The 72,089-nt window shown below is 36.1% G+C and overlaps 2 protein-coding genes across 2 annotated transcripts; both read right to left on the bottom strand.

The window, feature by feature from the left end:
• Nucleotides 1–26,107: 26,107 nt before the first annotated feature.
• On the bottom strand, nt 26,108–59,770 carry LOC131055562 (UDP-glycosyltransferase 85A5-like). The gene is made up of 5 exons (XM_057990028.1): nt 59,266–59,770; nt 58,953–59,179; nt 58,329–58,823; nt 26,572–26,707; nt 26,108–26,340 (listed from the first exon to the last, which is right to left on the bottom strand). The coding sequence occupies exons 1-5, from the start codon at nt 59,768–59,770 to the stop codon at nt 26,108–26,110; spliced, it is 1,596 nt and encodes a 531-aa protein (XP_057846011.1).
• Nucleotides 59,771–65,312: 5,542 nt separating this feature from the next.
• On the bottom strand, nt 65,313–67,251 carry LOC131055585 (UDP-glycosyltransferase 83A1-like). Its single transcript, XM_057990053.2, has 2 exons — nt 66,503–67,251; nt 65,313–66,419 (listed from the first exon to the last, which is right to left on the bottom strand). Exons 1-2 carry the CDS (start codon nt 66,999–67,001, stop codon nt 65,500–65,502), a joined length of 1,419 nt encoding a protein of 472 aa, XP_057846036.2. The 5' UTR covers nt 67,002–67,251; the 3' UTR covers nt 65,313–65,499.
• Between the last annotated feature and the right edge of the window lie 4,838 nt (nt 67,252–72,089).

Below are 72,089 nucleotides of genomic sequence, written 5' to 3'. Positions count from 1 at the left end.
AGCAGCCACAAGCAGAGGCACCTCAATGGATCCTCATTAGGATGTTGTCTCATCAGCAGGAGGCTCAGATTATGGACTTACAGGCTCAGGTTCAACAACTAGAGAGTCGACTAGCAGAGAGGGACTCTCAGATGGCCTAGCTAGAGATTCAGATGGCTTCTCTCATAGTCGAGAGAGACACAACTATGGATAGGTGTCGGTAGGCCTAGACATAGGTACAATTGTCAGGAGGGTCTACTTCAGGGAAGACTGCCCTGAAGATGATGCGCCAGGGGATCTGAGAGGCTGAGTATTATAGGACCTTATACTTTACTATTGTTCCTCCTGATCGGAGGGCTCCAGGATTTTCATAGCTGAGCAGGAGATCAGGACAGAGCCAGACTAAGAGTCGAGGAGTGATAGGGCCTCTTCAGAGAGCTCCCCCAGGTGGGGACTCAGGTACAGGGGTACTAGCTAGTGCTACTCTACCTGCCGCATCAGGATAGAGTTTCGCCCCGCATCCTAGTGGTCACACTGATATGGGACATTGATCTATTTATGTACACACCTTTTTGTGATGAGATATGCATGATTCCTATGATGCATATTTGTGATGTATCTCATATATTTTGTGATATCATTGTACCTTGGACATTGATCTTGTTTTGATGATATGATATGCAGTCGATCTTATTCGCTCTACATGTCCTATGAGATGATGGATGCATTCTATTTGATATATGATTATGATGTGCAGTTACTTTCATGATGTATGCTTGATGTATGCTTTAATTTCTATATGCTTATGAATTCTAGATGATGGATATATGATGATGTAGTATTTACATGATGTATGCAAATATGTATGGTGATGTTTATAATTGTTACGTGTACATGTGCAATGCAATGCTTTCTATGTTTATGATATTTTATGATTTTCTCATGCATGTTAATATGAGATGGATGCAATGCAATGGTGTTATTTTATATGATTTGAGATTTGATGAATGCCATGCAACGATCATACTAAATGAATGAATGATTTGATGCTTTATATGAATGATGCCTTAGTATGCAATAGTTACATGAGATGAACTAACTTATCATGCAGGATGAATGAATTGATTATTTTTGTTATTGTCCAATGTACTCAATCATGTAATAAGAGAGATAACACCATGTTAGTTTTGGCCTTGGAAAAGATGAGCATTGTGATCCCATGCAAAATGAAATGCAGGTCTATCTTAAAATGCCAATGTAAAAATGAAATGCAATGCAGTGATCGGATCGGTCATGGAGTCATTGCTTTTTTTCATCATTGAGCCTTTAAAATGTGGGAAGTGAGTGCAAACATCAATGGTATAATTGAACCATGATGACCTGAGCACTACTTTCCTAGGTTTTGATATTGCAAGTTAGCACAAGCATCGAGGTATAATTGAACCAGGATGAGCAGAGTGTTGCTTGCGTAAAATAGGCAGTATTAACCATTTCTATATGCAAGTCCGAAATGTCTTCCATGATACTCTGATGATCATGTCCTTAGACAAATTTGCACATATTAAAGATTAATTTATAGACAGTAGACAAGAAAAAAATCACATTCCTTCCCCATTCCTCTAGCCAAAGACATCCTGGAGTTACTTAGAAATAATGATAGCAAAAATCAAAATAAAATAGTCAAACCATTATTGTCACAGTGTTAAAATCATGAGTCAAGATATATCATCCATTGATATGTGTTTTGTCATGTTTAGATTGATATGTGATAGTTAATGGTTGATAATGTGATCTTATGTTCAATGTTGGATGTATCTCAGTTTCTCGCTTGACAAGCATTGTTTGACTATTGTTCTACCTATTTGATTTAGCTCAAAATGGTGATAACTTTTTGCCCCCAGCTAGGTTCAAGATTTTGCCCCCAGCCTAGAAACAAACCTTATTATGATACAGTCAATGATCCAAACCATGATGAGAAATCACCTGGGATGCCAGCGTATGTACAAAAGCTTTATGATGGATATGAACAGTGCTGATGGAAAAGAATGCAAGTGGAAGAATGCGTGAACTAATAGATGGCAAAGCTAGCCGATAGATAGCGTCTGTTTGCCAAGTTTTCACCATCTGTTTTTATTGCACTTTTTCTCATATTTGATTTTTTTTTTTTTTTGGATTTTCTGCTTTTTCACTGTTTTTGGATTTTTTGGTTTTTCACTGTTTTTTGATTTTTCAACTTTTCCACTATTTTTGGATTTTTCAACTTTTTCACTGTTTTTGGATTTTTCAGACATAAAACTTCTTTAGATGCATGCTATTGATGGGTTCCTTGAGCTGATCCCCATCTTGTGTTGACAGCTGATATGCTCCTGATCCAAATACTGTTGTGACCACAAATGGACCTAACCAGTTTGGTTCAAATTTTCCTTTCTTTTCTCGATCTGACTAATTTCGTGGATTTTCCTTTAGTACTAGTTCTCCAACTTGAAAGATTCATGGTTTGACCTTGTGATTATAAATTTGGCACATTCTTTGTTGATATACCTTTAAATGGTCAAAGGTATTTTATCTTCATTCATGGATCAATTCTAACTCTTGCAGTCTAGACACTCATTGTTCTTCATTTGGAATAAGACCTTTTAGTGATACACATAGAGAGGGTATCTCTACTTTGATTGGCAATATGGCTTCTTATCCATATACAAGAGAGAAAGGTGTGGCACCTGTTGGTGTGCGGATACTAGTGTGGTAGGCCCAAAGAGCAGGGTTTAGTTGAATATGCCAATCTCTTCCAACATCGTTCACTATCTTTTTGAGGATTTTCAGAATAGTTTTGTTAGATGCTTCTGCCTGCCCATTCCCTTGTGGATAATAGGGTGTGGAGAATCTATGCTGGATCTTGAACTTCTCACATAACTCTTGTACATCCCGATTCTTGAATGGTCACCCATTATCAGTGATAATGGTCATTGGCATTCCATAGCGACAAATGATGTAATTCAAGATAAATGCAACAATTTGTTTTCCTATGATATTTGTGAGAGGTACTACTTCAATCCATTTTGTGAAATATTCTGTAGCTACAAGGATGAATTTGTAACCATTAGATGAAGAAGGATTTATTTTTCCTACTAGATCAAAACCCCATTGACAGAAAGGCCATGATGTTGCTAAAGCATGAAGTTCTTGTGCCGATGCATGGATCATATTCCCATGGATCTGACATTGTTTGCACATTCTAGCTATCTAAAAAGAATCTTGTTCCATAGTTGGCCAATAATAGCCCAAGCGTATGAGTTTTTTCGAAATGGTAAGACCACTTGAGTGAGTGCCACAAATGTCGTTATGGACTTCATTTAAGGCCTTCTTAGATTCTTCTTGTTTGAGACATCTTAAAAGAGTAGCATCTAGACCTCGTTTAAATAGGGTATCCGCGACAAGAGTATAATGGGAGGATTGGCGAATAAAGTTTCTCTTCTAATTTTTTGATAAGTCAGGAGGTAAGATGTTATCTTTCAGGTATGTGTAAGTTTTTCCATAGCAAGAGGAATCATGTCCAATAAGTTGACAAATGGTTTGGGAGTTAGGACAATTATGAGACGGGTAAAACAACTCTTCAACTGGGAATTCATAACGCTCTTGATTTTCCTACATTTGTAATAGAGAAGCAAGTGTTGCCTTGGCATCTGCTGCTTTGTTATCATTTCTTGGAATTTGTTCAAAAGTGATTTCAACAAAATATTTCTTGAAGTCATCCACCATATTTTTGTAAGGCATGAGTTTGTCATCTTTTGTTTGATAGTCATCATTGATTTGATTGATGACAAGCTGAGAGTCTCCAAAGACTTGAAGTTGTGTAATGTTCCATTCCATAGCCATTTTGATACCTGTAACCAAAGCTTCATATTCTACAGTGTTGTTGGTGCATGGGAAGCTTAATTTGTATGCTTTTGGGATGGTATGACCTTGTGGTGTGATAAATAGAATTCCTGCTCTTGATCCATGCTGTGTATATGAACTATCAAAGTATAATTGCCATGTTTTTGTGGTGCCTGTTACAATATCAGCATCGAGAAATTAAATTTGCAAAGGATGATCATCTTGAAGCGGTGCCTCAACTAGTTGGTCTGCAATGACTTGTCCCTTGATAGATTTTCTGTCTACATACTCGATATCAAACTCACTTAGGATCATGATCCATTTTTCTAGTCGTCTTGTCAATGTTGCCTTGCTGAGCAAATACTTCAATGGATTGATTTTAGCTTTCAACTTGATGGAGTGAGATAATAGATAGTGTCTTAATTTTTGAGAAGCAAAAACTACCACCAAGCATGCTTTTTCTGTTGGGGAATAGTTGAGCTCATATCCCACTAGTGTTCTGCTATTGTAGTAGATGGCTTGCTCTTTTCCTTCATTATCCTGCTGTGCGAGCAAAAATCCTAATGATACTTCAGTGGTCGATAGATAGAGCAATAATGGCTTGTCTAGAATTGGTGACATTAGAACAGGTGGTTGCATGAGATATGCCTTGATCTTGTTGAATGCATCCTCACATCGATCGTCCCACTTGAAATGAACATTTTTATGCAATAGATGGGTAAATGGTTGATATTTATCTACTAGTTGAGCCACAAATCTTTTGATTGACTGGAGTCTTCCTTGTAGTGATCTGAGTTGACTTATATTCTTGGGAGATGCCATTTCCATGATTGCTTTGACCTTAGCGGGATCTACTTCGATGCCTCTAGCTGAAACAATGTACCCCAATAGCTTTCCTGAAGTGACACCAAAAGCACATTTCTTAGGATTTAGTCATAGCTTGTACTGTTCTAACCGGTCAAAGATCTTTTCCAGTATTTCGATATGTTCTTCGCTGTTGTATGATTTTGCCAAGATGTCATCCACATAGTCTTCCATGAATGTATGCATCATGTCATGGAATATTGTTGTCATAGCTCTCTGATATGTGGCACCTGCGTTCTTTAGTCCAAAAGGCATGACGTTCCAGCAGAAAGTACCCCACGGAGATGTGAAAGATGTCTTTTCTTGATCTTCAGGTGCTATTTTAATCTAATTGTATCCGGAGAAACCATCCATTAGAGAAAACATGGAGTGTCCAGCTGTTAAATCTACAATGATGTCAATGTTAGTCAAAGGAAAGTCATCCTTTGGACATGCGTTATTAAGATCTCTGAAGTCTGTGCATACTCTGATACTTTTGTCTGGCTTTGAAAAAGGAACAATGTTTGATACCCATTGAGGATATGCTATAGGTCTGATGAATCCTACATCCAGTAATTTTTTTAGTTCCGCTTTGACCAGGAGAGAAATATGTGGATGCATCTTTCTTAATTTCTGTTTGACTGGTTTGGCTCCTGGATTGACATTTAAGTGATGCATAATAAGCTCTAGATCCAAACCTAGCATGTCTACATATGACCAGGCGAAATTGATTTGCCGTCGTTTAAAGAATTCCATATATTCTTTCCTTTCTTCTTCTAACAAAGAAGTTGCTGGATGTAGGATCTTTGGTTGCTCTGTTGTCCCAATATTAACTGCTTATGTTGGTTCGATCAAAATTGATGACCTTTCTTGATAGTACTCAGGTAAAGTGTCAAATCTCCCATCTTCCGACGCCTCAAGGAGGTTTTCACCATTAGATGCATCCTTTATTTTTACTTTTTCCTGATCTAATGTTGCCAAGAAATGGTTTTCAGCATTAGATCTGATATTGTTTTCTTTATTTTCCTTTTTGCGACTAGGAGATTTGGCACCCACTTGACTGGAAGATGCATTGCTGAAATTCCTGGTGGAAGTTGTTGCGGGTTCAATTGCATTAAGATATACGGATATGGCATGGTCATTCGGAAAGGTATCAATTGTAATATGTCCTTCATTTTCCTATTCAATAAGTTTGGGGTGGATTAGAGGTAAATGATCATCAGGTTGAGATGTTTCAAGAGTATTTAGGGTCATGATTGAGTTATCAAAGTTTTCGATACGTATGTCAATGTCTAGAACGGTACCCTCATTAGAATGACCTCGGCCAAGAAGTTCTTGATCATCCTCAATTAAGTCCAAGTCAGCCGAATGTGATTCTAATTCAAGTGAACTAGTTCCTAATGTTTTCCCTGCATACGTGTGAACTACATCGACTCCTACATCTTCTTTAAAGACATTTTCTTTAGCTAATTCTTCAGAATGATAGGAATCACATTCCCATTCGTCAAAATATGTCTCACTTGCAACTTGCAATCTACAAATTTGTTCATATAGCTTTTGATGTGTTTCTTCTATTTGTCTTGCTATATCTTTCCTTCTTTCATATTCAATTTCTTCTGGATTGAGATTGAGTTCTGTCAACTTTACTATCGGCTCTCCTTGATTAATACTAGGTTCATGCATGTTTTGATTGAGAGTTAATGCTTCTTGGGAGGTATTATTGGTTTGTTTCTCTTGTTGATTTGAGGATTGTTTTTTTTCCATTTCATGTTTGTTTGTGCTCGTTGCTTTGTAGATGCTTCTTCCCTTTCAATTGCAAGTTGTTCTTGTCTATTTTCATATTCCCCTTGGTGTTGATTAGAGAATATGTCTTCTAGTAGAGTAATTTATCCATACCCTAAGCCTGCTTTGTCTGTGGCCTGCTGAGTATGAGGTTGGATAGGTTCTAAGATACCTTCTTTTCTTTTTCCTACAGGACCTATTCTAGTGTATCCCATCCTTTGAAGAATATTGAATCCCTTTCCATATTTTTCTGTAGGTATTCTGACATTGTTGACTTTTTGTTGAACTTCTTCATCTTTGTATAGCCACTATAGGACATCTTTGTCTTCTGTCTCCTCTGATAAGGTTCCAGCACTAATGAATGTTCCATCAAATATTGGAGATGTTTCACAATTGGTTGTTGTTTAGAGTTTGATGGTTTTCCAAAGGATTTAGGAGAGAGTGGTAATTGTGATATTGAGTATTCCCCATTTCCTCGATCTCTTAGCTGCATTTTTTTTTCCATACTTGATAAAATAGAGGCAAAGGATTGTTCTTTGGATTGTGTGTTCGAAGATGACGCCTCCCTGTTGTGAGGAACAATGACTTCTTGAGCCATTTTTAGATTGCTGCAATATTGGAATGGATTTGAATCTGTAGATATTGTGATTTCTTGTCCATTATAAGGAAATTTGACACACTGATGATAGGTTGATAGGACTGCTTGCAGGTCATGTATCCATGGTCTCCCTAGGAGTATATTATCTGATAAGTCCAAGTCTAGAACTTGGCATGCTGTGTTTTTCTGTAAAGGTCCCACTCTGATAGGTAGTATCACAATTCCCTTGGAGGAACGTTCTTCTTCATCATAGGCTTTTATGGTGATCTTTTTGTGGGGATCGACTGCATCTTTTGAATATCCTAAGGCATGAACAAGACTCAATGAACAAATATTTAGGCTAGCTCCACCATCTATTAGAACATGTTTAACTTGTGTTTTGTGAACGAGGACTTCAATATGCAAAGGAGCATTGTGGGGATGTTGCAAGGACATGTCATCTTCTTTAGTAAATGATAAGAAGTGAGGAGTTGTGAGGTGTCCCACCATGGTTTGGAATTGATGAATATCAAGATCTTTGGACACTGTGGTATCTACTAATGCTCGTTCAAGAATTTCTTTGTGTGTAGGTGAAAGCTTTAATAGTTCTAAGATGGATATTTGTGCGGGTGTTTTTTGTAATTGATCCACTAGATTGTATTGTTTGGTAGTGGATGCAATGTTTGTTGTAGGACCCGACAAAACCACTTTGGCTTTGCTTCGTGTGATAACATGAGCGGGTTCTTGATGTTGTTTCTCTTTAACCACGATCACATTTACCACATTGTCATATATATGAGCATAGTTTACCTTTACTTTACCTTTACCATTTTGCCCTATTGATGATTCACCCTTCTCATAGTTAGGAAGCGGAGTTTTGAAAGCTTTGTGAGATTGGTTTGTTGTATGTCCATCCACAATTATTATTCCATTATCAATCAAATCTTGGATGACATGTTTTAATCATTGACAAGCATCTATTTGGTGTCCTTTGTTTCGATGGAAATCACAATAATGGTTGTCATTCCACCAAGCAGGTTTTACTTGGGTTCAAAGTTTCTTTCTTCTGGTAAAGTAATCAATTTGTTTGCGATAAGTGTTTTTAATGCAGACCCAAGGGGTTCACCAATGTTTGTAAATTGTCTTTGAAAGAAATTTTTGATAGTTTCTTTTTGGTGATTGTTGTTTTGCTGAGCTGCTACTGAGTGATTGGATAAATTGAAAAATGGTTGCTTTGGTTTTACATTGTTGTTATCCACTATCCCATCATTGATGACATTATGATTTCTATTCCAAAATTTTGGTTTATCATTGTGATTATTATTGTTAGTGTTGTTAGGAGGGTGAACTCCTTCTTTGAATATTTTCAACTCACCTTTCTTTATCATGGCTTCCTCTATTTTGATTCCATTATCAATCATTTTTGCAAAACTTTGATTTCCTTGCATTTTTAAGTAATAACTCATTTGATCATTTAAGTTGTCGATAAATATGTCCATTTTTTCACACTCTGGCACTATACGAGGATACCTCGAAGCTAACCACCTCCATCATTGTAAGAATGTCATGAAGGGTTCTCCACTCTTTTGTTTTGTCTTACATAGGTCTAGCATGGTTACTTCATGTTGTATATTGTAGGAATATTGGGACACAAACTTATCCACCAACTCTGAAAATGATATGATTCCAAGTGGAGGTTTAGAGAACCATTCCATAGCTAGTCCAGTTAAGCTTTTCAGAAATAGTCTCATTAAGTATTGATCTTCATGTGAAAACTCCATGCTCATTGTGCAAAATTATCTTATATGATCTTGAGGGTCAGTGCTTCCGTCATATTTTTTGTACCTAGGAGTTTTGAAACCTATAGGAAATGGTATCATGTTTAGGTTTCTGTTGAATGGATAAGGACAGATTTCTGGAAGCGAGTATCGTCTAACATTTCCTCTTTGCATATATTGAATTTGTATTTGCAGTGTTTGTATTTGTTGTGTGAGAGTCATGATAGGATTATCCACATGATTTGTTCTTGTATGACCATGATTTTGCATTCTAGGAGGATATTGATCTCTTCTGGTATCATCTCTATCCCTTCTTGTATCTTCATTGGATTGAGCGTTATTTAGAATTTCTACTTCATCTCTTGTGGGAGTGTAAGTTTCCTCATTGTTTCTGGTGTTATTAGGAATTGATGTGTTATTCATTTTGAGACCAAAGATGTCCTCATATTGTTCATTATTAGGAGGAGGATCATTTTTCTTTTGTGTCAATTTGTTTACATCAAAATCTTGGGGGAGTGTAGCACCAGATTTGGCTAACATTAAGAAATATTTTTCTTTTTCTCCCTCCAATATTTTCTGCATAAATTTTTTGAATTGAGGATATTTTTTGATGTCTCTGACATGTTGTTCTGTTATTTCCTCTTCGACTTGGATTTCATCTTCGTGTTCCATGTTTCTATAGTCTTCAGTTATTTCAAATGTTTCTATTTCTCTTTCTGCAATCTTTTGTCTCTGAGCCCTGGTTAGAACGGGCATACACGTGTTTTGAATGTTTTTCGAGGTTTAAATCTTGAGTAATGTGTTGTTATAAGTGATCAATTGTTGAGGTGAAAGTTGTAAATGGATAGAGATGAAATGATCTTTTCAAGTATTTTCTTGTTTACAAGTTTTTCGATCTTAGTTTTGGAGTGCAGATTTTGTGATTTATGATATGACCAAGTTCAATAGGAATGATATATCCTATGATAGAGAACAAGGTTATTTTGATCAATCATTGTAGTTTCATGATTAAAGGATGATATATCCTGATGAGAAGCTATGTTTGAATGATCAGTTTATCAAAGACAATGTGAAGTTGCACTTTAAGGTGTTTGATCTTTAACTTGTTTGAGGTGAATACTTGAGACCTTTGTGTGTCTTATTCTTGAATCTATTTTGACAGAGGATAACCTGATTGAATGACCCAACAAGATGACCTACTCTCTATGTCTGATTGTTTGAGAAATGGGTTGTTTTTGTTTTCTAATTTTGATGCAGTTTACCAGAAACACTGACAAAGTGACCAGGAACTCTGCTATACTAACCAGAAACGCTAATAGACTTACCATAAACACTGCTAAACTGATTACAAATGCTAAGAAATAGACCAAAAATGCTAAGAAACAGACTAGAAATGCTGAGAAACAGACCAGAAACACTGTTCTGTACCCCTAAAACGCTGAGAGACAAACCAAAAACGTTGTTCTTTACCCTAGAAATGCTGACAAATAGACCAGAAATGCTGACAAACTAACCAGGAACTCTGCTTTGCAATACAGTGACTCTAAAGTTCAAATAATAATGTGCAGATTTAGCAAATTAAGTATTTTAACTTAGGAGATTGCAAGTTTGACGCAATTTTGTGATTTTCAGACTCATAAAATGGATATTTAGACCTGACAAGTACAAACTAGGAGATCTAATGCTGCAACATGAGCAATTTTACATGCAACTCACAAGTGTTGTTGATTAGACCAAAGGAGTTCACCTTTAGACCAAGAGAGCTACTATTTAGACCAAGAACTCTGCTATTTAGACCAGGAACTCTGCTATTTAGACCAGAAACTCTGTCGTTTAGACTAGAAGCTCTAATGTGCTCAACCTTGGAGAGTTAATGTTTAAATATGAGAAATTTGACATTCACACCAAGAGAGCTGACGTTTGGACTGGCAATGTGACTGTTTGGACCTTAGGTGTGACTGTTTGGACTAAAAGAGCTAATGTTTGGACAGTGAATGTGACTGTTTAGACTGAAAGAGCTAATCCTTGGACCAAAAGAGCTAATGTTTAGACTGTGAATGCGACTATTTAGACTAAAAGAGCTAGTGTTTGGACCAAAAAAGCTAATGTTTGGACTGTGAATGTGATTGTTTAGACTGATAAAGCTAGTGTTTGGACCAAAAAAGCTAATGTTTGGACTGTGAATGTGATTGTTTTGACTGAAAGAGATAATCTTCTATGAAACTTGTGAATTTGACCATTTGAAGTTTGATTTTTCAATGTTTGTTGTATTTCAATGGATGAGATCTTGACTTGACTTACAAACACATAAATTAGATTGTATTTTTGTCCAAAAGGACACATAAAGTGTATGTTCAAGAAGCTTTAAAGAAAGCCCAAGTTTTCGTGGGTTTTGAACAATTGAAAACACATCAATTAGTCTATCCTAAGGAGATTGGCTTCATTATTAGTTCTTAGCCCACAACTTGGTACCTTGTCAGCTCACACAGCCTTGTCACCCCCTAAAGGGCACACGTGCTTTTGCCTTTGTGAGAGCTAGTGGAGTCCCGTTATGAGTCTAGCAATAAGGTCTCAAAAGGGGAGTTCGCACATACGCTCCAGAGGGACATATGGTGAGTATCTTAAGGAGAAATTCTTCCCCCTCCATGCACTAAGAATTTAATAATGTTCGGAGGTAAACTGGGTAGGTTATAATTTACTTGGAACTAGTAAGGGATCCGTTCAACGTGTCGGGATATAAACTCAATTAAGAGGTCTCCCAGCCTTGAAAACCAAGGTTTGATATACCTGAAGGTATGAAGGAGAGCTATTCTCGAGCATTGCCGTTGATTTGATTTTCATCAAATCACATTTATTTTATAGTGGGTTGGAGTACTTGGCATTAGCTGTTCCCACTTGGGTCATTCCCCTCTCACCGACCTTAATGGCTAAGAGTTATTACTCCTCAAGAGGGCAGGCCCGCTAAAGATATGCACTATTAAAAGCAAAGGATGAGTCTGGCTTTCTGATCACCTAAGAAAGGTGAGAGAATACTCGCCTATCATCAAAACACATAAGTCATGTTTGTTTATTTCCATTGTAATTATTCTATGTGCCTAATTTAACAAATATAAGTGCAAAATCCCGCAGCTGCAAACAAAGTTAGTAGTTTATGTTGCATTCTTTGACAGTGAAATAGTTTGTGACTCCAGTCTTTCACAGCAAAATAAGTACCTGCAAAACCAAGAAACTACAAATTAGGTTCAGGAAAATGACAGTCCAGAAGCAGAAATGAGGAATGCAACATATAATATTTGTAAAATCAATAAAAAACTGAAAACGCCATCAAATTGACCAAAAATGCCATCCTATGTGCCAAGAACACTGCTCTGCACACAAGAAACGCTACTCTGCACACCAGAAACGCTACTCTCCACACCAGAAACGTCATCAAACAGACTTAAAACACTGACAAATGTACCAAAAATGTCACAATACATGCCAAAAATGCTAAAGTACAGACTGAAAATGCTACAATATAGAAAGACATAAAAACAGAGTTGAGAAGTCTCCCAAAAACATCATTTGAGGTACCAGAACACAACAATAGAGACCAAGAACACAATTTGAGAGCCCAAGAGAGCTAATCTACACTTCGAAAGAGCTAATCAACCTGTGAATGAAATTTCCTGCAAGCAAACTTGTTAAAGATCAAAGGGGCTAGGCCCCACGGTGGGCACCAATTAATGTGATGCTAAAAATGTGGTATATAAGAGGCATACACATATAATGAGACAATAAAATGTAATTGAAAAGCTTAATTGAAAACTAAATCAAAGATGCAAACCATAAGCCTTCCTTGAAATGTCCCATTTTCCTCTATTCTTGAGGACCTTGAAGGTGTTGGATTGATGGGCTCTCAGCGGAGCAATGACCTCCAAAGTGGCAACTCAAGAGTTGAGTAGCTATTTGATCATGATTGACTATGGAGATGATATGAAATGCATGATTTAAGAAACTAGATTAACATGATATGATAAATCCAAAAGCTAAATGCTAGATAATTGAAATGCAAATTGCCTATAGTAATGATGCCTAAATTGATATGAGATGGGATCCTTATTGGTCCAAATTGGGGGATATTTATAGGATTTCCAAGGCCAAAGCTGAGGTGGCAGGAATCGATGGTCCAGATCTGATCTAAAGATATCAATGGCCAAGATTGAGGAAGTTGGAGAAGAGGATGGAGGAAGGGACACTTGTCATCTCTATGGTGACAAGTGTCAAGGAGCCCTACTCATGAGAGGGTAAGTGTCCAAAGGAGGATACATGTGGCAAAAGTGCCATGTGTCTCAAGCAGAGAATATCCACACCATGGGAGGTTAGGATAAGGAGGTTAGAATGTGCAAGATGGGATAGGGTTTGTTAGACCCAAGATTATATTGAATGGGTTAAGTTAGAGGATGGTTAGGTTAGTTGGTTAAAGTTAGGAGCCATGTGCTCATTTGAATTTAGAAATTCAAATAATTGGAAAATGGCAATTAATCTCAACAAACTTGAGTTAGTTGATCTTAATTAGAGATTAGAAGAATTGATTAATATGGGGAGACATTAATTAATCAAAAGGGGATGTGAGATGAACTATATAAATAAATCATTTAGATTTATTTACTAGTAGATGAATAGAGAAATTTATTAAATTGCTTGTGAATTCAATTAATTGGGAAGGGGAATTAATCAAATAACTGCATATTTAATTAACTATCTTCAGACCATTTTTAGGTGTATACGGTATCTGTGAAAAGAAAGATTTATAGTTGGTAATATAACAAGTTGCAGATGAATAATTTTGGACCTTGCAAGATCTTAAGGAAATTAAGTTCCAAAAATGCATATGAAGTGGAGCTCCTAGATTGTTTGTGTATTTCCCCAATATTCAACACTATAGATCTACATTAGTATCATGAATAAGAATTCAATGAAGATAGTATTGTAGACTTGAAGAAACAGTTTCCTCAGAAGGAACCAAAGGAGATTGAAGACATTTTGGACTGTAGGATTGGGCATAGTACCTAGAGCAGTCAGTACAAGGAGTATCTTATGAAATGGAAGGACATACGAGTTGAAGATTTATTTTGGATTTCTTAGGCAGAGGTGGACCACCTTGGTTTTCTTGTGACCCCTCCAAAGTGAGGGACTCACTTTTTCAACAACCCTAGATGTTTGATGTAGGAGCATCCTCGGTTCTTGGCAATCTTGCATCAACCAAAAACATTTCTTCTTAGTTTGTTTTCTGTTTTACAGTATCAACATTTCTTTCTGCATTTTCTTGCATTGTCACATCGGATCTTGTAGAGATGGATTTTTATTTTGAACATGATTACCTTTCTTATTCCTAAACCATGGAATGTTTGGATTATTTTCCAAGGATTTATCGCTTCCAAATTTTGAGACAATTTTCTGGCTTAAAACATCAAAACCGCTTGGACCTATTTGCTGTTGGTGAATCTTACGGATCCTTTTCATAGCTTGCAGATCCCCCGTTCATTGATTCCAATGTTCCTTGGTATGTGGCCAACCTTCCCTCTGATCCACACTTCATCCTTTGGATTTTCTAAAGGAAACTCTTTGGTGGAGGCCGACCTAGTGGTTTTACATGTTTGATCTTGTTCTTCAGTATTTGATCCCTCTTGAACCGACCTGGATTCCTTTTGACCATATAAATCAATGTAATTGAGCTTCATAATTTATCAGAGAGAATATAGAAGACATATCTTAATATTTAGAGGTCTACAGTTGACCAATTCTATAATTGAGCATGTATGTAGCAGGCTAGTGAGTTGAATCTTGTAACCCATACGTTACTGGTTATTTGTAATAAGTTTTCATGATCTAATTCATTCAGTTTTGCATTGCCTCCATCATCTTTTCTTTCTTTCATTGTGTTTACTCTTGTTGCATGTTCCAGATAGATCTCATTAAGGTCCTTCCTAACTATGACTACACCAACAATCTAAACTCTATTTTCATTAGATTTGTTTCTAGGAAAAAGTTAATAAGTTTTATTGGATAACTGACTCATCCCCACTCTTAGTTATCTAGAACATTCAACATTCAACAATGGGTATCAGAGCAGTAAGCTCGTCGGGCAGTAAGCCCTCCCGCAGTGATCTTTTTTTGTAATCCCATGTAACTAGTTATATTATCTTGAGAGTTAACCCTCTTTGTGGTTTCTCCCTTATTGGGTTTTCCACGTATAAAAATATGGTGTGTCTTGTGTGGATAATTTATGTTGTAGACTTCTTAAATCTATTTTGATTTCAAGAATAATTAAGATTAAGTTAAGCTTTAGATCATTAGAATATTTCTTTCAATTTTAATATATTGAGGAATATTGATTCACCCCACCCACTAATTATTTCAGTTTGTCCAACAAAAAAGTAAATTTTTAATATATCTTATTTTTAAATTTGTTTTCATGCTTGCACCCTACACTTTCCCATTTTTTCTTCGTACTCCCAGCTTTGTATATCAATGTTGTCATTACTTTACATGTTTTTGTTTTTTGTGTTTCTACTAATCTATTGTTGGGATATTGAAACTAAGAAATTGGTGCAAATCATTTTTTTTTGTCAAATCATAACCATTTCTTATTGAGAAACTCTAATTTTTATTTGAAATTCAACTCCCCAATGAGAGGCTTGATTCAACCATAGTTATTAAAGGAGGAGAAAGGCGAAGAGTGGCTTTTGAGTGAATTTGACTCTTTGATTTAGAGGGATGAAAGCTATTGTGAGATTGAATAACAAATTATTTCAACTTACATTTAGCTTTAACCCTGGATCATGGTGGTTGTAATCTTAACATAGTCCTTATATTACACTATCAATTACATAATTTTCTTCAATAACATCCCTTGATTATTTTTCAATTTGGCAACATTCTTTTCTGATTTCTTTAATTGCTCCACCAAGCCCACTTGTAGCTTAATTCCTTGGACATCTTTGTCAAGCCTTTCCTAGTTATCAAAATTTGTAGCAATATTCTTCATTGCATCCCAAATATCTTCATTTATGTTCTCATTTGGCCATTCTTGTATTTCTTTGGAAATTGGGAACATTTCACGTAAATGAATTTTCTAGTTTTTGGTATTCAATTGAGAAAAGTTTTAGTTCAGAAATGTCATTTTGGAGGTTTACATATTTCCTCCACTTTGCCATTAAGATGAATACAAATGATACATTGGGGCTAGTTGAAAGAGGAAACAAGGAGAAAATACAAGTCTATAATAGGCTCTTTCTCTATAGGAGGGGTAGGGGGAAAATATATATGAGCAAACTAACACAAAAAGCCACTTGGACTATAAGAGATCTAGGAATAAAGGCTAAAGGAGCTGAAGGAACCTAATTCATTTTCCAAACTGAGATAAGGGAATCTTGGTGAGTCATGAAAGGGAATATTTTTCCCTTTATATATGAGGGGACTAAGGTCAACCAATAAGGGGAATCAAAACTAACCTTGGAAGAAGAGGTTCAAGGGTCAAGTAACTAATTAAAATCCTTTTGGAAAGAAGGTGATGCTAGAATCTCTTATATCAATAATGAACCGGAGGAAAACAAAGAGGGGGGGGGGGGGGGGTGGTGAATAAATTTTCCAAAAGTTAAACAATTAATGTAGATTATAAACCATTTACCAGAGCACAATATAAACAACACTATAAAAAATAAATCATGAAAGCACATAACACACAACACCAATATTTTGACGTGGAAAACCCGGTAAAGGGAAAAGCCACGATGGGAAACCCTACCCATAGTCAGATAATACTTCTGCAATAGTATGTGAAATAATTACAATGGGGATTGCACTCACAATCAAGACAACCACCTAGAGCTCACTACTCATCACAAAAATAAGTCTCACTGACTTACTTAAACATCAGACTACAATCTGAAGAAAATGAACAGTGAAGATAGCATCTTCTAATGCTTGATACAGTTTTGGTTAAACACATATGTATACCCTACAACTCTAAATCCTTCACACCCTTCGCTGAATGATATATCTCCGTTCACACAATTACATCTCTCTGATAATGCATTTACATAACCATACATTCAATTCCCCACCCTTATTACATGAATAAGTCGCCTATAAATACAAATCATCAACCTTGATAACAAGGTCAGCTAAAACCATAAACCATAATTACAAAAAATACATCACACGATACCACTAGACCAATATTATGATTTAGATTACATAGCATGGACCTAATTTGAAATCTCAAACAATTATAACCACAAGAAAATTTGCTAAGACCAATATCAACACGTTTCACCAACCGATAGAAACCCTCAGTGTAATAACCAAGAATAACCAAGTGGATCCAAATAGGATCACCGAATCATCACACCAACCAATGCGAAGCCACCAAACAATTAGGAAACAATCAAGAGTTCACCTTCAACACATTAGGAACCATTTCAATAAGCCAAACCAAAATCACTTAACCATTTCATCGAATATCACCAACCAATAAAGCCAACCGGTACCAGGAATATCAACTGGTAATCCAGAACATAAGTGATAGCTTCCAGAGCACTGAATAATGAACCAACTGAATATGACAAGCATATAGACATCCTGAATAGCCATCCAAAACTAAAACCAACAATATGATCATACTAGATCAGAAATAGGCCAAAACCAAGTCCAATCGGGATAGAAACAACCAACCAGGAAAGAACTATATCCTATCGAAAAACAGTGTTGACATCAATGGCAACACATGATCACTATTTCCAACAATCTCCCCCTTTGGCATTGATGGCAACACTGAATGTGAAAAACATCCGAGTGCCAAGGAATGCCAACAATCTCGCAAATCAATCAAGATCTAACAAAATATCTGTCCCCCTAAGATTATATGTTTTTCACATGAGCACTATCTCCCCCTTTGAAATCAATGACAAAGGGTTGATGCCAAACCAAATAGATAACTACTCCCCTTGAGAGAAACATCATCCTATCAACTGGGATCAAAAGATGTTTCTGATAAGCTCACCAGATTGATGCATCCCTGCATCTCTAAGTCTCTACCGGAGGGGTGGTGACCCCCAACTAATCTCTGAGATATTCAAAAGTATATTTAGGCAATGGTTTTTTTAGAATATCTTCAATCTGTTCCTTAGTAGGAACATAAACCAGTCTGACTTGCTTTGCTTCAACCTTTTCCTTCAAGAAATTATACCATGTAGAAATGTGTTTTGATTTGGAATGAAATACCAGATTCTTTGGCATATCAATAGAAGCAGTATTATCGCAGTGAATAAAAATAGGCTCATCATAACTTACCCTTATATTCTTCAACATTTCCTTCATCCATAAGATTTGAGTGCAACTTATTGCAGCAACTACATATTCAACTTCAGCAGTAGATAATGAAGTGCATGATTGTTTCTTGCTAAGTCATGAAACCAACTTCTTCCCAAGAAAGAATGCACCACTTGTAGTGCTCTTCTTGTCATCAACATCTCCTGCCCAATCTGAGTTTGTATATGTACATAATCTAAAACCATCATCCTTTGGATACCATAACCCATAGTTTGTTGTTCTGCCAAATAGCTGAATATTCTTCTAACAACAATATGATGACTTCCTCTTAGATATGACTGAAATCTAGAAACAATATAGACAACATTCATTATATCTAGTCTAGTTTTAAGTTAAGTACATCAATCCACCAATCATTGATTTGTATCTAGATGTGTTCACTCTAGGACATTCATCTTCCTTAGACAATTTGCTACCGATTTGTTGGCAATATGCTGGATGTTCTATCTTTCATTGTGTTGGTTTATTTGTTCTCTGATTCAAATGTTTTAATATGCAATAGTTCTGATTACTGATAGTAAAATGATTCACCCCCCTCTCAGTTTACTCTCGGTATCAGATCTGTCTAACAATTAGTATCAGAGGAAGGTCCTCTCTATAAAATCTTAACCACTTGAGGAGATCTGATGGCATTAGCATCGAGTTCTACATTCAATCCCTATTAGAAGGAGAGTCCCACATTTGATGGTACAAATTTCAAAATATGGAAGGAGTGGATGAAGATTCATATCAGATGTCTTGGAGCTGAAGTTTGGGAAATAGTGGATAAAGGGTATATACCTCATGATCCTAATTCTGGAACATCGACACCTGTTGATGAACATAAGAGAGCTAAAAATGATGTTAGAGAAAAAGAAGCATTGTTGAGCACCCTATTTGATGAAAAGTTATTGAATGTCATAGAGTTGGAGAATGATAAGCAAATCTGGTTGAAACTTGAGACTCTTTATGAAGGTGACCAAGCAATAAAGATTGTAAAACTTGAAGGTTTCCGAGTAAGGTATGAAACTTTGAAGATGGAAGAAGATGAGAAGATTATTTCTTTCATGGATAGAGTGAATGAGATTGTCATGGGTATCAAATGTTGTGACTGATCAGTCAGTGAGGATGAGATTGTGTCAAAGGTTTTGAGAGTTCTACCTTTGTCTTAAAAGGTCAAGGTTACTACAATAAATGAACTCTAGACAATGTTAAGTACCCTTGTTACCAAAGATACATTGCTTGGGAAATTGACAGATTTTTAGCTTGAAGAACTTGGAGATCAGAGTGCTACTAAAACTGAGACTTCTTTTAAAGCATCTACCTTTAGTAAGTAGAAGATAGATTGGGAGGAGATGTATCCTCAATATTTGGAGGACATTGAGAGAGAAGAAAGAGAACTTGAAGAGATGGAAGCCCTGATTGCAAGAAGAATTCCTAAAGGACCAACTAGAAGTAAGTATGAAGGAAAAGTCCCTTTTAAATGTTTTTCATGCAATAAGATTGGTCATTTTTCTTCTAGATGCCCTGAAAGAGCTTCTAGGAATCATGAAATATTTGTAAGGAATTATATGTCTAATCTGGAATATCAGAGTAGACCTAGATTCAGAAGGAATAAGGATAAATCATGATATTATGTTGATGATGATGATCCTGGTATTACTAATGATGATGACGATGAACGTGTGAGTGGATCTGGCAATGGAAGCTCTAGCAAGGACTGGATTTTTATTGCTATTAAGGATAATTCTCCAGAACCTATTATTGAAGCAACTCATATTGAGTAGAAGGCTTTGGATACTAAAATTGAAGAAACAGATGAATGGGTTATAGACAGTGGTTGTTCACATCACAAGATTGGTGATAAGAGAAAATTTCTATCACTGGAAGAATTTGATGGTGGACTAGTTAGATTTGGAGACAACAAGGCATGTGGGATCAAAGGCAAAGGAACAATATCATTGGATGGTAAGACTAATATTGATAATATATATTATGTTGAAGGCTTAAAGCATAATCTTTCAAGTGTAGGTTAGATCATGAATAGAGGATTTCATTTGTAATTCAATGATGAAAATTGTAAGATCATTAATAGATCTGGATTGGAAATTGCTTCCAGAACTTAGACCAAAGGAAACATCTTTCATTTGAACTCCGATGATAAATCTTGCTTGATTGCTTAGATTTATGAAAGTTGGTTATGGCATAAAAGGACGTGTCATGTAAATTTTGATTGCATAGTGAAGATCAGTTCAACACAGGTTGTCAGAGATTTGCCCAAGATTGTTAAACCTCATAATCTGGTATGTAGAGAATGTCAAATGGGTAATCAGGTGAGAAATTCTTTTAGAAGTATACATGATAAATCTAATGAAATTATTGATCTTATTCATACTGATCTGTGGACTAGAAAGGACTAAAATATTTCAAGGTGATAGATATTTTATGATACTTATTGATGAATATTCTAGAATTGTGTGGGTAGTATTTTCAAAAGAAAAATCAGAAGCTCTTGAGAAATTCAAAATCTTTAAAGCTATGGTTGAGATTAAGACAGGACTGGAGATAAAGTGCTTAAGATCAGATCAATGTAGTGAGTTTACATCTGGTGAGTTCAACAACTTTTGTGAGAGGAATGGAATCGAAAGACAAATTTTTGCATCTAGAACCCCACTTTAGAATAGATAAGTGGAAAGGAAGAGCATAACCATATTAGATGCTGCCAGGACAATGCTGACTGGAGCTAGATTGTCTGATATCTATTGGAGGGAAGTTGTCAATACAACTGTATACACTTTCAATAGAGTGCACATTAAAGTTGATATCAATAAGACTCCTTATAATGAATTATGGTTTGGTCATACTCCTACTGTCAAATATTTCAGCTTTTTTGGAAGTAAATGTTAAATTAGAAGAGATGATGCAATATGAAAGTTTGATCCTAGAAGTGATGAAGGAATATTTTTGGGCTATTCTACTAAGAGAAAATCATAGAGATGTTATAACAAAAGATTGAATAGGAAAATTGAAAGCATAAATGTCAAGGTGGATAAGCATGGCATTAATGAGATCAGATCATATGACTATGGATTGGAAGATGAATTTATCAGACGTAAACTGATAATGCAAGAATTAGTTCAGAACAGTGAACCAATGACACCAGTAACATAAGAAAATTCAATGGTGACAGATGAACAATAGAAAGAGTCAGAAAATCAAGAAAACTCAAAGACTCCCAGGTATGTGAAACTAAATCATTCTGAATATTAGATTATTGGAGATAAAAGGAAAGGTGTGATGACTAGAAGAAGATTAGTTGCTGAAGAGGTATGTTTAATTTCTCAAATTGAACCAGAATCATTTATTGAAGATAGTAAAGATGAAAATTGGATAAAAGCAATGGAAGAGGAATTAGATAAGATAGAAAAGAAGGAGACATGAGAACTAGTTCCTAGACCTAAAGACAAGAATATTATTTGAACTAAATAGGTTTTCAGAAATAAATTAAATGACGAAGGTCAGGTTGTGAGGAACAAGGCTAGATTGGTTTGCAAAGGTTATTCTTAAGAAGAAGGAATTGATTATGCATAAACCTATGCCTCGGTTGCAAGAATTGAAGCGGTAAGACTTTTTCTTGCTTATTTTGCATACACGAACTATAAAGTATATCATATGGATGTCAAATGTGCATTTCTAAACAAAGATCTTGAGGAGGAAGTCTTCATTGAGCAACCTAATGGATTTTGTTTATCAAAAGACATGTACAAGGTTTGCAAACTGAAGAAATCTTTATATGGACTAAAACAAGCCGCTAAAGCACGGTATGCTAGATTGGACAAATATCTTTCAAAGCTTGGTTTTAAGATAGGTAATGCTGATAGTAACTTATATTACAAAATTGAGCATGATGAGATACTGATTATTGAAGTCTTTGTGGATGATATCTTTTTTGGAGGAGAAGATAGTCTATGCATGAAATTTGCTGATGATATGAAGAATGAATTTGAAATGTCTTTGATTGGCAAGATGAAATTTTTCTTAGGTTTGTAGATTACTCAGATTGATAAAGGTATTTTCATTTGTCAAACTAAGTATGTGAAGGAGTTACTTAATAAATTTGGACTTGAGAATTCTTAACCCATCGGTACTCCTATGATAATCGGTTGCAAATTGTCAAAGTATGTTGAATCTCCTAAAGTGAATCCAAGCAGATACAAATCAATGATTGGTGGATTGATGTACCTAACTCAGACTAGACCTAATATAATGAATGTTTTTTATATTGCTTGGAGATTTCATTTAGATCCTAGAGAAACTCATGATATTACTGTTAAGAGGATATTTAGATATTTGGTAGGTAAAATAGACTTTGGGTTATGATATCCAAAGAATGATGACTTTAGATTATGTGCCTATACAGATTCTGATTGGGTAGGAGATGTGGATGATAGGAAGAGTGCTACTAGTGGTGCATTATTTTTTGGAAAGAAGTTAGTTTCATGGCTTAGCAAGAAACAATCATGCACTTCATTATCTCCCATTGAAGCAGAATATATAGCTGCTGCTACCAACTGTACTCAAATTTTATGGATGAAAGAGATGTTGAAAGATATAAGGATAATTTATGATGAGCCTATTGTTATTCACTATAATAATACTTCTTCTATTGATATGTCAAAGAATTTGGTATTTCATTCCAAATCAAAACACATTTCTATAAGGTATAGCTTCTTGAAGGAAAAGGTTGAAGCAAAGGAAGTTGAACTGGTTTATGTGCCTACTAAGGAAAAAACTATAGATATTCTAACTAAACCATTTCCTAAAGATACTTTTGAATATCTCATAGATCAGTTCGGGGTTACCAACCCTTCGGAAGAGACTTAGAGATGCAAGAATGCTTCAATTCGGTGAGCTTATTAGACATATATTCCTTGTCCGAGTTGATGAGATGATGCTACTACTCAGGAGGAGTAGTTAGCTGTTTGGTTTAGTATTCTTGGTTTGGTATCTATCCTTTGTCATTGATGTCAAAGGGGGAGAGATGGTATTCATGTGAAAAATTGTTAATCTTAGGGGGAGTTATATATTTTAGATCGATCTTTTGGAGATTGTTGGCATTCCTTGGCACTTGGATATTTTTCACATTTAGTGTTGCCATAAATCCCAAAGGGGGATATTTTTGGAAATATGCTAGATTTGGTTAAGTGTTTCCATTGATGTCAAAAATGTATCCTGGTTGGACCTATCTTGGTTAGTCTTGGTGATCATCTTGGTTTTGGTTATGATTCTGATCCGGTATGATCAGATCTCTGGAATCGGTTTTGGATTCTTATTCTGGATGGTTATATGCTTGCCACATTCTGTTGGTTCATAATTTGGTGCTCCATTTTCTATTGCTTTTGTTCCTATTTGGTATTTCCTGGTACCGGTTAGCTTTACCTGTAAGTAATATTTGGTGATTTGGTTAGATGATTTTGGTTTGGCTTATGGGAATGGTTTCTATCATGCTAATAGTGCTTCTTGATTGTGTCCTAACTATTTGGTGGCATTGCATTGGCTGGCATGTTGTTTTGATGGTCCTATTTGGATCCAATTAAACTTTATGTTATTTCATTGAGGGTATCTACCAGTTGGTGAAGCGTGTTGGATTTTTGTCTTAGCAAAAATTTTGGCGAATGGAATTGTTTGGTTACTTTATTTAGGTCCATGCTATGTAATGTAAATCATAATATGGTTCTGGTGTATCGTGTGTTGTAATTTTTTTAATTATGGGTTTATGGGTTTAGGGTTTAGCCGACCTTGTCAATAAGGTTGATGGTATGTATTTATAGGTGACTTCTTCATGTAATTTGTGTGCCAAGGGTTATGTATGCATTGTCAGAGAGTGGTTTATGTGTGAACACAGTTATATCATTTAGCGAAGGTTTGAGAAGGTTTTGTATTTTAAGGAAAAACATTTATGCTTAGTCGAAACTGTATCAAGCAATAGTAGATCCTACTTTCATAGTTCATTCTTTTCTAGATTGTAGTTTGATGTTTATATAAGTTAGTGAGACTTCTTTTTGTGATGAGCAGTGAGCTCTAGGTGGTTGGCTTGATTGAAAGTGCAATCCCCATTGTAATTATTTCACATATTGTTGTAGAAGTATTATCTGATTGTGGGTAGGGTTTCCCACCATGGTTTTTCCCTTTACAAAGTTTTCCACGTAAAAAAGATTGGTGTTGTGTGTATTGTGCTTTCATGTTCTATCTTTCATTGTGTTGGTTTCTTTGTGCTTCGGTTCAAAGGTTTTGATATGCAATAGTTCAGATTACTTATAGTAAACTAATTCACCCCCACCTCTCAGTTTACTCCCAGTATTAGATCTATCTAGCATGGCTATCATAGGAGTACCAACAGGTTTTGAGTTTTCAAGACCAAATTTCTTAAGCAATTCCTTCACATACTTAGTTTGACAAATTGAAATACCTTTATCAATTTGAGCAATCTGCAAACCTAGGAAAATTTTTATCTCTCCAATCATAGACATTTCAAATTCATTCTTCATATCATCAACAAATTCCATGCATAGATTTTCTTTTCCTCCAAAAATGATATCATCAATGAAGACTTCAATGATATGTATGTCATCATGCTCAATTTTATAATATAAATTACTATCAACATTACCTTTGCTAAAAAATCAATAACTCTAGAACTCTCCCTGAGATGAATGTAACATTTTTCACTACCCCACCCTCCCCCTTTGATATCAATGGAAAAGGTAGGGATCTGCATGCCAAAAATTTACACAAAATTTTATATACAGTGGCATATGTACACATAGACCTTACTAACCTACATAAGCTTGAAAATATCTGCAAAAGTATTTTTCAAAGAGCTCAAATGGTTGTCCCAACCCTTCTTGAGACACTCTAGAACTGATATGAGGCCATTGAAGAGGTATGCTTGCATCTCTACCAACTTGATATCAGAGGGGTCACCTGTGGCTATGACATCTTGAGCATCCCTCAATACACTGAGCATTGTGTCCAACTTGGGAGCGATGTGACTCCAAAGTTCACCAACTCTGCCAACAATCTTCTCCTTGTCATGGCTTAAGCTCTTGGTTTTGTCAAGTATAGATACTACTTGGTATTATTGACTAGTCACAGAGATTTCCAAGGGATCAAATGACTGAGATATATCATCTAATTGTTTTTCATGCTCTTAGGACTAATTTTCAATAGCCTCAATAAATTTTGATAGTGATAGACATGATTTGTAAATATTACCACCTTTGGTTACTGCATCTTGAATGCTCTTTACAAAGGTATCTAACACAATTATATCATCTACAATCATTCTCTTTAATGTCCTAAGCTTCTTGGAATTAAATTCATTGTGGACCTTGGCCTCAACAAACTTCTATAATGACTCAAAATGAGAACTCACCGAATTGGTCAAACCTTTTAGCTAGCCAGAGGGGGTATCATATTTGTCCTTGACATAAGAGGGCATTATCTTCTCAAAAAAATTGAATGCAATAGTGAGTAATTCATTGTCATCAATGTGTGACTTCAACGAGTCTTGACTTGCCTTGGCTTGTACAAATGAAGGTAATTGTAGCTTCTGGATGGGAGATAGAGAGGCAATTTTGCTGGGACCTTGGACAAATTTTGGATCATCAATAATCTGCTTATCTTTCACTGCCCTTACAGTGTCTCTTGCTTCCAAAGTAGGTTCTTCCTTAAACTCAACCTTCTTTTCTTCTGCTACCTTTTTTACATCATCCTTAACTGGGACTGCATCCTTTTTAGTTGTCTTAATAGTGTTAACTAGAGAATTCAGAGATTCCTCAACTTCATCGACATGCATTGACTCATCGTCTATCTTCTTCTCTCCTTCTTCTCAAATGGAACAAACATCTACTCCAACCTATGCATCATAGGATTGCATCACTGGAGCTTCTAGAGAAAATGATTTAGCAACATCACCTTGATCTCTTTTTGGAATAACCTCATATTGGTTTTGGAGCAATACTTTCCTCAAGATTGTCTCAGTTTCTTTCATGACTTCCTCTGATTTTCCAATAATTATCTTATTGATTCTAGTTTTTCTCCTAAACTCACTTTTGGCTTCCTTAAGATTTTTTTCACTTTCATTCATAGCTATAACATGACATAGTTGTATTAGCACATATTCTCTCAATCTTTCCTCTTCTACTTTTGCACTATCCCTTCTCATTTTTAAAACATCATAAAGACTCTTGGGAACTTATGACATTATTTCTATAAGAGCCTTACTAAATTTATTCAATTATATTATAGTGGCTTCTTCCAAAGCCCTCTAACTAGCTTCATCAAATTTGTCATAAAATTTTGAAAATGCTTTGAGATTACCTTGAATAGTAACTTCTTTCTCCACCTCTTTGACATACATACTAGATTTGGTAGAATATGTCTTGGGCTTCTTGCTTGGCTTATCTCCAATAGAGGGCTTATCCTTGGAAACTTTCGAACCTTTAGTGTTGATGACCTACTTTCAATAAAAATAAAATATAAAATATAAAAAACTAATTAAAATATTTAAAGATATATATTATGGAAAATTCACTTATAAATATATAAAAGGGTATTTTTACATTTCAAAAAAAAAATTATTTATAAGAGTAGGAGTTTCTGAAACATCGAGTTTTTTTTTTTGTTTTTTTTTGCCAATTAGACCTAAAGTGGTATAAAATATAATTTAGTAGACACTTCCAATTGGAAAATTTGTGGTCCATATATAAATTAGCTATAACGAATCTATATAGACCATATGTTTGACTAAATTTAATTTTTAGTTAGAATTACTTAAATTCACTTGTGCTGATAAGTTAGCCTGAAACGTGACACAACTTTGTGCTTTTACCATGTAATCTAGAATACCATTCTCTAGGGGCTTGTTTCAATCCATATAAATCTTTTTTCAATCTACAAACCATGACCCTGTCTGCTGATAATGAAAATCCATCAGGCTACTAAATGTAGACTTCTTCAAGATCTCCATTCAGAAATGCACATTTAACATCCATCTAATATACCTTTTAGTTCTTGTGTGCAACATAGGCAAGAAATAGTCTCACCGCTTCAATCCTAGCAACCAGAGCATAAGTTTCATCATAATCAACTTCTTCTTCCTGTGAATATCCTTTACAAACCAATCTAGCCTTGTTTATTACAACCTGACCTTCCTCATTTAATTTATTCTTGAAAACCCATTTAGCTCCAATTCAAGAATGCCCGTATGTTTTATTTGTTGAGTAGAATGCATGTGGAGAGGCGTATACCTCATATTTGGTGTTTTTTTGAGGTAGGGCATGGGAAGGGAGAGCATGATGGAGCAGGTGCATGTTTGAAGAGAGCTCTAGTTAAGGAGCAATTGAGGATTTCAGGTGCAAATTTCTCTGATGCACGTTCTATTGTTGATTAGTGTAGTTCAGCATTGTCACATGGAGGTACTTTTGATTCAACAGTGAGAAAATTCTTTTGGTTGGTTGAGGAGGGAACAATGGGAGATAGATTGGATTGTCAAACAATTAAAGATTCTTCAAAGATGCATTCATTTCTCAGCTCAAATGCAAGTACATGGACCATTTGGACACGAGCGTTGGCTTGTTTTTGTCAGAGTTGTCTTCGGTGTGATTGGGATTAGTGCGAGTCAAGTGAGTGGGTTGATACATGGGTTCCCCACTATCTAACTCCTTTATCTCAAACAATATCCTTGTCAAATGATGACATGGAAAGTTCACTTGAGTATGATCGTCTATCAGATCTTGTACAACAAGGACATGTTTTTGTAGTTGTTGCACCACAAGGGAATGAAGAGAGATCAGAATATTGGTTGGCACAATGTGTACAGGGAAAAAAAAAGCTAACACAACCAATGACAGATGATGATGGGTTCACATATCCTACAGGTTCAGTTGTTGTTGTGGGAACTTGGTTGTGAACATACATGATTAGAAAGAATGGCATACCTGCATTTGAAGACTATGAGAGACACAAAACCATTATAATGTATTCACACCTTATTATAGCTACAAATTTCAAGTTGTTGAAGCATCAAGCAAAATCGAAGACCAAAGAGCTATGGACAACGACTACTACTGATCATGAAGCAATACTGGATACTCTTAAACAAAGAGATGACCCTTCAGACACACTTGAGTAGTAGGTCTTTAATGGTGCCTTATTTTTTTATCATGCATTTTATTTCAAACAATGATCATTAAACCTTAATGTTCAAGTTTGTCATGTGTATATTAAGGATGTGTTCAAAATGCAGGTCTATTGATGAACATTTTTTTTCAGCAACACGGTTTTTGCATGCACATAGCAAGTACACTCAATATAATTGGAAGGGACGTATTTTTGCAACACCACTTATGTTCATCCATGCAATTTATGTGTAGACTAACAATTCTTAAAAATATAGGTTCATGCTAGCTCATTTGTTGTTGATAAGGCCCTCTCTTGGTGATGGTACATATTCCTTTGTGCATTAATGAGATTAAATTGTGGGTCTTGTTGTGTTTATTATCATGAAGATGATTCAAATGCATGTGGCTAGGACACATCTGCAGTGGATCAAATTGTCATGACAGATGATCTATTGAATCAAACATTTGACATTGACTAGTCAAGGTGGTCATCGAACTTTCACTCAGGTAACCTTGTCTATTTTAATTCATTAATGGTTTATAAAATAAAGTCAGTTAGATTTTGGCAATTGAATAACATTCTTTCATTTTCAGATGCTGACATCAGATGCACCTAATATTCTCTCCACAATGGAGCATGGTGTTCTCTAGCAGTAGCATCTTTGATGCTTTTGACAGTAGTATGAGCCAGATTAGTAAATTTCTATTTTGATGCTTCCCACAGGGCTTTGCAACTTCACATTGTGAGTGTGCCCCTGTTACAAATGAATTGTACTTTAATCGACATAGATGGTCTATGATGGCTTTTTTGTAAGACTATACGGTTTTATTACATATATTGTACTTTAATCGACATATAACAATATCCAAGTGGTGGTTGGCATGAGCTTGAATATGGTAAGTTGTATGCATCTTGAAGTTGAATATGATATGTTGTATACATCTTGAAGTTGAACTTTGATTAGACTTTGTCAGCATTTGATGAATCATAAATGTCATTTCATTATTAATCTTGTGAGTGTGAGGTGTAGGAATAATAACTAATTGAGAACATCAATTCAAATCCATAATATAGAGGATACTAATTTATTTATTGCAGTTTAGTGCAGAAATTATTTATTTTTTCTAATAATGAAATAGGTACAACTATATTGAGATAAAATGAAGCTTTTCTCTCATATGAAGATGTCACATTGGCAAATTGGTCTATATTATAATACACAAGACATAAGTAAAATCAAAATGCTCTTTTCAAATCCTTCCAAATTCTATGTTAACTTGTGACTCATTACTGTATGCTGGGAGAGGGAAGAGTGTGTGGCTTCAGGGTACAGTTTTGGACTTGAACCATTATCATTAAAGGTTTTTGATTGTTTACAAAATATCCTTTCATATCCCTTCATGGATGTCACATGCGTAGGGTATGACCCCGAGCGTTCGATCAAGTGGGGGGGCAAAATAGGAGCATACGTAGGGTAATTATGCCTAACTGGATATGTCAGAGCCGACGGTTCATCATCATGATGAGCAGAAGGAGAAATCGGCCACATGACAACATTCCATTGAGTGAGACTAAAGATTTTTTTGCCAATCAAAAAATTGTTGCCCTAATAAAACTGTAGGGCAACTTGAAAAATTGAGATAGGATTTCGTAGGGACCCCTCTCGTGGCCCCGTAGGTTCAAACGGATTGTTCGCGGGTGCCACAGATTCCAGGTTAGGTTCCATCAAAGTTAGACAATTTTGAGCACAAGGGCACTCAAGGGACAACATCGCTAGGGTATGATCCCGAGCATTCGATCAAGTGGGGGGGAAAAATAGGAGTATGCATATGATAATAATGCCTAACTGGACATGTCAGAGCCACCAGTTCATCATCGCGATGAGAAGAAGGAGAAATCAGCCACGCGACAACATTCCATTGAGTGAGATTAACGATTTTTTCGCCAACTAAAAAATTGCTACCCTAATAAAACCGTAGGGCAACTTGAAAAACCGATATAGGCTTTTGTAGGGACCCCTCTCATGGCCTCATAGGTTCAAATGAATCATTCTCAGGTGCCACGGATTTCGAGTTAGGGTATGTCAAAGTTTGACAATTCTGAGCACTTAGGGCACTCAAGGGACGACGCCGATAGGGTATGACCCTGAGCGTTCGATCGAGTGGGGGGACAAAATAGGAGCATGCATAGGGTAATAATGCCTAAATGGACATGTTGGAGCCAATGGTTCATTATCGCAACAACCAGAATGAGAAATCGGCCACGCGACAACATTCCATTGAGTGAGACTGACGATTTTTTTGCCAATCGAAAAATTGCTGCCCTAATAAAACCGTAGGGCAGCTTGAAAAATCGAGATAGCCTTTCGTAGGGACCCCTCTCATGGCCCCGTAGGTTCAAACAAATCATTTGCAGGTGCCACGGATTCTGTGTTAGGTTCTATCAAAGTTTGACAATTTTGAGCACTTAGGGCGCTCAAGGGACGACGCTAGTAGGGTATGACCCCGAGCATTCGATCGAGTGGGGGGGAAAAATAGAAGCATGCATAGGGTAATAATGCCTAACTGGACATGTTGGAGCTGATGGTTCATCATCGTGATGAGCAGAAGGAGAAATCGGTCACGCGACAACATTCCATTGAGTGAGACTGACGATTTTTTCGCCAATCGAAAAATTGCTGCCCTAATAAAACTATAGGGAAAATTGAAAAACTAAGATAGGCTTTCATAGGGACCCCTCTCATGGCCTCATAGGTTCAAACAGATCATTCGCAGGTGCCATAGATTCTGAGTTAGGTTCGGTCAAAGTTTAACAATTTTGAGCACTTAGGGCGTTCAAGGGACGACGCCGGTAGGGTATGACCCCGATCGTTCGATTGAGTGGGGGGGAAAAATAGGAGCATGCGTAAGGTAATAATGCCTAACTGGACATGTTGGAGCCGATGCTTCATCATCGCTACGAGCAGAATGAGAAATCGGCCACGCGGCAACATTCCATTGAGTGAGACTAATAATTTTTTTGCCAACTAAAAAATTGCTGCCCTAATAAAACCGTAGGGAAACTTGAAAAATCGAGATAGGCTTTCATAGGGACCCCTCTTGTGGCCTCATAGGTTCAAATGGATCATTCGCAGGTGCCACGGATTTCGAGTTAGGTTCCGTCAAAGTTTGACAATTTTGAGCACTTAAGGCGCTCAAGGGACGACACCAGTAGGGTATGACCCCAAGCGTTCGATCGAGTGGGGGGGAAAATAGGAGCATGCGTACAGTAATAATGCCTAACTGGACATGCCAGAGCTGAAGGTTCATCATCATGACAAGCAGAAGGAGAAATCGGCCACGCGACAAGATTCCATTGAGTGAGACTGATGATTTTTTTGCCAACCGGAAAATTCCTGTCCTAATAAAACCGTAGGGCAACCTAAAAAACTGAGATAGGCTTTTGTAGGGACCCCTCTCATGGTCCCATAGGTTCAAACAAATCATTTACAGGTGCCAGAGATTCTGAGTTAGGGTCTGTCAAAGTTTGACAATTTTGAGCACTTAGGGCGCTCAAGGGATGACATCGATAGGGTATGACCCCAAGTGTTCGATCGAGTTAGGGGGAAAAATAGGAGCATACGTAGGGTAATAATGCCTAAATGGACATGTGAGAGCCTATGGTTCGTCATTGCGATGAGAAGAACGAGAAATCGGCCACGCGACAACATTCCATTGAGTGAGACTGACGATTTTTTCGCCAACCGAAAAATTGCTGCCCTAATAAAACCATAGGGCAAATTGAAAAACCAAGATAGGCTTTTGTAGGGACCCCTCTCATGGCCCCATAGGTTTAAACAAAATGTTTGTAGGTGCCACGGATTCCAAGTTAGGGCCCATCAAAGTTGACAATTTTGAGCACTTAGGGCGCTCAAGGGACGACACTGGTAGGGTATGACCCCGAGCGTTCGATTGAGTGGGGGATAAAATAGGAGCATGCATAGGGTAATAATGCCTAACTGGACATGTCAGAGCTGACGGTTCATCATCGTGACAAGTAGAATGAAAAATCAGCCACGCGACAACATTCCATTGAGTGAGACTGACGATTTTTTCGCCAACTGAAAAATTGCTGCCCTAATAAAACTCCAAGCGTTCGACCGAGGTGGGGAGAAAAATAGGACCATGCATAGGGTAATAATTAATTGTATCAAGAATTGTTCATTAAATTAATTGTATTGTATTGTTCATTGAATGAATTGTATTGTATTGTTGATTAAATGAATTGTATTGTTCATAAATTGTATTGTTCATTAAATGAATTATATTGTTCATTATAAAAACAACACTTACGATGAAATGAAATGAATTGTATTGTTCATTAAATAGCCATTATTAACCATTGTTAATTATTGGAATGAAGATTAAAGATTTCCATGATAACACCACACATAGATGAGCAACAATTTATATGATCGAATATCAACTTCTATATATATAAAAAATGTCAAATGATTACAAATGTATGTCCATACACAAATATGGCATAAATGCCAACTGAAACAAAATGTATGTCTAAATACGTGAATGTATGCCCATATACAAAATATACATGCCAACTAGACATGTAAGCATCCCAAAACTATCTCTAACATCCTAAGCTACTGATGGATCATCAAAATCGATCCTCTTCACCACACTGCTCGGCTCTAAAGGATCCTGCACAAGAAAAACAAACCACGATTAATATTAGTTATATTATATAATTCACATTAAAAAAGTTAACATAAAAATGAACTATAATTGAACTATTCATGTTTACCTCATCTCCACATTTTCTCTTCAGCTTTGTAGGACTCTTGATGTATGTCTTCGGTAGAGGAGGTATGTTTTGAATATTTCCATACACAACCTACATATGTTCAGAAACATGACATTGATACAAGTTAGCATATAATTATCATTGATAATAACAAATTATATCTACTAATCAAAAAATAAAATAAACACACATCTATTCGAGGCATCTCTTCTTCTTCTTCAAGTATACTGGGTGTAGTCATCAAGGATGTGGAGCCAAGAATTCTCTGTATATATACACAACAAGTATACGAAACTATCAATCTATATCTAGACATGTATAATCACTATAAGTTATTTAAACTATTCATTCAATCATATTTGCATTCAATTACCTTTCCCTTATCTCCAACCGCACTACCAAATCCTAAATCACACTACCCTGCACTCATGCCTGCTTATGCCCTACAAGAGTAAAATAAGATATGCATGCAAGTTACTACATAATCTAATTAATAGAAATATAAATGATGAGCATGTATGTACAATAAAATACAAACGACTAGGTGCAATAATATATGTACCATCAAGCTATCAAGGCCAAATGAAATTGCCGACAAGGTGTCCTCTTGAATCTGTCTCAACTCATCCTTGGTCATCAACTATTAAATAGACCATGTAAATAAAAATTAGTACTTATTATTATCTAATTTATAAATATTTAATTAAAATATAAGATGAAATGTGAAAATACAAATCTTACCACTACATCATCAATGTATGATGACAGTGCCTCCTCGCCTCTAGCATGTGAGGACTCCCCAGGGTATCGTCCAGTCTATGTAATAACATCTGGTGCATCATGCATCTCATGCACCTCATAATCTGCACTATCCACAAGATGATCGATGGACTATTCTACTGGACCCAAGCATACGTGCCCACACATGACACAACTATGGGGCACGCATATGTGTGGAGCTGAGGATGACATGTCAATGCCACTAGATGCACCACTACCATCAAGAGTAGGCTGAGCTACTGACGTAGCCTGAGAAACCAAAAGGCTACTCAAAGAGTGAATAGCTGATATGGTCCATGAAGCTACCTCACAAATGATATCAGGATGTTGCACTGCAGGTGGGGGATCAACAAGAGGAGGGGGGACATACGGGCCCTAGACTACTCTGACAGCCCCAGGTCTATTTTGGGGCATACCTAAACCTACACTCTGGAAAGGTTGGATGTCAAAGTAGTTCACATGTTTGTGTAAAACAAACTCATCATACAATTTTTTTATAAAATAGAAGGGGATATCAAGATTGTTGTTGGGTGGTTTGTCAAAAACCATCCACCAACAATCCCAAAATTTTTTCACAATTCCATCATTTGTGCACCATTTAATAGAAAGTTTTGTTTTTTGGGGATATATGGGCTGACTAGTACAGGGATTGACAAACAATGAGGCGATTTCGGCTTTGGATATCTCAAGATCCTTGATACCCTTATACTATAAGCCATCTACATATTTTTCCCTCATAGAATCTTGCCACAAAAGGGTGGCATCGAGCTCCTCAGTCATGGTTTCCATACTTTTTATGATCGACATGAGAGGATCAAACATTGGGTTTAGATGAGGGATCCTATGATATACTTCTGCAATCCCCCTCAATTCATTCAAATTTTATGCAATCAATGCCTGAATTGAGGGGGGGTTTGGCAAATGAGGGTTTGGCTGTTGCAGTTGTGGTTCGTTAGTGTTTTCATTGTTATCCCCCATTTTTAACTTAACTGAATGTAAACAATTAAATTTAGTTAACAAACTTAAACAATTAGGTATTTGATTTAAAAAAACCTAGTTTCGATTAAAAAAACCATATTTTCAATGAAAAATCAAATAAACATTATCAAAAAATAGAAAAAATGAATGAAAATGATTCAAAACGATAAAATTCTTACCTCTGAATCTATCTTTTAGCAATTTTTTGTCAAAAAACTGGATATCGGATGGAGCGGATATCGAATTATGACGAAATCGCGTGGCCCGTGAGTTAAAAATGACTCACGAGCTGCCACTGTCAAAATATAAAAGTCTTAGAAAATCAGATATCCAATTTTTGTACTTATATTATTTTTAAATAACATATATAATATAATAATATATTATATAATACGTATTGTATTATATTATATAATATAATATAATATAATATTATATATAATATAAAATAATATTATATTGTATTATATATAATATAATATTATATTATATTATATTATATTATATATAATATATTATTATTATAATATTATAATATAATATAATATAATATAATATATTATTATTATTATATTATATTATAATATAATATTATAATATAATATAATATTATAATATAATATAATATTATATTATAATATTATATTATTATATAATATAATATTATATTATAATATTATATTATTATATAATATTATATTATATTATTATATAATATAATATAATATTATATTATATATTACATTATTATGTTATATATAATATAATATTACATTATTATAATATATATAATATAATATTATATTATATTATATATATTATTATATAATATATATTATATAATATAATAATAGATTATATATTATATGATATGTAACATATAATATATTTTTTAAATTAAAATTACAAATAAAAATCGGATATCCAATTAAATTGGTTTAATCGGATATCTGATTTGGATAGGTAATTACCAGGCCAAGGTGTACTGACACCCAGACCAAGCAAAAAGTCAACATGGATTTTCACATTTTTAGGCGAGTGAAGAAGGCTATTTTTTTCACATCGCCACTTTTTGGCCCCCCTTGATCTTGCACTAACCCATCACATGGAATTGAAATTGTCTTTGTCTTATTGGTATAGAGATGTCATACATAGTGACACCATTCCATAACTCCAACAACTCATCGATAAGAGGCTCAATATATACATTCATATCTTTAACTTGGTACTTACATAATCGAATGAACACAAACATTACATAATTATTATGACCATTTTACTGCAAGATTTATTATTAAATCTAGTTGACTATTAAATGATAAAATACCTAGAACAATCATTGCCAACATTATGTGCTCCCTCTTTATTGACATTCATGAAGGAATGTTATTGTTGATAACAAAAATAGGCCACATTGAGTAAACAGATCTCAGCTCTCCAAATGGATTGACACTGTTTGCTGCCAATGAAAGCCTGAGATTATGAGGTTCTTCCTTAAAGTGTGGCCACTTTTCCTCTATGTCCATAAATGTTGAACCATCCGTAGGCATTTGAATAATGGCATCTCGACTTCTATTGCATGCATGGTAATCCATAAATTGTGCCAAGCTAGTGCACTTGAATAATAGTTGCATACGTGGAATAATGGGAATATAGCGAAGAACCTTGCGAGGAACCCTTCTTGTTATTTGATCTGTTTGATATCTACTGATATGACATTTAAGACATTCAATCTGAAATTCATGTTGTTTCATTGGTACAAGCATCTATTGCTTGATACTCCATTCCAATATCTTTCATAATGACAGATAATTCTTGGTATGAGCGACGTAGAATATTTGATGGTGGTAACAAAAACTCACCTATCAATCTACAACAAAAAAATATAATTTGTTAATATAAAGAATATTAATGTTATAGCATGATTCATCATTTATTAACTATAATGACATATATGACATACCTTAACATACATGAGATTATTATGTTGGATAAACAATTCATAACCTTCAAGTTCACCAACAACAATACAACAGAGAGAAGAGTTGTCTAGGTGCCTTCATAAAGGGCCTTAGATGCCTTCTCAAGTAGAGGGACATCATGAACAACATCAAGGTCATCTTCATCATCATGATCAGTTGTGCCAGTACTGAATGTGTCATGGATCAACGTATTTGCACCATCATCTTCAATTGTGTTTTGTGGCTCATGATCATCATCTTCCATGGGATCATTATCTTCAGCTTCAATATTCACACCTCCATGTTCCTCCACTTTGAAAACCATATTCTTTGGGTTGTGTTGATCCATATCATGTGCTTCGGGGTGCTCAAACTATATAAAATTGATAAAATAAATAAACCATGATCATGATCTCATCATCAAGTGATTTCTTATGTATATAAATTGTAAAACGATATAATGAAAAATTTACCAATGGATGATAATCATGTCCACCTTCAATGTGACCATGCAGCCTACAATGTTTCTTAGCCATTTTGATTAGAAGTCTTCTAGTCTTTAACCCCTTACAAATTGTGTAGGGTCAATAACATTTTCCATCACCTTTTCTTTTCAAGTTAGACCACAATCTAGCAATTGTCTCCTTAGTTTGTTGCTCGCTGATATTGTCTGACATGGTCTTTCTTCACAGGCAAAAAAATTGGGCTATAAAACTAGTTATATACAAGTTGAAATGTTAGTTATGAAATCACATTTTAGTACAATATACCAAATTAAATTACTTGAACATAGAAATTATGCAAATTGAACCAAAACCATTTAACTTTTCTTTTTCATCTCAAAACATATCTAATGGCTTTGTGGTGATTTAGAGCAGGTGATATGCCCGTTGGGAGTCATAGACTTGAGTTAGTCATAGACCCAATTTATAGAGAGTCATAGACCCAAGTTAGTTTAAAAGGAAAGTAACTATCCATTCCCATGCTCATGCATACTTACATGACTAATTCTGCCCTTGTGTATCCTAAACATTGGAGAGACCTTATTTGACTTGCCTAATCAATGTGGTTGTTGTCCTAATATTAAATATTGAGTTCTACCCTTGCCTCTGCATCAAACTTCTCACATCATGTTTCTTCACCAAAACACACTATTCCCAATATTCCTCAATACCCTCAATGGAGGGGCATGTATAATGGTTTCAACATACAAAGTCAATGATCATACACTCCATTCTTCTAGAAACCCTTGGATACATTACTTGGCTTCTAGGCTTGTGAAAACTAATATGAATTGATCTAACACCATGAGGATAGAGTCATGTTTCATGGAAACTGATCATAAATTGTGAAGACTGAGAGAGTTGAGAAACACAACACCACAAGAGCCTAAAGATCTTCTACAAGCTAAAAACAATCTATTACAAGGAGAAGCAAGGAAGCAAAATAATCTGAAGAACAAAAACACAAGAAAATATGCTCAAAAGAGGAGAGCTCAATATTCACCAAAAGTGTAAATGAGATAATGGTACAAAGAAAAGAAAACTAACTTTAATAGGTCAAGAAACCCTAAAAGGGAAAACCCTAGGCTTGCACATAATAATTAATAAACGAATTAATTATTATGCACCTAATGTTAGCTTAAGTGTAAAAAGATAATAGGGAACTTAAAGAATTAAACAACTATTGTTTAATTAATCAAGTAAAGACCCAATTACTCTAACACCCCCCCTTAAGCTAGACTTAGGGAGAAGCTAAAACCTAGAACAACTACTGAAAGCAAGAAAGATGGGTCCCGACAACAAGGCCTGATCAGGTACCCAAATACAATGAAATCTCTATGAAAGGGAGACAAAGGAGAAAACCCAGTGGGAAAAAAATCCTCTCCAAAAAGAGATAAAAGAACTTGCTGAAAGAAGAAGAAGAAGGAAGGGAGGCCTCATAAAGACCCCCCAAGGACAACTTCCTTCACCCCAAGCATAGAGTGCAACTAAAGATAGCACAGCAATGCAAAAGGTTTCGTGAAGATGTCTGCAACCTGCTCGGAAGTGGGAATGTACTCCAGAATGAGAACACCATCCTGAATCAACTGGTGGATGAAATGTATGTGAAGCTTAATGTGCTTCATCCGCTAATGCTCTATCAGGTTGCGGAAAATATGAATAGCACTCTGATTGTCACACCAAAGAACAATGGGACTATCAGGAGGAAAACCAAACTCAGTCATCAACTGTCATAGCCATAAGATCTCATGATTGGCAAGAACAACAACACGGTACTCAGCCTTTGTAGATGATAATGCATGAATAGTCTGCTTCTTGCAAGACCATGTGCTAGGATCAGAGCCAAGATAGAAAACAAAGCCAGAAGTAGACCTTCGATCAGTGACATTAGAAGCCCAATCTGAGTCAGTGTAGCCAATAATGTGAGGTTCCCCTGATGTGTAGTGAATGTCATGAGAACTAGAGCCCCAAATGTACCTCGAAATACATTTGGCAGCTTGCCAATGACTCTCATGAGGATCAAGGGAGAATTGAGAGACAAGGCCAACCACAAAAGAAATATCAGGATGAGTGTGAGTCAGGTACAACAAATTGCCAACCAACTGCCTGTAAAGTGTAGAATCTACTAAAGGAGTGGGACAAGCAGTAATCAAAACAACCCTTGACTAAAAAGGAGTGGGAGAAGGCTTGCAATCAAGCATGCCAAAGTGCTGAAGGAAGTCAAGAGCATACTTCTGCTAGCAAATAGAGAGCCCATCAGAAGACTGATTCACTTGAAGGCCAAGGAAATAGTGTAGAAGACCAAGATCTGTCATCTCAAACTGATCCATCAAGGCTCGCTAAATATGCTAAATCATAGAGGATGGGCTACCTATGATGAGGAGATCATCAACATAGAGCACAAGAATCAGGATCTCACCCTCAAGAAGCTGAATGTACACTATGTGATCAGAATGACTATGGGTGAACCTAGTGGAGAGCAAGAAAGAATCCATCTTCTCATACCAAGCCCAAGGGGCCTGTTTGAGACTATACAATGAATGCCGAAGTCTACAAACCAAAGAACTATCCTACACAAATCCCTGAGGCTGCTCCATGTAGATTTCCTCCTATAGGTCCCCATGTAAGAAGGCACTCTTCACATCCATCTAAAAATCAGGCCATCCCCTAGAAGCTGCAAGAGATAGTATAAAGCGAATAGAGTTCATCTTGGTGACAGGGGAAAAAGTCTCAGAGTAATCAATACCCTCAACTTGTGAGAAACCCTTCACAACAAGACGTTCTTTGTACTTATCAATGGAACCATTAGTAACATACTTAGTGCGATACAACTAGTGGCATCTAACCATCTTTCTGCCCTTAGGAAGAGGACAAAGATCCCAAGTATGATTCCTCATCAAAGAAGAATACTCCTCCTCCATAGCACAATCCCACTCAGGGTGTCCTGTAGCCTCTCAAAACTTCTGAGGATCATCTGAAATAGCATAACTCAAAAGACTACAACCCACAGTATGAGAACGGGTGTGACGAGTATCTGAAGGATTACCGGCCATAGGACCTACCACCTCAACAGTAAGGAGAGCCCACTTGGGCATCTGAGGTGGAGCAGGTCAAGGTGGGGATGGTGGATCATCAACACCATCATCAGAATCATCAACAAAAAGATCCTGAAGAGATGCAGTGGAAGGAGTAGGCAGAGGATTAGACACTGGAGTTGGGGGTATCCACTGTGGGAAGGTTCTCATCAAACTGAACATCCCATCGAAACAGGACCTCTCTGGAATCAAGATCAAACAACCTATATGCCTTAACATCCTCAGAGTAGCCAACAAAAATGAGGGGTCGGCTCTTCCACTCCATGGATTTCCTCTGAGCATTAGGAATAAAAGCCCATGCCTGACTGCCAAACACACAAAAAAAAGAAACATCAGGCTTGTCATAAGACCAAGCCTCCTCAAGAGTCATATGTCGAATCTCCTTGTGAGGCATCTGATTCTGAATATATTTGGCACAATTGACAACCTCAGCCCAAAAAAGATGAATACATGGACCTGGACTGAATCATACAATTTGCCATCTCCCGTAAAGTTCTATTCTTGCGTTCAGCGACACCATTCTGCTGAGGGGTGTAGGGAACAGTAAACTGATGCTGCAAACCATACTCAGTGCAAAAATATCTGAAAGCCTGATTCACATACTCCCCCCCATTATCTGTACGTATCCACCGAATAGAGCAATCAGACTGTTTCTCTACAAATGTCTTGAAGATTTGAAAGGAATCAAAAACATCAGACTTTTACTTAAGAAAGTACACCCATGTGTGTCTGGAGAAGTTATCAATAAAAGTAAGTACATACTTGGCCCCAAAAAAAGGAGTGGGAAATGACATGAGATCACTGTGAATCAACTCCAAGGGTGCCAAAGCATGAGAGGCTCCTCCCTTCAGAAATGGATCTCTGTGATGCTTGCCAAGCACACAACCATGACAAACACCATCAGTATAGGAAATCTATGGGAGCCCAAGAACAAGTGCCTATGTACTCATCTACTGAAGATATCTATAATTGACATGGCCCAAGCGCTCATGCCAAAGCTGACTCACTGAATCTACATGTGCTATAAGAGATGAACCTATACCCGAAGGGGGCTCAAATTCATCAAATTTGTAGAGACAAGATGCAGTATCAACACACCCAGTAGCCACAACCAAATCAGGGTCATGGAGGTCCCGAATAACCACATCATGTGGTGAGAACTCAACTGTCTTACCAGAGCCAGAGTGGCAAATCTGATAAATGGACAGGAGGTTCGTCGAGATGTCAAGGACAACTAGAACATCCTATAGAGTACCCCCATCCAGAGAGATAGAACCTGAACCCAAGAGTGAAAGTTGAACTGAGTCACCCACTACAATCTATGAAATACCACAAGAGGCAAGAGAAGTAACCAACTGCTGAGTGTGTGTCATGTAGTGAGAAGCACGAGAATCTAGTATCCATGTGGACCCATAGGTCAAAGCTCGAGCAGTGAGAGCATGACCTTTCCCTATGGAAGAAGAAGATGCCTGAGGTGAGGTGATGTGATGCTATTGCATGGCTTCCTCTAAAGCCTCTAATTGTTTTCAACACCTGGAAACGGGATGTCCTTCCTTGCCACAAAAACTGCAAGTGTCTCCTAATTTCTTCTTAGTCTTGGAGGAAGACTCACCAGACTGTAAATATCTCCCTTATTTTGGAGGAAATGGAGGTTTAGAATCAGATGTAGGAGGTGGCTTAGAGGAAGACTCACTGCTGGCAGAATTCTTCTTGGGCTTCAGTTTCTGCTTTTGCTTCTCCTTAGAGGACTGAGCAACCAATGCTTTGTTCTTGGATCCTAAGAGCTTATCCAGCTGAGAAAGATGAGATTTCTCATAAGACAAACACTCACAAAAGACATCAAAGGTAGGCATGTTGAAACGAGCACCCAAGCCATCCATGGTGGAGTAGAAAGCAAAGGCAAAAAACTGAAAGTGGCCCCGAAGCTTCGAAAGAATCAAGTGAATGCAGTCTTTGTCTGTCTTGATCTTGCCACATTCCTGAAGAATGGATCTTGTAGTCTTGAACTTGTTCAAAAAATCCTCAATGGTGGGAAAGGAATCATGTGACAAAGAAACCAACTCTGTCGCAATCTGTAATGCCTGAATCTCATTAACCCTCTCAAAGAGAGAATCAAACTTCAACCACATAGCCCAAGGAGTGAGAAACTAATCAAGGTGAAATAGAAGACTGTTAGAGACATGCAAAGAGAGAAAACCCATGGCTTCATCCATCTTGTTCCTATGCTGAAGAAGCTCATAAGGACGTTGCAATACAAGTTGAACCTCATCCATACAAGATCACAACCCTCGTGCCCAGAGAAGCCTCATGATGAGGGGGTTCCAGGTGTGATAGTTGTGTGAATTCAACAACTCAACTGAAGGATCTGCCATGAGAACAAAACTCTGCACCTGCACCTGCACCTGCTTGTTGGTTTTTTTTTATTATGTGATCTTTCATAATAAATAAAAGATGTAGAAGGTTTTGTTTGTTTTGAGAGTTTTGGTGTTCTTGATTTCTGATATAAATGATAGAAAGCGAGAAAAAAACACCCCCTCACAATAGATAAACCCAAACCCTAGTACATACTGATGAGAAGGAAGTAGTGCATAAGCAAAAAAAATTCAAACTGACATATCAGGTACCTAATGAAAATTTTGAGAAAAAAGATCACAAATTTGAATAGAGAATGCTGAGAGCTTTCCAACGCCTATTCGTTTTCAAAAAACGGAGTCCGTTTGCCCCATTCTACGAGCCCAAAAGTGCAAAAAAGAGGCTTGACTTTGACTGAAAAAAGTATAGTCAAATAGCAAAGTCAGAAACAAAATCCAACACCACGACGTCCGACTCAGAACCATCTTTTTGGCGCCTATTTTTTTTCCAAAAAATGACCTCGGATGCTCAAGATATGGCCAAACAACGAACCCTCCCTCAAAAAGGCTAGAGGGTGGTGGTCCGATGGCGGAGCCAAGAGGAGGTGGCGCAGGGGTGACACTCAGGTGGTGCACCGGTAGAACTCCGACGGTGCTCCCAGGAGGAGCGATGGGCGGTGAAGGAGGTTGTTGTTCGGGGGTGGTGGCGGAGCCAGGCGATAGCGACACAGCTGGCAGCGTTGCTGGCGTGGGTGGGTGGCGCGGCGGGCTAGGGCTGTAGACGGTCGGCGGAGCGGAGTGGAGCTTGCAGAAGCCGCCGGGGGCCGGAGGTTGGAGGGTCAGTGGGGGCCGGCGGGGCCAAACTGACAGGTTCGGTAGGGGTCGTACAACGGCTAGACTATTAGGTCCAGTACCCTGTGCAGAACAACTCCCCCCCCAAAAAAATTTTTGAAACCCTTTGGTTTTTTTTGAAGCCCTTTTTTTAATTTTTAATTTTTTTTTGAAGATTTTTTTTTTGAAAAATCAAAATTTGGCCAGCATGCTGTAAAAAGGCAAAAATATATTTTTTTTGAAATTTTTTTCTCAATTTGCATGCCAGAGCTGTACGACCTGGTGTTGGAGAAAAAATCACCCCCAGTTGCTCACGGGTCAAAATTAGCCAAGTTTTACATGACTATAGGGGTTTTTGGGCCTTCTGAGCACGATGGTGAGGTCTGTTTAGGCCCAAACTGCTTAGAAAAAGAGGCCTATCCCTAAGTACAAAAAAAAACTTCCTGAAACCCCAGATCTGCTTCTAATGCAAAAATTCTCAAAGAAAGAACATATAGCTACAGATCTGAAGCTCTGATACCATGAGAGAGTTGAGAAACACAACACCACAGGAGCCTAAAGATCTTCTGCAAGCTAAAAATAATTTTTTACAAGGAGAGGCAAGGAAGCAAAATAATATGAAGAACAAAAACACAGGAAAATATGCTCAAAAGAGGAGAGCTCAATATTCACCAAAAGTGTAAATGAGATAATGATACAAAGAAAAGAAAATTAACCTTTAATAGGTCAAGAAACCCTAAAAGGGAAAACCCTAGGCTTGCACATAATAATTAATAAAAGAATTAATTATTATGCACCTAATGTTAGCTTAAGTGTAAAAAGATAATAGGGAACTTAAATAATTAAACAAATATTATTTAATTAATAAAGTAAAGACCCAATTACTCTAACAAAGACAAGGTTCACACCTAAGTGTTGGCTCTTAGCAATGCCACACTTCCAAAATTGTCAGTCTCAAGACATCTCCTATTAGGTCAACACTTATTGATGGCGACAAGGCCAAATCAATGTATCTATGCTTCAAACTCCTTACTCTAGGCTTGGAGGACCCTACAACAGGTCTATTAATTTTACCATTATAATTATTTTTTAATGGATGAGGATCTATATTATTATTTCCAAAATAGTGTTATTCATATTCACAAAAAGAAAGGTAAGTGGAAAGAGTGACATCTTGTTGTGATGTATTCACACATCACCCCATTGCAAATGGGAACCCCCACTTTTTGGCTTTCTAGGTTAGTTGTATTAGCTTAGTTGGTTGTTGTTGAGTCTTTGTTGTTAACCTTTTGTTCGTAGTTGCTTAGGAGCTGGCCAAGTATTTCTCTTTGAAATGAAGTGAGGTTTAACATTCCCTTTGCCCAGCCAAGGCATAATCCCTTCCACTTCTGTCGATCTTATCTATGGGTGCCCAAACCCAATCACTCCCATTTCCATTTCCTTCCATTTCCACCTCCCCTAACACTCTTCACTTCTATTTACCATACCTTCTAACTCACCTACCTTCCTATCCTCTATCCTTTATCCACCTTTCATACCTCATGCCTTAACCTCCTTCACATCTTAACTTAAACCTACCCTTCCATCTTACACCCTCACCTCCCTCCACTAACTTCCTTTCCACCTTACCCCTACCACTATTATATCCTAGCATCTCCCTTCCCCTCATACCTTATATCTAGAACTCCCCTCCACAATTCCCACCCCTTTACCCCTTTATTCCCCTAAAATCACCTATTCTAACCCACATCCCATAAGTCTTACTTCCTTTATTTCTCTAAGCTTACCTCTACCACACACCTATTAACCTACCCTTTCCATCTTATCACCTACCACCCTACCCCCTTACCCTTTTTCCTTTCTCCTTATAACTCGCATTATAACCTACATCCCCTTTACCCTTTCATTACCCCCTTATACCTCCCACTCCACTTTATTCCCCAACATATCCTAACTCCAACCCCTTCTACCTCCCACATCCTAAACCTCTTTCCCCCCCACACATCTCCTTCTTCCATCATTTATATCCCTTATGTCCCCCTTTCCCCACACATCCCATTCCCTCCTCTTTCTCCACATAGAAGATACCCTTAACATTTCCTACCACTCCCCCCTCATATTTCTCTCCACTGTATCATATCATCCTTTTGGGCAAGAGCACCTAGCACAAGATGGCCACCATGAAGCCAATTTAGTAATAGGTCAAGGTTTTTTATTTTGGTTATTAATAATGTCTTAGAAGACCATATTTTATGTAATAAATGTCATTAAGACCATTAGATGGTGTACTGAGTCCTAGTGGGGGCCATGATGATCAATATTGTCAAAATTGTCACTATGTTGCAAATATGTCTCAATGGGTCAAATGTGATTTTTAATAATATGTAAAGGTCTTATAGACCTATTTGAACCTATTTCTATCATTTTTGAGTCATAATGGTCTTGGGTTGAGTCTAGGATGAATTTTTGACAAAGTTGCTAATATTTTCAACATTGTTAAAGCAACATTTTGTGCATTTTATGAGAAATTAGGTGTTAGTTTGTTGACACAAGTTTAAAAGGTGGTTCTAACCATTGAGGGAGGATTTGGAGTTTTTTAATAATGAACTCTCCATGACCAAGGGTCGGTTGAGCATTGTAACTAAGCACAATAAATCAATATCTCCGTTTTACCCTACAATTTATGAATTCTTTAACGTTGCAAACTGCTATATTGGATTTTGGTGTTCCTTATATAGTTATTTTTCTTGAAAAAAATCTTTAATGTGTTATGGCGGTCAATCCTCTTCAATCTCCCTTTGGTTTCATCTTGTTTCATTCTATATTGCAAAAGTTATAGCCAAATTGGTGAAAACTGTCAAAAACCTAGTCTAGGTAACCTGAGGCAAACTAAAATGTATTAGGGGTCATTTCCATGTTGATAAATCCATTTGAAGGCATGGGATGACCCATAAAATCATGTATTTTGTTTTCTTAATCATTACAGGGTCTCATGAGCATTTTGGCATGTGCAAATATGTGGAAGGTGTTGATTTTTGTGTCTTAATCTGAGAACACAGTGTATGCATGGAGTTTGGATGGTGTAATTGACTCAAGGGTACTTGAATGGTCTTTTTAAGGGATTGGGTAATTTATGAGGGAGTTATAAACATAATCCAAGTGTTTGGTGACCAAAAAATCCCATCAATCCGTGAGGGTGTATGACTTTCCTAAATCTTGCATTGACTGTCATAATTTGACAATGAGTTGACTTAGTCCATTAGCGAGATTGGGAAGGAGTTTGGTGTTGGTGGAAGGTTTAAGGAGGTAAAAAATCATCATAAATAATTTTAGAGAGTGTTGTGAAGAAGAATGGCCATGAAAGGAGTGACTGTCCTAAGTGCTTGAGACTATCACAAAAAGTGAGTGTTGCAGCAATGAATCTTCCTTTGACCATTGGGTGGTTGGGAGGGTAATGACCCATGGTGGTATATGTTGAGTGGTCCTTGTAATAGTATCCGAAAGTACAGTGGTTTTTGTATATCTAATACATTTTGTGAGTTGAGTACCAGGGGGGATTAGAAGACCTAGTTGAAGGAGGATTTGTGTGAATAAGGGTTGAGGGTGTCGGTGGTGATTGAATGTTGGATAGTTGTATTGTGACTTAGACATGTTTATTTGTCCTATTTTGGTGAGTATGGATGTATTTTGGGGTATTGAATCCTTTTGAGTAACTTGTGGCCTTGTGAGGGGTCTTGTGAGTCAGTGAAGGGTTGACACCTGATTGAATAGGTGAGTTGGGAGAAATATCTCTCTAGTTGGTTGAGTTTATTGGATTCTCTACATCACCATTCCTTTTTGGTATCAATCCATTCAAACTTCCACCCAAAGATTCAATATTGTCAAAGTTCAAAATACATTTCATTGTTGTCCTTACTATTTTGCATCAACTTTCATATCACTAGGTAGTATTTTGCTTAGAACTATCATCTTTCATGGTAGGATACCATCTTAGTCCCTTGAGTTAAGTTATCTTACCTTTAGAATTTATCATTTCTTAGGAAGTCATACCTCCCAAGGTAACAATGATACAAGATAACAAAGTGTTCATGTGGCCAGTTTGTTCAAGGGGAAAATGTCACTAATCAAATTGGAATGTCAATTTCTCAATCTGCCTAAGCTAAAAGGTTAAAATAAATTGCAAAAGATAGAACAAGACTACGACAAAATGAATTATCAGTATTACCTAAACCCACATTATCAACAAAATATAGAAATAACCTTGTATGCAAATAATTTATCATGCCAAAATTGCCAATTCTAACTTGAAAATGAAACCAAGAAAAGCTCTAGAACAACTACTACTATTCATTCACATGTTCATTATTAACCTCAATCACCATGAAAGATGCACAGATTGATTATAACAAAGAAGATGTTTGATAAATGTAAATGTTAATTCAAGATATGGGTTCGACTAGAGCCATAATGAGGGAAACATATAACATCCCTTATGCATTCTCTACTTAAACTACATAGAAAAATGAAGAGCTATGGGTCTATGTAGCCTTGAAATTATAATCATCATGCCATGATCATCAAAACACTTAGTCACCTTATAGATACAATCAACCATAGTCTAATGTGCATCAAGCCAATCCATGTCGAATACTATGTTGTAAGATCACAAGGGTGTAATTCAAAGATCCACTAATACATGGTGATGCCCCTGAAAGCCAATTGGAAAACCCTAACCACTAAATCTACAACCACCTTGTGATCCCTTGAGAATAAAGCAACCTTCCACCTATTATCCTATCTAGATGCCCACTAGCTTTCAACACTCCATTATAGATGGGAAAATAAAAGAAAAAGATGCCCTAAAATCAAATGTTACACTAACTCATTCACTATTAATCATACCTACAACCTTGATGATCATGGACTAATGGTCAATTTGATAGTTCTCAATCATTGAAAAAACTCTATGGGTTTTACCCACATATCAAATATCTACTTTGACATCCTAGGATGGTGTCCACCTACTCTAAAGCCTTGTGGGCACTCTCTGTCTACTACTAACATATACATAACATGTGCCTCTCATATAACCCAATGTTGGCTAGGCCCCACCATAATTAGAAGATCCTAACTACTAAAAACACTACATTCTCCCCTAAAAGGTTGTTGAGCAATAGAAGGCCTAGCTTGATATCCCTATAGTCTCTCATACCTAAAATATCCTTGTGTCGATGATGGTCACATGTGACAACCCTATGGCCCCTACTATGCTCTAGACCTTTGTCCCTAATATTGATACTATTGGGGTTTTTTTAAAATCCTATAGTAAGTCTAAATTCTCCTTTGAAGGATGGGGAGGCCTATGGACACTTTATTCCCTCGATCAAGGTTACAAACTTCTCTCATGCCTCTTGTGTCCTCCCATGTATCTCATTTTCCATAAGAGACTTTTCCATAGCAACCCTATAGTCATTTGGATTGTCCATGTGTACGAAAACTAAAATTTTGGGCTTTCCACCCCTAATGAAATAATTGACAAGTAACTTGTCTTGAATGTAATCTACAAACTACAAGAACTCCAAAAACTAACTCTCATGTTGAGCCACTATGAAACCTCATTATGTAAGTTGTGAAACTCATCTATGCATCTCTGTCAAAAATATTTTAAAATAGAAAGCACTTTGAAGTACTCCAAAATGGTATCCCATGATAGGGTTTCAAATGTGAGTTGGTGCATTTTATCCTCCTACCACAAGGTGGAAGCAAGTCCTCTCAAAAATTGTATTGGAAATTATGCCTTTAGGTTGCTCACATATAGATGCAACCCAAAGCATAAGTCCAAGCTAAGTAACCAAGACTTAGCCTCAACCCCATTTGTGGATCTTAAAAATGTAGACGATTGGAGATGAAGCAACTCTCGAATATGATCCTTTATCTCATGATATGTGCTTTTTATAGTCTATACCTCTTTTATTTATGCATGATGAGGCTAGGTAATGTGTATTGATCAATATTCTATCTCCTCTATGTGTATTTGCCAAATTCAAGGCGAACTCCTAATAAGATCCCAAGATGCAAGTATATGCTCCTCTACTACAAGTGGATCCTCATGACGTGCCTCTATTGTGGGTGAAAACCTATCCTATATCACACCTATCAAATTATATAAAGCTTGTAATATTTGAGGTCCATACTCGGGCTACTCATCTTGGTGAAAACTCTCAAAGTGATATGACTCTTTTTGTCCCTCATATGAATGTGCTCCTCTTGAAGCACTAGGGGATGGATATCAACTCTGTTGAGTTCCAACTCCAATGCAAGGGGACTAATGTGACTATCCATCCATATGTCATTATATTGGCCAAACGATGAATCAGAGAACAAATAGTTAGACTTGGAGTGTACCCCCAAGGTAGTGGGAGGCAGAACTCGAAGTCCCCTTATTGTAGAGAGCCTTACTTGATTCTAGGCACAACTTTCTCGAAGCATCCCTCAACTAATCAAGGAGTTATATCCATCGAGAATACAATATTGATTCTGGGAAGGAAGGTCTGGAAGGTCTAATCGGCCCCTTCCATAGATCGTAGTTTCTTAAACCCCTACAATTCTATGGGTGGAATTCCCCTTCAATAGATATTAGTTTATTCAAAGGGATTGCTCTGAGAAACTTTAACTCTCACTCCTCAATCATAGATATATGGTTTTATGATGAGTGGATTCCTATAGGGATTACGCATTCAGGGAACCACACCTTTGACCAGGAGTCATTCGGCCTGGAGATTGGATAATCAGTATGAATATGAGATTGACCAATTTGCATCTAAAACTTGGTCAATTAACCAACCTATGTCTCATTTCCTAACATATTTTTCATTAAAAAGGAAGGTCTCATACTCCAAGAGTTGCTTCTACAATCGGTCAATATCCCACAAGAATGCAAGCATAGCTAACATGTATAAAAGCAAAAGTTGTAGAATCTCTTGAAAGGAATATCTTGAATGGTGTAATTTTTTGCATGGTGAAATTAAGGTGAATAATCTACCTCCTATGCAATATTGCAATGCAACACAAGTTGGGGGTTGAAGTCAATGTGAACGCCTACATGGGATTGCAATGTACAAATGACTTGCCCTCTTTTTTTTAAGTAATGGTCGTTGTCGTTGAATTTCCAACGAACGTGGGTACGTTTTTGAAAAAAAAAAATCATTACTAATGCCTTCTTTGTCGAAACCAAATGTCAAATTACCATCAGAATTCCGACGAATTCCGAGGAATTTGGTCACAATATACCTTCTCCGTCAAAATCCTCCATCGGAAATCTAGACCAAATGTATTAGTGACTAAATAAAAATTTATTTCAATTAAAATTAAATTCTCGAGATAACTCAAATTTTCTTCATCTTTAAACTATTTAAACTCTAAACATCTCACAAATAAAATCAAAGATTTCTTACTATTTGAAAAACCATAGAATGAAATTACTTATATCATATATGATGTTTGCATGTATAGGTTGGGGGGCCAATTTTAGGGTTCCCATGGGAAGAAGGGATGGCATTATATCCCTTTAACAATTTGTATTGATAAACCTTTGATTAGATTTCATAAGCTTCAAACAAATCAAGATCTATTTCATTAAAAAAAGGCTTAAATTTGAGAAATTTGGTTGTGCTCATTGAGGTTCACACTATTGACACCTCTCATTGAGGAGTTGTTTTAATAAGAATCTGCAAATTCATAGATTTGTCCATAATTAAGTCATATGCAAAGAAACTCATAATAAAATGCAAGCCAAGAGAGAATAAGAGCTTAGTAGAGATGGATCTAAGAAGTTTTCTAGCATTTGATAACCATTAGTGTATCAACTTAAGGAATAAACAAGTACTCTTTGCATCTGAAGCTGCAACTGTCACAAATCCTGAAGTAAGCTCCTTGGTACATTATAATCTTCTAGATCTAATTATACTAGTTGGTTAATTTTTTATTTAAAAAAATTGGTGATGGTGATCAGTAAAATTGACATTCTAACTGAAAAATAAGTTCATGTGAGACGTTAGTGTTCTCTAGTCAATTGAATTCACACATTACATTACTGATAGGATTAGTAATTTGATATGAGATATTTTACCATTTTGTACTTAGAAAATTTGATTGCACTCCATGCATATTGGTAACTACTAATTAGGATTAGGTAAATTGAGGATGTTCTAATTAGTTTAAGTCGAGAGAGGCTCAAATCATTACAAAGCTGCCACATAGGAGCATAAAGGGGAGAAAATCACAAGCAATGAGACCACCAAGACCAAAAAAAACCAAAAAGTACAAGACCCATTCTGAAAGGATAGTTTTTATCAGAGCACCAAACTGGTAGGAAAAAAGATCCCAACACAATAAAATTACATAATCTAAACATAGGGGTCTAGGAAGGAGCCACAAACCATATAGATGGAAAGCCCTCTTACACTGCAACCAATGCAACCAAGGGAACAATCATAATGCAATTAATTTTGAAAGGCTTCCCACAAATTTTTACCAAAAGGACCACCCTACAACTTAGACTACGAGGGAAACCAAAAAAATCTAGAGAAAACTAGAAAACTTGTGAAAGAATAAGCATATAGACATTCTAGAAAAATAATAAACAAAGTAACTTGTGAATGGACTAATTCAAAAAAACACATAGGATTTTGAAAGGAGTTCCTAAACCTTTAACTAGTGGAAAACCTTGCAAACAAAATAACATGGACCACCTCAATAGATACTTGGATCACCTTGATAGATCTATCGTCTACAAAAACAATGGGACTCACAAGCCGAAAAAGAAGGAAAATGGGGGAAGAGGCCCACCATAAAAACCCAATGCAAAGTATATCCAGGTTTTGAATCTCCACACAGTATGCTCTAAGGGAATTGAACCGTAAAAGCACTCCATATGATGAGGGGATAGGGGGTATTAATAGAGACCCATAAAAAGAGCAGCATCCAACCAAGAAACTTAACCCTAGAAGCAAGCACAAAGGACACAAAGCCCTCTTTGGTTAAACACTCATAGGGTAACCAACCCTCAACATGCATTCAAAGCCCTCCCATAGCTAGCGATTAAGAACCACCTTGAAAGGGAACATTGCCTTTCATAGGGGCTTGCAAAGATAAACCCTAAAAACTCTTGATCTCGTCATCAAATCGTAGGGTCACATACCTAGCTTCTTTTAGCATGGAGAACCAAAAAAAAGTAGGGAAATATTTTCTACATGATCCAACCTAACCAATAGCCCCCTAACAATTCTATAGAGGGGCCTTTAGGAAATCCACCCATCTCAATGATCAAGAAAGTCCATTAGGTAGGACCGCCAAGAGTTGCAAACTATTTTCAATAGGAGTACCCATGCACATCATTCCCTAGTAAACATAAGGGGAATGCCAAAAACACAAGGAGAAAGGACCAAATCCACAAGCACCAAGAAGAGGCACAACAACATTGGAAAGAGAAAAGTGGTGGGCATCCAATAAACTCCAAAATAGACCACAACTTGGTGTCGTAGGAACCTAAGGAATATAGCCTTCTAACAAAGGTCATATAGTGCATCATACACCATAACACATAACATCACAAGCCAAGGTAGAGGGAAAACAACCCCAATAACCCACAAAATTAAATTTGAATAAGAGTGGATGCAACCCCATCACCATCCATAGACAACCATCCCCTCAACGGAGGCAAAAATGGATGTTTTGATCCTTGGTTTTGCCAAGGTTGAAATTGTTGTTAACTTTGATGCTATGAAACATTTGATTGGGTTAATATTGTGGTTTCAATGGCGGTTGATTTGGTTTCCAATGTGGTTAGTTCTATTAAGGACTAATCCACTCTAGAGGTCCCCAAGATGTATGGGTGTTTGCATTGAAAATGGAGGGGTCCATTGATTTACATTTTGCAACGGATTAGGATTCCAATTGTTTCTAAGGCCATATTGTCTTTGATAAGAATTAAAACCTAAATTATATGGTCTCTATCTAACATAATTAATCTCTTCTTCTACTATAGGAGGTTTGTTCAAATGATTCTTAATCTATGGTAAGAGATTACAAGAGCTTGTTGCGTGTTCTTTCTCACAAATTTCACAAAGATCAACTTGATTCAATGGACATTCCCCCAGAAGATGTTTTCCCCTACATTTTGAAAAGTAATTGGCTAAATTTTTTGTATTCTTTTTCTCTACCTAAGTGTTAACGTGGAAGAGTATATCTGTTTTCAAAATTTCTATCTCCTCCATTACTTGAGATACATTAGGAGTTGAATCTTTGTTTCTTCTAAAATCCCTAGTCCTAATTCTAGTCCTAGAATAATTTCTACATAAACCAATAATATCCTCCAAGGGAAGCTTATTGATATCTCCTTTTCCCATCAAATTCAAATCTTCTCTAGACTCATAATCAATTCCCCTTAAGAAAATTGTCTTACTGATCTCATTGAATCCAACCCATTAACACACCTTCTATGTACAAACTGGAACCTATTAGCATAATCTTTAAAAATTCCATCATCCAATTTGTTTCATTTGGAATAGATCCTCCTTCCTATCTCTCACTCGATAATAATCTAGATATTTATCTAAAAATACAATCTCCATCTCTTGCCATGATGAGATTGAGCTAGCACCTAAACCCATAAACCATCATAAAGTTGACTCTTTTAGAGTAGAAGGAATTAATTTCAACTTCTAATTATCAATTGTATAATCATAAGTCTAACACAAGACTCTAAACTCAAAGAGGAATTGGTCACCTGGATTTTGAAAAGTTTTTCCTCTAAAAGTAGGTAAAACAAAGGGTGAAATACTCTTCATAGGAGGATCATCATTTCTTACATTCAAATTAATAGGATATGAAATGTCCTATTTGGTGGAGGTTCCTCAGCTACTACAAAGTCACCCATTTTTTCTTCTTGATGCTCTAATTGTTCTTGTTGTTCATCTCGGTCTTCTTGGTGTTCAAAGTGTTCATGTTGTTCTTCAAATATCTCCGAGCCTTGAGATATTATAATCCCTTGGAAAAAATCTTCCAAATGGATCTCTAGCTCTTCTCATCAACAACTTAAAATACTTATCCTTATCAACATTAAGGCTTCAAACTTTGATAGATAGATCTTTTAATTCCCTGACAACGATACCAAAAATGATGGGTGAGGTCATTGATGTTACAACTCGCATAATATAATCTCTTAATTATTGAATTGGGTGTGTCTTAGAGCTATATGTGATAAGGATTTATTCAAGTTGGGTGATTTTGCACAAAAACAAAATGAATCACACGTCAGTCATGCTCCGTCAGGAGCTCTTGGGTACCACTTCTTAAGACTAAGTTCTAAACTAACAGTGCTATGATATTCTAACAAAAAATGAAACTAACATGCTTAACTTATCCTAAAAAGAGACTTTGGTGATTTTAGTTCAAGTCAAGCATAACTCGATTGGAATTAATTCATGAAATTCTACAACTATGTTTAAAATCAAATTTAATGTACAACACACCTTCAAATTTTAAATTCTATTATACTTTGCTGAAAATAAATCTACTTTACACTTGTAGGAAATTGAAACACTATTATACAAAATAATTAGAATGAAACTAAATTGCATGAATCAATTCAATAAAGATTTTGTCTAATTTCTATTGCCTTCACCATTATAACTTGGTATCAAAATCATAATCTAAATGCAATTACTACTTTAAAACTTTGAATTCGAACTAGCTCAATAAAATGATATTCTAGAACATCCATGAGTGAATTAACTGTTCTTAAATATTACTAAACCAGATACTACTTGCAAATGATAGCGATCATAGACTAGAAAATGATCTTTGATTTTTAATTAAAACTTAGAACTTGCCGAAGAAAAGATAATTAGAAAACAAATAGGAAATAACAAAAGATAACACAAGATTGCCTCCCTTTGGTTTAGCGAGAAACACTCTTCCTCTCATGGGATCTTTCACACTAAAACTTAGATCAACTTCTAAATTGCATTCAAATTAGCTCCCAGAAGGGAGTGAAATAAAGTTTGAGAATTAAAATTGACAATATTGAACGACTGATGACTGACTAACTATTTTCTACCAAGAATAGTTGAATATAGGCATATCCTTATTTGAATTTCAAACTACGTGTTACCCACCTAGATGAGTAACAATTGCTTGCAAACTAAAGAGAACTCAATGTTTTTAACTATAATGCTTTACTTCATCACTGGTCAAAGTAGGAGTTTCTCAAACAATTGATGAAGTTATTGTTATCACAAAAGCTTGCACCCTTGCTGAGCTATCAACTCAACAACCTTGTGAAATATTGAAACAACCTTGAAGTGTGGGACCTTGCGCAAGGGGGTAGAATCTTCAGAGAAGGTCGACTTCCATCTCAATCCAGGTGCAAGTGTTGAACCAACTCAACACTTTAAAACTAACTCCTAAGCCTATCATAACAACTTGTAGAGGTAAAGGGAAGAGAGAATTGTTTGAAATAGAGGTGATGCACCAAGAAGAGATTGTTTCTCTCCCTACCAAAATGAATTAATGAATTAACTGAAACACGCTAGAAATGCACAACTTCAGTTGTATGAATGATTCCAATACATGTGGACGCTAGAATTTACTAAGTGTCAAGAGTGGAGAAGGATTCCTACAAGTCACACTCAGAAGACAAGCTAACACAGCATACATGTCAAAGAAAATCACAACATACACTTCCTCTCTCTTGGAACTTCGAAACCTCGCGATTTCAGAGTTTCGGGAAAGAGAGAGGAAGAGAAGGCTTGGGAAAGGAACTTCCGACAAGACAACACTTCATAATTTATGATTCCATCGTCTTCTCTTGTATCAAACTTGGGCAACACTAGTCCATGGAACATATCTATGATTGGTTCTCACTGATGGATCAAGGGTGTCATAAAATGACAACAATTATCTTGGAGATAATAAATATACTTTTGATCTAGAGTGATCAAGGGTGTGATCAACAATTCCACATCGTTGAGAAAATAGTTCAATAGTTTCACGCCTTGAAACAACCTTTAAAATATCTGAAACAACATCTAGAAAAGTAGGACAATAACATAACAGTAAGATTATGGATAAATGAATATTTCTTCATTGATTTAGCCTTTGAAGTAATGCATAGAATAAAAAATATCAATTCTAATATATATCATCTAATTAGTTAAATCCATAGGAGGCGGTTAAGCCATGTCACAAACCGGAGTGGTGCACAACACAAGGAGACCAAGGGTGCACACCTTGCAACAGCTATAATCTTGATCTATTTAAATGTAAAAAGAAAAAATGAAAATTTAATTAACTAGCTTCGTCTTACATTTTGATCCTAGGATAATAGTTCAAAAGCCTTTGTAGTTAAAAGTCATTTGCACTCATCTAGGAATTTGGAATATCTTCAAGTCTATCCATTTGCATCTACACACAAATGAAGGAAAATAATGTAAAATATCTAATCACACTCATTTCAATGCATGTGAGTTAGTTAAAATTCAGCATAAAATTCTTGTGTATGTTTGTAGCTTATTGTTTATCACAATAATTTTTTGAACAACTAGCTTGAAAAAATACCTAAAAATGTAATAGAGGATATCACTAGCTAGGAGTATTGAGTTTAATATAGATTGAGTTTTTAGCTATAGAGAAAAGTTGTGATTGGGAATCTCAAACAACGCTCAAAATAATGAGCTTGAATTGGAGCAAAGTGAAAATGAATATTCTAATTTTAATCTAAATGCATGGTTGTCTAGGACATATATTAATTTAAGGCAGATAAATATCATTGTCTTCAATAAATGATAATCATTCTTTAGTTACACATCTAAACAATTTCTCTATTTAGTAAACACTATTTATAATATAATTATAGTTTATATCCAATATTGTTTAATCTAATCCATAGCAACTAATCAAAAAAATGATCTATATTAATTGATATTTAATCCTCTTTGTTTAATTAATTAATATATATTATACAAAAAAATATTTTTAGTTCTGATAAAAAATAATTATAAACACTTATCATTTACTTATTGATTTTAGATAATAAATTTTTTTATTTCAATAATCAATTATTAAAAATATTTAACATTTATATATTATTTTTAAAAAGTAGCCAATATTTAATTAGAGCTATACATAAATACTTACATATTTATTTCAGCAACATTTTTATAGATAATATTTTTTAATTTTAATTTAAAATAATATTTAAATAATATGATAATTTTATTTATGACAATACAAACTTTTATCCAAAAAGGGTACTTCGAAAAATTATTAATAATTGACTAAAAATCTAATCATGGGAAACTAAAAACTAGCAAAAGCTTCTCCTGGTCATCAAAGGTTAATTAGAATCAACCGCAGTTGAACCACATTGGTCAACCAGGAAAAAAAATTAAGAAACATTTGAAAGTGTCATAAACTCCACATACAGTCTCAGAGTAGTATGCTCTACACACAATCCACAGAATGCTTGGACTATTGTTGGTTTGCAGCGACGGGCTGTTTAATAATAGAATTCAAGACATCGTTCCATGTTTGTTTGAGCCCAAAAGAACAAGATTTATTCATCACATGAGATTTCCTCCTTCATTCGCTCTTTACTGCGTCTTTCGCTTCCTCGCTCAATTTCAAAACTCTTGCCTTCATCTCATCATTTTCAAACACCCTCTTCACCTCGATCTCGATTTCTTTCTTTTCAGTTATTCCATCGCTGTTTTTATTCAAGGCCAGCCCAATCCTCCACACATCTACCACATAAACACAATTGAAAAATTGATATGTAAAGTAAGGCCAGCAGAGCATGGGCACTCCAAAGGCGATGCTTTCCATTACGAAATTCCATCCACAGTGAGTGATGAAACACGCAACAAAAGGATGAGAAAGAACCTTCATTTGTGGACACCATGAAACAAAATATGCCCGATCTTTGGTGGCTTCCATGAATCCTGGAGGAAGTAAAGCGCTTGACCCGTCCATGAGATCGCTACGCAGAACCCACAGAAACGGTTTCTGGGTGGCCTCCAAGCCAAGCGCAAATTCTTCTAACTGTCTCTGCTTCACTATTACCAGGCTTCCGAAGGACACGTACACCACACTCTAATGAGACTGATTGTCCAGCCAATTCAAACATTCTGCTGCCTCTTTCCAAAATTTCGCCGTGATTTCAGAATGAACTTCCGGTCCATTCAGACGGGGAGTACGAATACAGGGACCAATTGAACATACCGAAGCTCCTTGGGCGATTAGGTCATCGATTATAGGGGCTTCCAAATGATAAAAAGAATTAAATAACACCCATTTGAGCTCTCTGTTTCTTTCCATGTAACGTTCATTGAAGCGGAAGAGAAACTCTTGCTGGGTTTCATCAAATCCAACAACCCAAGGAAGGTGTGCAGAGTAGAAAGGCGGCATGGAGGGAAGATATTTCACCATCGTAAAGTCCTTGAGGACTCCTGTAAATTATTCAAAATACATGAGATTACTCAATTGCTATAGAATTCCATACCTTTGTGTAATTAAAAGGAATTGTGGGGCTTACCATTTGAAGGGAGAAGAGAGGAGGAGACTAGATTAGGCAAATCATAGAGCAGGGCATAGGTGGCAATGAGTGATGTCCAGAGAGAAGCCATTGGAACTCGGTGGCATTTGGCTGCATCTAACGCGGTGGACAACATGCCGTCCATTACCAAACAGATAGCTTGCTCAGGGTCCTGCTCTTCCATCTCCCCAATCAGTTTGTCGATGAAGGAGACGATGACGGTTTCTGCTAAATGACACAACGTGGAAACGTCTGTGCGTTTATCGCTAGGAGGAAGGCCGTCTGGGACGACTACCCAACGAATAGAAACTTCCCCACAAACAAAATCATTGCAGCCGATATGTTTGTTGGCCTGTGCAATACGAGAATAGTTGTAATCGGTGTTGACGAAACTAGTAATGAATCCTTGTTCAACAAGCATATTGGCCAGCTGCATCATGGGGTTTATATGCCCTTGCGCGGGGAAAGGAAACAGAACAGCGTGAGGTCTTCTACGTTCACCCATGATTCTTGTTTTCAATCAATTCAGGCGCTTAAATTCGCTCTTCAATCCAAATATGTCTGGATATTCATGTACAAACCAGAAGTCTCACCACAAAATTATGGGAGAGGACTTACTGTTTTGCCAAAACAAAAGAAAAAATAATAATTTTCAAATTCAGAAATACTTAAATGCCACTGAATTATTCGGTCTCTTTAATTCACTTCAACACTGTCCATGCGAAGATCTGATTAAAATGTTGTGTGTAAGCCATTGGTAGAGTCTCCGATATCTGGACGCAAGTGATCAGCCATCGAAGGAGAGACTGCTAATTATCACTTTCTTAATCGCTTAAAGCCAAACAATCTTATCAGTTTTTGTTTGTCTGGACAGAGAAATTTAGTGATGTGGGTTCTAGAAAAATAAAATCTTATGTCCAATTGCTCTTCTCGAGGCTCATTTATCTAGGGATCCTCTACCAATATGGCCCCAATTTTCCAATTTCCATATGCATCGCATAGAATGTATCGTAAATTCTATTTATATATTAATTAAAAATTGAAAATAAATTAAAAAATTATTGTATTATATTTTTCTTCTATTTTTAATTAGACTGAAGGATTTCTTTATTTGAACCGAGCCGACTGTCTTCCCAATCAATGGTCAAAAGTAATTTAGACGATTCAATAAATTATCACCCTCCATTCTGTCTTCCCTATTTATTCCTGCTCCGATTTTCACTTGGGTTAAGGCAAATAAAGGCACGGGCAAAAATACTCCTTTCCCCACCATTTGTTTGCCGACCTCCACCTGTCAGGTTAAAATTCGATAATTTTTGTGAGACATTAACTGAATTTTTTTGCTAGGATTTTGTTGACCTTTGACTTTCTATTAATGTTAATATTATTTGATATTAATTATACATTTTATACCTATTTTTTAATATTTAAAATTTTAATAAACTAAAAAAATATTATTATTCAGTTATTTATTAGATACCGAGGTTATTGATATTTATTTATTAATTATTAATTTTATTTATTTTTAATTATTATTTTTATTAATATTTATATTTTAAATTATTTATGTTTATGTGTGAAATTACAACTAGAAATAAAAAATATTAGCAGTAGTTTAATTTATAATTTTGTTGTTCTATTATTATTTTAATTATTGGAAGATCAATATATTTTGAACTTTTATCTGAATTTATTAAATTTATTTTTTATATTTTATCATTTTAAACTCTATTGACATTCTATATTCTTTGGCTTTTTTACACAATTTATATTTTTTATGATTTCTTTTTAAATTATAAAATAATATTTACTTCACTTAATAATTAAATTATAAACAATGTAGAGACAAAGAATAAAATATAATGCTAAATCTATAATTATCTCCATATCTCTCTCTCACATATGCACACTCCCTATTTCTCTCTCTCTCTCTAGAATTCATCTCTACCTCTATTTTCCTATCTCCCCTCTATCTCTAGATATGTCTCCCTCCATCGATCTATATTTCACACCTCTCTCTACCTCTTTACATTTCACTTTCGGTATCTCTATCTTTATATTTCTATCCTTCCACTCTCTCTATTTCTAATTTTCTCTCTTCGTTCTCTATCTTTCCATCTCCTCTACATATGCCTCTCCTAATCTATCTCTATCTCTATCCCCTAGCTCTATCTCCTCACCCCTTTCTTGCCTATCTCTCACTCTTCCCCATCTATCTCCCCCATTTATATCCTTATTTCTCCTTTTATTGTCTCTCTCCCTAATACAAGCATATTAAGACCATATTGGTAATGAAGCTTGTTTATCTTCATGATTCAAATATCTAACTTCATTTATATTTGGATCCATCTAAGTGGATGAATAGTTGATTTGAACCTTTCAAAATTTCTCTATTAAGATCATTGTTGTAGACTCAATGCTGGCCTATTGATTTAAAGAGGCAATTGTAATGGTTCGAGGATGAGAGAGTTTCATCAGCTGATCATATATGGTGAATGTAACAACATTCTTCAATTGATGTAATTTATCAATGGAGAGTTGAAGTGTTGTGGCACTATAAAAATTTTGTATTATGTTTTCATGTTGTTAATTTGTACCAACTATAGCTGAGACTGCTTGTCTAGCCAATCCAAACATTCTACTTCCTCTATCCTTGATTCCTGACTGAACTCCCCATTGAGATGAGGGGACAGAATGTAGGGAGCAATTGAGCATACCGAAGCTCCTTTGTCAATTAGGCTATCGATAACAGGGGCTTCTAGATGCTAGAAAGAATTGAACAACACCCATTTGAGATCTCTAGTTCTCTCCATGTAACGTTCAATTATGTGGAAGATGGCCTCTTTCTGAGCTTCACTGAATCCAAAAACCCAAGGAAGATGTGCAGAGTATAGAGGCAGAATGGATGGAAGCTCTTTCACCATCTTAAAGTCCTTGGGGAATCCTATAAAGAATTAAAAGTACAAACGATTTCATTATCAAAGAACTCAATAACGTTGCATAATCAAAATGAATCGGGAGACTTACCATTTGAAGGGACAATAGAAGAGTAGACTAGATTGGGAAAATTATAGAACAGGGCATAGGTGGCAGTAAGCGCGGGCCACAGAAAAAACCATTTGGACTTGGCGATGTTTGGCCACATCTAATGCAGTGGACACCGTGAATTCCGTTACCAAACTAACGTCCTTCTAAGAAGATGACGCTTTCTATTACATGACTCAATTTGGCAATGTTTGTGTAGGCCATGTGGGAAGACTACCCAATGAATATAACCTTCTCTTCTCTACGGACGCAACTAGTACCATGACTTATTTTCGTGTTATACGATAATGGAAGACAGCGGATGCAACTATTCTGCCAAGCTCTATTTTTTTTTATGTCTCCCACTATCCATATAAGACAAAAAGAAATCGTGATACAACAGTGCCATTTTAAAACCAGAATAGCTACAACCCCTTCCCCACAAACAAAATCATTGCAAACGATTTTTTTTGGCCAGTGCAATACGAGAATAGTTGTCATCATTGTTGAGTCAACTAATTATGAATCCTTGTTCAACCAGCTTATTGGTCAGTTGCATAATGGGGTTGATATGCCCTTGCACGGGGAAAGGAAACAAAACAACATTAGGTCAATTACATCTACCCATGATTTTCATTTTTGTTCATTTCAAGCTCTTAATTAAGTTATTGAATCCAAATGTCTCTAAAAATTCATTTCAAATCCAAAAATCTCATCACCAATTTATGTTTTCTTACTAATTACAATAAGTTTTTTTTGGAGGAGATTAAGTTAAAATTTGTGTAAATGCATGGTTATGATGTTCAATGTTCAAGACAGTTTCAAAAGCTCTTCAAATTCTAAATGTAATGTGTGATCTATGTGTGAACAGCTGATATTTTGTATAATTCTCACATCACTTTTAGATACCTAGATCACTTAGTATGTTGCAAAGGTTCTTATTCAGCCACATGTTATGATGTGATGTAATTATCTTGATTGTGGTTCTTAGAGTAGATTTTTAAGGCTCTTGTCACAACTGTTGTGAATGTTTTTGTTTCTACTGTTATCAGTTGTTAGTTGTAATGTTGTTCCTAAACCTTCTCTTTCATATTCTATAGTTCAAACTGTTCATATTTTATTAAATTTATATGCTCCTATTATATTAAATTTATATTTCACTATGTTCAATTGACAAAAAAAATAAAAAAATTTGGAAACCAGAAATACTATGTCAACTATAAAATGCCAAACAGATATTCAATCTCTGTCACTTCAACACTGTGCATATGAAGATATGATTACCATATTGATGTGTAAGCTATCGGTAGAGTCTCCCACACCTGGAGGGAAGTTGATCAGCCATCAAATCAGTGACCACTTTTCTTAATGGCTTACATCGAAACAATCTTATCACTTCCAGTTTGTCTAGAAGCAAAAAAATTAATGATACCAAGGTGACGCGTGTTATGGTCCACTCAACGCAAAAAGAATAAAATATTTTCGGGATCTTAACTCTGGTGACAGTTAATTTTATTAACATGTTATCTATATTAAAGATTATTGGATAATTTTTCTAATTCTTATTGTTTTTGGAGAAGTTTGAAGGAAGGATATAAAGGGAAGTTTAGAACGCTTAGAGAATGAACAAAGAAGAAGCCAATTCCATAGATAAAAATTATAATTATCATGGGGAGGGACATTAAAATGATATGCTTCGAGTGGGGAGGTGCATTTAAAACTAAAATGAAATGATAAAATGGAATCCTCCCTTTATTGGCTTTAAAACTAAACTTCGATGGGGTGGCTAGGCATAAACCTAAGATTTTTTATAATGAAGAGATTTTGTGAGCTATTTCAATTTTTTTTAATCTATTGGTCCAAAATATGAGGCTAAGGGTAGGTCCCCATGAATGTAAAATTTTGTTGCTTATAAAATAAGCAGTCATCTTAAATTGCATTATTAAAATAAATATTTAATTCTAATTGGTCACATAAATTGTGGAAGAAAAATTGGAAACAAATAAAGAGAGGGAAATTGTTTTGGAGAGCCACATGTCAATCTTCTCAATAAGCAGTTGCTGCTTCTTTCCAGCCCCCCCTTTTTTTCAAAGTTTATTTTTAAGTTTTAAGCAGCTGCCGCTCCACTTAAATAGGAAAAGATTCCAATTTATCCTTTCCTCTTAATTAAAAATTTGCATGGGAACATTCTGGCCGCTTAATTTTAAGCAGAAATTGTACTTAAGCAGCCGCATGGGGACATGGGGTAAGTTTTAAGCCTTCTTGAATAGTTTGAATCTCTGCAAAGAGAAGAATCTTACTAATATAGATGTGAAGTGGATTCTCGAATTTAAATAAATGCAATTAGCACACGTAAATTTATAAATTAGAAAGTTCAAAATATTACATGCTCCATTTGAAATTTTCTAAATAGCTTACACGATGTACGAGCGACTGCCAACTATACCTATGAATAACAGGTTTTGGAGGTCATTTTGAATGACAAAAAGCATTGGGAGAATCTATAGTTTGGATTTCATTCATATTGTATTCCATCGGATTGGCCAGGGAGATCCCAAGGTAGGTTTCGGTTAATTATCTTTTCACATTCATGTGGCTGTCATAAGTGTCCATGGCCTTTGTTTTACTCCTACTAAGTTCCAAAGGATGGACGATGATGTAAAAACTTAAACCAAGTGATTGTTGTAAAGGCCATACGATAGGTCACTAATCTTTAACGTTTCCAAGGGAAACATTTACATGGACGTATAATGTACGAATAATTTCTTATAACTTTCATTCTTATTCTCATAAAAAAGCGTTGAGTGTAGCTGGCAAATGCCTTCATCAAGGAGATGAAAGAGGTAGTCCACATAGCTATCTCACTATTCGATGAGAAGCCAAAAGGTTGGGCTTCTTGGTGGATATTCGATGTTAAATTTATGTCTTAACAAAGCCACCTCCTAACCATGATTAGAGATAAATATAAGAGGTTAAAACAAGACAAATATGATGAACCCAGCCTCATACAAAATTATGCGATTTATATATATATACATTAAGACATTCCCTTAAAAGGAGGACAAAAGCAAATGAAAAAGAAATCATTTACAGAAATTTCACCATTACAGAATCAATAAACCAAATGAATCTGAATCACCACATCTCCTCCCAGTTTCTCCTCCGCACCACAAAAAATCTGATAAACTAAAGAAGTGACGGCCTAATATTTCAGTCAAGAAGCTGTTTCTTCATCTGGTGAAGAAACTTGCTGTAGCTGTTGAATGAGGATCCTCCTTCCTTCACCACATCTCTACTGCTTCTCATCAATTTGGTGACGTGCTTCCTTATCTCTGCGCCATCTTCTCCCACCAGCAACCTGTCAACGGCTCTAGCAATTTCCCCCTTCTCTATTATTCCATCCTTATTCGATTCCAGAGGCAGTCCAATCTTCCAGACATCCACAATATATGTTCGGTTAAGAAACTGATCTATGAAATGAGGCGAGCAGAGCATGGGCACGCCCATGGTGATGCTCTCCTGTACAGAGTTCCATCCACAATGAGTCACAAAGCAAGCGATACAAGGATGTGATAACACCTGTAACTGTGGCGCCCACGAAACTATGCAGATCCTCTCTCTCACGTGTTCTAAAAATCCCGGTGGAATAGTGGGCTTGCCGCCCTCCATTAGACCCGACCGCACAACCCACAGAAATGGTCTCAAGGCAGCCTCTAACCCCGCTGCGAACTCCTCCACTTGGATTTGGCTCCACACTGCGAGGCTTCCAAAGGATACATAGATCACAGATTGGGTAGATTGTTTGTCTAACCACTCTAGACATTCCACATCATCTGCCCAGAAGCTTGGGAGGGCCTTACTCGGACTCCTCTTGACGCCTTCCAGAAATTCCCCAGGAATCAAAGGACCAATTGGGTACACTTCCACCTCTCTGGATAACTCTTCTACCACTGGACCCTCAAGCTCGTAAAAGGAGTTGGTGAGTACCCTCTTGATCTGCTTTATACTTTCTCCCATCTGGATGCATCTCTTAAACATCTTCTCTCCGCCGAACAGCCAGGGAAGATCTCCAGAACGCAGAGGCGGCATGGAGGGAATATACCTTACTTTCTTCTCTTCTTTGGGAGCTCCTTCAATAACACCAAAAACAACCAGTCTCACCAAAACCCAAGAAGGAAAAGAAAAAATACCAAGAAGCGTAACTCTGTCTTACCATCCTGAGCAAGGGTTCCAATAGAGACGAGCCTCGGAATGAAGTAGCGGATGGTACAGTTGGCGACAAGCGATGCGTGGAAAGCAAAGAGAGGAATCTGATAGAAATCGGCTACCGCCTTTAACCCGAAACATGTCATTGCATCTACTATTATACCGGTGATCTTGTTCTCTTCTTCCCTCTCGTTGATCTCCTCAATAAGGCTCTTAATTACGGAAGGTGCCATGCTGTTATCTAATGCTTGCAATAGATTTGGAATATTGGTGCGTTTGTCATCGGGCGGCAATCCATCAGGAATGGATACCATTCGGATGCCATCCCAGTTATTATGGATAGGGTTTCTAGTATTGGCTTGCATTATTCGGTTGTGATTGAAATCGGTGTTGAGGAAGGTAACGAGGAAACCATGGGAGACGAGCTTCCAGGCGAGCTGCATCAAGGGATTAATATGGCCCTGGAAAGGAAGGGGGATCAGAAGAGCATGTCCACCCATGTTCATCTTTCCGAATCACCCAATTCCTTCTGTAGTATTAGAGGATCACCCAAAGAGCTCGGACTCTACAAATCAGGGAGGAAATGAATTGAATGAGGTTTCTAACTCGAAAACTGGCTCAAATTTCCAAGTCAATCCAGAGAGCATGGACTGCATTTACACCGTCTCAAATTCGAGTCACTTTAAAAAGACGATTTTTTATCTCGGGGAAGTGGAAATTTCAATGAAATCAATTCGTAACGGAAATATTTATTTACTGGTGATTTCATTTTCCGTCACGTTATTTTCCGTAGTTATTATTAATTGTTATAGTCTTTGATAATGTAAACATGCATCTGGTTTCTTCTTAAGTCATTTTTAGCCGGTATTATATTGTGGGTATTGCCCACCGGATTTTAATTTCTGACGCCGTCGGTAAATTTTGCGAACAGTTGAACAGTCCTTGCTTCATACCTGAAAATTAATTTCTCTCCCATGCCGTCTGAGGGAAAGAATGCTACCTAGCCGTTGGTGAATGTTGTGGGTAGCGGCGGAAGCTTGCAAAGTTCAAGTCCGTTCATTGTGGTTTCACATAACAAATGATCGTGTCCGTAATTAAACCCCCTGCCAGAGCCGCCCATAGATGGCATCTCCATTCTCCCTGACCGTGGTCTCTCCAACCATTGTCGCCGCCCTCCTTTTTCCCAGTCGCTTCCCCGTGCCTGTAAGCAGAAAAGAAAAACCAAAAAGATATTTTGGGAAAATTTACATTATGCTGTTACCAGACATACCCATCTTCTCCATTGCAGCAACTGAGTCGCCTCCACCAATGACCGTGGTCACACCCTTCCCGCTCAATTCTGCAACCTTCTCTGCAATTCCCTACATCAAAAATTTAATGTAAATCAATCTCAAAAAAGATGGTAATTTTAAACAAGTCATTATAATATCAACCCATGAAGAGAAACACAAACCTCTGTTCCAAAAGCAAATCTGTCGATTTCAAAAACTCCCATGAAACCATTCCAAAGGATGGTTTTCATAATAATCTTATTTACGTGTATGCCAAGTGCGGGAGTTTGGTAAATTCCCGTAAGTAATTGAAAATTTTGTCAGATGTCGTAGTTGCAACAGCCGTGGTGGACATGAATGCAAAATGTGGAAGCATAGACAAGGAGCGCGACTTGTTTGACAGAATGCCTCAAAAAAATGGCATTCTCATATGGACTGCAATGATCGGAGGTTGTGCACAAAATGGATAGGTTGGAAAGGTGTTAGAGACTTTCAGGGAAATGCAATTGGCAGGGTAAAGCCAAATTCCACAACCAAAGTGGGAGCTTTGGAACAGGGAATGGACATGCATCAAAGCAAAACGGAAGGAGGGCTTTTGTCAGATTATTATGGTTGGGAATGCTCTAGTAGACATGTCTGCAAAATGTGGAAGCATCGACAAGGCACACGAACTGTTTGACAAAATGCCTCAAAGAAATGAGGTCTCGTGGAATGCCATGGTCGCATGATATGCACATTATGGATTCGTTGAAAAGACTTTAGAAACTTTGAAGAAAATGCAATTGGCATGTGTAAATACAAATTCTACAGTGTTTGCCAGCATCCTCCCTCCCTGTGCCAAATTTGGAGCTATGGAACAGGGTATGGACATCCATTTATCCATAATTGGAAGGGGATTTCTTTCGATAGATCTGCAACTTATAGAATATATGTTTTGCTTCACGATAAAGTTAGAAATCGCGCATTGACAGGCGAAGGGTGTGGCAGAGGCAGGGGCATAGCTAGATTTATCCCATTTATGGGTGCGTACAGGTGCAAAAGCAATCATCATTATTGGACTCCCGCAAAGTCTGTTCACAAATTAGTGCAAGAGATATACTATCGAAACCCCTGGAAGGTCTTGGTTAGCTTCATGCTTCTCAACAAAACTAATGGGGGGCATCTCTTTGCCTTCCACATCTTCCATAGGTTTTTAGTAAAGGGAATTTAGTTTTTGGGTTTTTTCTATGATTCAGAGTAAAATTTACATGAGTTAGTAAGGGATTAAAAATTTAAGACAAACGGAGCCGTATAACCATTCAGATATTCTATGGAGTTGTTCTGCTGAAAACAAAAAATGATCAGAACTGGAGAGATGAAAAAAGTCCTATTCCTTGTACTTTAGTTTTAGCAAAACCAAAAAGAACTCGAGCAATATTTTTTTTTGTTTCAGAGAGTGAAAATTACCTTTTTTTGTTTCAGAGAGTGAAAATTACTTTTTTTAGTAGACTAGAGGTTATGGAACTTCTTTTAAAATATTATATTTCTAGTCAAAGTTTAAAATCTAGGTTTCATCTTTCTATGCTAATTCAAGTATATGGTGACCATGGAAACAATATTAAAACACAGGACCCAGGTTCTGGAAAATAGAATTAGTCTTCTACTTGTGTTGATATTAAGTCAATTTTAGTTTTTATAAACATTCTCCAGAATGTCATGGAGCTTCCCCTTAGGAAACTAAGGGGAATGCAGCTTCAACCAAGCTCATCTGACAAAGTAGTGAAATTTTATCCTTTTTGAATGCTAAAAGGGGTGTCATAGCATATGTTTGATTTTGTTTAAGAGATTTAATGGTAGCTCGTAATGAACTATGACTTTGTAGGTAATACCTTGATAGTTTTTTCTTTTGCCTGTTGAAGATCAGACTATGTGCCAAGTGTCCATAGAAAATTAATAATTGCAGAAATTTCATAGTGAGCTACACATATGGATTCTATGTCTGTTACTCCTCGATGTCATCAACTCCTTTAATGGGATTGATCATCACTATCTGATAGTTAGACGAAGAACCGAAACAAAAAAAGCACAAGCACAACTGACATACTAATTATTTTGGAGTTCATAATTCTAATATAAGGTCTTTAGTATTACATGTGTATTCTTGATAGAGATAATATATATATATATATATATATATGTTTTTATGTTACACGGCCTTGAATTCTATTGAATCATTGACAAATTTTCGTAAATTTTGTCACTGTGCATTGATTAAAAGAAATAGAGGTGGTGAGGATTTCTATTAAACATATAGTCAAACTGACAATGTTCTATGACAAAGTTCTATGTTATAAGTTTGTCTGAAATTTAATTGTGTATTTATACTTCTAAGATTATATGACCATATTTTTGTCAAGGAACCTCAAACAAATACGATCTCATGAAATGCAATGATTGCAAAAACACATCCAAAATGGATTGGTGACAATATCATCCCAACACATGTTTAGATGAATGCATTTAGATCATATGAAGTACATTCATTAAAATGCATGTAAAATGTGAGCGTTTCTACAAAAACATAACATGGATGTATAGGCAATGCATGTAAATTGTTTCATATAATTGTATACCATTTATTTTTTGAGTGTTTAAATATTTAGAGATTACCTACCATATTTTTTTAAAATTTCCATTTGTTAAAGTTGTAAGGAACTATTTTCTTTCTTCTTGGACAATATGTGTTGAAAAATTTGAAACTGATTGGTTTGTTGGTTTATTTGGTCTATTTGTTGTGAGACTTTACTAAGTTATTGTTTGTACTCTTGTTAGTTTGATCATTAGAAATTGTATAATATTTTAAGAAGAATAGTCAGTCTTCTCAAGGGTATATGAGGTTGTTGTAATCAATTTCAAATGGAACTACCAAAGCCACTTGTTCAACAAAATAATAAACTCCTTGAACAAATGTACTAACTTTATGTTTTAGTAGCTAAACTGTCTCCTCTATTATTGGTTGCATAATTGAATTTTTTTATGATAACTTACATCCAAGAAAAGAGCCACCCGTATACATAGATAATTAGAGAACATGCAATAGTATAATTGAAAAGGCTCCCAAATTCACAATGGATTATAGATATAAAATATATTATTTTATTAATACTAGAATTACATTTTATCTAAAATATTTATTTTTATTTTATTTTTTCAAGCATTTGATTCTATATTTTTTACAATTATGTGCAATTTTGAAGGGTGAGCAAATATGATAGAGATCTTTTCAAGACACATATAAGTGATGCTATAGAGATGAAAAATATATTATTTTAATCTAGAAGTCTTTTAGAATAGGTATTATTACTAATCAAATCTTAAATTAATTCATTAATTGACTTAAAAATTTAATTAAAAGATAGCATGACTATTGATATAAAAATGAACACATTATTTTAAAAGAACATTGTCCTTTATTCAATAACGTGTCCACTCACAAATATGAAGAATTTCTATCAATACAAATCATTCATATCATGAATAGATAGAATGAATCAATAAAACTTTATTAACCTCTTAAAGATCTATATCTTGGATTTTCATAGCGGTGATAAAATTATATTGGAATGTGAAGCATTACACAAGAAAAAACCCCAATAGTAATAATTACAAGAACTTGAAATGAAATAGATTGTATGAGTAGAAGAATTTATATTGCATGAAGATTAGTAAATGTATAAGAGCAAGGAGAAACTACAATATATCATGTCAAAAGTTCATATTTTTGGCTTCGGCTAGTGACTCATATTATTATTGTTGGATTATCTCAGTAAAAACACATAGCTTGCTAGACAACACACTTAAAATTGCAATTGTTGGATGGACATATTGGCGCAATGTGAGTATGAAAGATAACACAAAGGAATTAATCAAGCCACTCCTACTTTTTTAGGCACAATATTACACAAATATCGTCTTTTATTGTACGCATGCTACAACATTCTTAGGGACATTGATGACTACCATTGTTGATGATTATATTCTTGAATATATAGTATAAAATGTTTTCCTAGTAATTGACTTATTTTTAACTATAGTCAAGGATTTATTCGATACCTTACTCCAAAAAAGAAAAAATGCTTTTGGAGGACAAGCCAATCGATGAACAAACCTATATATCCTTGAAGTAAATAATAATAATTTGTATCTTTCTTGAATTTTGATAATTGTATATACGATATCTCATCAACCAACAACAAATTTGATCAATGTAATTAGTATCCTAACTTAATCGTCTTCATATGTTGTAAAAACATTTTGTATTACAAAAACAATTTGCATGACTTG

Source organism: Cryptomeria japonica, chromosome 10 (assembly GCF_030272615.1).
Source record: "Cryptomeria japonica chromosome 10, Sugi_1.0, whole genome shotgun sequence".
Taxonomy (NCBI): Eukaryota; Viridiplantae; Streptophyta; class Pinopsida; order Cupressales; family Cupressaceae; genus Cryptomeria; species Cryptomeria japonica.
The sequence above is the reverse complement of the archived record's forward strand: the minus strand, read 5'-3'. Positions and strand labels throughout refer to the sequence as shown.

Excerpts from the sequence above, each read along its gene's own strand:
- LOC131055585 (XM_057990053.2), bottom strand. The coding sequence starts at position 67,001 with ATGAACATGGGTGGACATGCTCTTCTGATCCCCCTTCCTTTCCAGGGC. Across the intron at positions 66,420-66,502 it reads TGGAACCCTTGCTCAGGATG|GAGCTCCCAAAGAAGAGAAG; the intron begins GTAAGACAGAGT and ends GTGTTATTGAAG.
- LOC131055562 (XM_057990028.1), bottom strand. The coding sequence starts at position 59,770 with ATGGGTGAACGTAGAAGACCTCACGCTGTTCTGTTTCCTTTCCCCGCG. Across the intron at positions 58,824-58,952 it reads TAATCGCCCAAGGAGCTTCG|AGTGTGGTGTACGTGTCCTT; the intron begins GTATGTTCAATT and ends CAGTCTCATTAG. Across the intron at positions 26,341-26,571 it reads GAAAGAAGTTACTATTCAAG|CTATGAATGAAAGTGAAAAA; the intron begins GTAATCTCAAAG and ends GTCATGTTATAG.